Raw genomic sequence first — 72,089 nt, 5'->3', positions numbered from 1 at the left:
ATGATTTAATTTTTGTTTTTCATCTGCTGCAACTGTTGAGGAGAGAAAAAAGCACACTTCCTTAGAGACTGACCTCCACATAGCTGACCCTGATTTGTCCTCTCTGCTTGTTCTTTCTGCATCCAGTACCCTTTTCTATGAAAATATGTCTTTCCTGTGCTATTCCATTCTCTTTTATGTCTATAAACATATTAGTACTAAAGCCTGGGGTGGACACCACCTATCCCTGCTCACACTACAGTAGATCTGGACCTAATACATTGACAACAGAAACGAATGCTAGTAATTTGAATATTAGCTTTCTTATATTTTGAAAGTGGTTGATAGGTGGCTCTATGTACAATAAAGGAATCAGCCATTTAAACTGGGTTGACTAGTCAGTTAAAGAACTATTTGTCTATTTTTCTCTTTACCACATTGACCAAGTGCTTGACAGAACCTTAATTAAAGGTTAATTAAATAAAATGGACATTTCAGCACTTAACTTTATCCTACACATTCGTTACTTAAGAAGTTATTTTAAAATTGTAATCAGGAAATTACTGAAAATCAGTTTGTAAACTATTGCTTTGAAGAACTTAATATTTTTCTAGAGATTCACCCAAGATCTTGAAACTGCCTTGAAACGCAGGTCATTAGCACCTCCATTTTCTTTATGTTCTTCATTTATCTATCACCTCTTATCAACTCTTTAAAGTTCAGTCATATCTTATGCCAGTATTTGGTCCTGCTTGTGTCTTCCTCCTGCTCTTATCCAGCTCCAAAGTTTTATTGGGTGATTGCAGTACCTATCTATCAATATCTAGATCTGTTCAGCATCACTTTGGTGGTGAGGGAATGAGACTTTTGGTCAACCATTATAGAAAATAGGAGCTATCACATTCTCATGCCCCTAATTAAGAGGCCTTTTCTTTTGTGCAGTCACTGGGGTTCACTGTGGCCTTGAGGGCCTATTGCAATTGAGGAAATCTTAGAAAAGAGCCAAATATGTTTAATTCTGTTCCCTAAGCATACCAACGTACCACCAAATGCTCATAGCACTTTTTTCCCCCACTAAGTCTCTTAAGAATTTTCAGAATATCTACATGTTCTGAGGGAAAATTTCAACTGTATTTGGATCAAGACGTAAAATGCAGTTTATTGTACTTTAGTCTCACAGTCATTCCATGAAGTTTGTAATTTACCATGTGGCTCCACAACCAAATGCATGGCACTGATGCATTGGGATTTATTGGTGAGACGGTGTAATATAAGCTGAGAGGATAGTCAGGAAAAGGGGTATATGCAGGGCTTGGCAATAGCTATGTACTAAGGGTGAATAGGTACATGGTAGGGTCAATAGTGGGCTTGGCTACTATCAGAGGTTTAATTAGGCAAGTAAGCCATAGTGATCAAGAAGCCTGGATTCCCAGATGTGGTTTAGGCAAGCATTTGGCACCTTACATCTGAGCCAAAGAGGCAGGAGGCAAAAGGACTATGGCAATGAGAAATATGTGTATATGCTCAGTGTGTGTGAGTTTTACATAAATAATTCATAATGCAGATAGTTTATTTCTAGATGGCTGTTACTTAGCAGTAGAGAGAAGCAAGGTGAAAAGGCATGCTACAGGGAGGGTGTTTTATTCTTTCTGAGTCTGTGCTTTGACCTGGTCTAAGTTGTTTTAATCAGAAATAAATCACTACTGACATATCATTTTTAGTCACAACTCTAAAATCTTATTCTACGTTCTTGAAAAATCCTTGGTTTGGCAAATAAAAATGGGCAGCTACTATCTGTAGAAATCCATTCTCTTGAGGAAAGGTGACAGGATCGTTTAATATAAGCTCAATTTTCCCACACAGGAGAGTTGTGAAGATTAATGAAGCCATTTCAAAATATTTTTTGACAGCATATTGTAGAAAATGCTTTTTAGAAAAATACTATTATATCTGGATTTTGGTGATAAGGATGTGATCCCTAAATAAATTAGAGTCTTTCTGTCCGTCTATTCATCTCTTTATCTCTCTAGTCTCTCTCCCCCAGAGGTATGTCTTTCACATGTATTTGATTTTTAACTTGGAGTAAGAAATATATTTTATATCACATACTAGTGTGTGTGTGTATGCACACCAAACCTGGGAACATATATTGTATGCACAACTCTGCTCTGTTCTATTGATTAAGGGGGGAAAGGAGGTAAAACAGCTTTGTTGAGCCAGTAAATTGGTTTCATGGCTTTCTGGATGCAACTTGTAGCTTAAAAAACACTACTAGTACATATCCTAAATAAACAGATAAGCATTTAGAAATATCTATGCCAAAACTCTATATAGAAATTATTCAAAACAGGAACTCAAAGCACAAGACTCAGATCATTGTTTAACTAGGTCAGGGTTGTTTTCTTTAGGGACCTGGCAGGGGTGGTAAAAGTCTATAACAAACTACCTCTGAGTTCGCCCTAATTGAGCGCTGACTCCCCCGAGGTTTCTGATTGAACTTCTTCTCTTTGTTGCTGTGAATAATATACAAATTAATAGGCTAATCCCCATACCTGGTCCATATTGTATCTTTTGACAAATAATAGGATTACTATTTAAATGAGTGTTTAAAGAGACTAACATTATTTCATATGAGTTTTTGCAGTCACATGAATATTTGTGCTAGAAGATAACTACACACTTAGTTCTAGACCTTCCATTGTTCTGCAGAAATCTAGATAGTCTGCTTTTTGTCACCATCCAGCATTGGGAAACCCCGGAACCATTCAGACATTTGTTCATGTTGGCATTGGGACATCTCCTCAAGTCAAAATGGAGAATATTTCTGCCCATTTGCTTTCACTTTTTCAAAATAACTGGCCAGTTTTGTGGAAATAGCCTGATCTTATACCTTAATGATCACCTACACAGAAATTAGCTACTGTCCTTGTTTCCCCAAGTTAGGAGGTCTAAAAATCAGTACAGGCCAGACGGTGGTGGCTCACGCCTATAGTCCCAGCACTTTGGGAGGCCAAGGTGGGAGGATCACTTGAGATCAGGAGTTCAAGACTAGTCTAGCCAACATGGCAACCTCCTGTCTCTACTGAAAATACAAAAATTGGCTGAGCATGGTGGCGGGAGCCTGTAATCTCAGCTACTCAGGAAGCTGAGGCAGGAGAATCATTTGAACCTGGGAGGCAGAGGTTGCAGTGAGCCGAGATCACGCCATTGCACTCCAGCCTGGACAACAGGGCAAAACTCCATCTCAAAAACAAAAACAAAAACAAAACATACAAAGAAAACCAAAAATTAGCGGGGCATGGTGGCACATGCTTGTAGTCTTAGCTACTCTGGAGGCTGAGGCACGAGAATCACTTAAATCTGGGAAGTGGAGGTTATAGTGAGCCAAGATCATGCCACTGCACTTTGGCCTGGGTGACAGAGTGAGACCCTGTCTCAAAAAAAAAAAAAAAATATATATATATATATATATATATATATATATAAACTTAAAAAAATCAAATCATTATAATTCATTTCAGCACTGTTTACAATAGCAAAGACCTGGAACCAACCCAAATGCCCATCGATGATAGACTGGACAGGGAAAATGTGGCACATATACACCATGGAATATTATGCAGCCATCAAAAACGATGAGTTCATGTCCTTTGTAGGGACATGGATGAATCTGGAAACCATCATTCTCAAGAACAGAAAATCAAACACCGCATGTTCTCACTCATAGGTGGGTGTTGAACAATGAGAACACATGGACACAGGGAGGGGAGCACTACACACTGAGGTCTGTTGGGGGGAAATTGGGGAGGGATGGGGGGGTGGGAAGGTGGGGAGAGATAGCATGGGGAGAAATGCCAGATATATGTGAAGGGGAGGAAGGCAGCAAATCACACTGCCATGTGTGTACCTATGCAACAATCTTGCATGTTCTTCATATGTACCCCAAAATCTAAAATGCAAAAAAAAAAAAAAATCAGTATAGCTCATACTGCACTACATGATTTTTATAACTTGAATTCTGGTTTCATTTTTAAAGAGTATTCTGTATTCAGAATCTCATACTGTTTCATAAACCTTTCAGCACAAATCTGTACAGGGCAGTGACATGCTGTTTTGATTATGTCTCGGCTCATTTATTTAAAAGGCCTGAAAAGTTGTTTCAGCAGGTTTCCTGCAGGTGTATCTGATTACCTGGGCTCCACTGATCCAGTAAGATAAATGGAAAACTTAGATCTTCATGAAATAGGGGCTTAAGGGAGAAATTCTGCAATGAACTGTCTTAAGATGGAAAGAGTTCCCCATCTCTAGATATATTTAATCATAGGCTTGCTGACTACTTGTTTGAAACACTTTGGGAAGGACAGTGACGTAGAATTAGATAGCTTGTAAGTTCTCAGTCAATTGAGAAATTCTATGAGTTTAAATTATGTAAAAAGATTGACATATGTAGCTTTTCAGATCTATTGAATTTTTAGTGACAGGAACATGGGCTGGCACCCAATATTCTAAGTTATCATTTGCAAAATCTGGGTTCAGTATAGTAGCAACTTTAGGAAAGCTTGTATTGAATTTGTTCTTCAGCTTAAAAACTCCAGTCATTATTCTTTTTTTTTTTTTTTTTTTTTTTTTTGAGACGGAGTTTCGCTCTTGTCTCCCAGGCTGGAGTGCAATGGCGCGATCTCGGCTCACCGCAACCTCCGCCTCCTGGGTTCAGGCAATTCTCCTGCCTCAGCCTCCTGAGTAGCTGGGATTACAGGCATGCGCCACCATGCCCAGCTAATTTTTTGTGTTTTTAGTAGAGACGGGGTTTCACCATGTTGACCAGGATGGTCTTGATCTCTTGACCTCGTGATCCACCCGCCTCAGCCTCCCAAAGTGCTGGGATTACAGGCTTGAGCCACCGCGCCCGGTCCATTCATTATTCTTCAGCCTTATTCTTCTTCCTTTTCCTGGGGTGTCAAGCTGTATGGTTGTAGAAAAATTGTTAATGTTTGCATATTAGAGAATCCAGATAACATCAGGCATGAACGTTCTTTGAAGAATCTCTAATTGTTCTTAATCATTTTGGAATCATAGATACTTTTGGATCCTGCCCAGAACAGTAAACATTGAATTTTATAGGCTTAGAGGATTTACACCAGATTAAGAATCCTTGTAATGAGCTATAGAAATTATCCCTGAAAGTATCTAAGACCCAAAACCATAAAACTACTAGAATAAAATACTGGGGAAATGCTTCAGGACATTGGTCTGGGCAAATACTTTTTAAAATAAAGCTTCAAAAGCACAGTCCACTTAAGCAAAAATAGAAAAATGGGATTATTTCAAATGAAAAAGCTTCTGCACAGCAAAGGAAACAATCAACAAAGTGAAGAGACAACCCACAGAATGGGGGAGAAAATATGTGCAAACTACTTGAGGGAATGATGGATATCCCATTCTTCATGATGTGCTTATTTCACATTGTTTGCCTGTATGAAAACATCTCATGTACCCTTTGTGTGTGTATATATATACACAGTGTACCCACAAAGTTAATAAATAAAATATAAGACAAGATAAAAAATTACAAACTATTAATTTGACAAGAGATTAATAATCAGAATATATAAGAAGCTCAAATAACTCAGTAACAAAAAAATCTGATTTAAAAAATGGACAAAAGATCTGCATGGTATTTTTCAAAAGAAGACATACAAATAGCCAAAAGGTATATAAACAAACTCAAACATCATTAGTCATCAGAGAAATGCAAATCAGAAGTACAATGAAATATTATCTCATCTCAGTTAAAATGGCTTTAATAAAAAAGACAGGCAATAATGAATGCTGGTAAGGATGTAGAGAATGGTGAAATCTCATACATTGTAGTGGGAATGTAAATTGGTATAGCGACTGTGGAGAACAGTATGTAAGTTCCTTCAAAAAACTAAAAATAGAACTCCCATATGATCCAGCAATTCACTATTGCATATATATCCAAACAAAAGGAAATTAATGTATCAAAGAGATATTTGCACTCCCAAGTTTATTGCAGCACTATTCACAATAACCAAAATGTGGAATCAACCTAAGTGCCCATCAATAAATGAATGGATAAATAAAATGTGGTATATATACATAATGGAATATTATTCAGCTATAAAAAATGAAATCCTGTCATTTGCTGCATGGATAAAACTAGAGGTCATGTTAAGGCAACCGCAGACGACAAAGATTATATGTTGTTTCTTATATATGGGTGCTAAAAAGGTGAGTTTCATGAAGATAGAGGGTAGATTGGTGGTTACCAAAGTCTGTAGAAGGTAGAGGAAGGGGATAAAGAAGAAAAGTTAATTAATAGGTACAGATATACAGTTTGATAGAAGAAATAAGACCGTGTTAGAGAGGTCAATAGGGTAACTATAGTTTATGATAATTTATTATATACTTCAAAATAGCTAGAAAAGAATTTGAATGGTTCTTGCATAAAAAGACACAAACATTTAAGTAGATGAATATTCCAACTACACTAATTTGATCTTTACAAATTATATTAATGTATTAAATCATTATATGTCCCCAAACTATGTGCATCTATTATGCATCAATTAAAAAAATAATCCTTGCAAAGAAAAATGTATCCTCTCCAGTGTCTAATATTCTTACTTTTTAGGGATTGTCCAGGACATGCCAGGACATGCCAAGTTATTCTCAAGAGGCATTAAATTTCTTTGTAAATGAAACCCATTAATGGAAGTAATAAACAATAACCAACTTATATTTACATTAAAAACAATCTGAGAATGGAAAAGGAGTTCATAAAGCATAAAAGCATTAAAATTGAAAAACCCACAAAGGAAAAAAGCTGATGTATGATGTAAAAATGTAAAAATTAAAAATGGGGCCAGGCATGGTGGCTCACTGTAATCCCAGCATGTTAGGGGGTCAAGGTGGGCAGATCACTTGAGGTCAGGAGTTTGAGATCCACCTGGTCAACATGGTGGAACCCTGTCTCTACCAAAAGTTCAAAAATTAGCTGAGTGTGGTGGCGCTTGCCTCTAATCTCAGTTACTCTGGAAGCTGATACAGGAGAATTGCTTGAACCTCAGAGGCAGAGGTTGCAGTGATGCGAGATTATGCCATGCACCACTGTACACCAACTTGGGTGACAGAGCAAGACACCATCTCGAAAAAAAATAAAAAAGGAAGATGGTTCACTAAAAGATAATATAAAGAAGATTAAAAGGAAAATGAGAAATTGGAGAAAATAATTACAGCCAACATTTGGTATATGAATAGACTTTTAAAATAAATAAGAAAACATTAAAAATATTTTTAAAAGGCTAAAGCACATGAAAATACCATTTTTCCTACAGTAGATATTGACTGATTATCATGTGGCAGACACAAAGGGTCTTGGGATAGACAAACATCCTGTTTTCAAGGAGCTTAATTCCCAGAATGAAAATGGTCAATTATTAAATATGAAAAATGCCTACTTTTACTTAGAAATCAAAGAAATGCATAAAATTGTTGGGAAACAATTCTGACCTGTTATATATAGAAGAAAAATAATAATATTGAATGGTATTGAGAAGATGGGGAACAGATGCTGTTATCTGCCTCGGTAGGTGGTTTCATGGTGAGTGGCAATAGGTATTAAGAATTTTAAGAACTGGGTATTCTTTTATTTATTTTTTCTCTTCTATGAATATGTTCCAAAAAACTGTCAAAAACTCAGACAATACTTATGTATCAAAAATTTCCATTGCATATTAGTTATAACCTCAAAAAATTAAGAGTAACCTAAGTTCTGTTTAAAAATATATACCATTGCAAATGTGTTAAGATAACCTACAGGCTTAGAAAAAAATATAAACCATTGTGATTTTCATTTTACTTTTTCTTTTTGTATTTCTAAATTTTCTATTTTTTATTACTTTTGTAATGTTGTTATAATAAAATTTTAGCAATGATTATCTGGTTTCTGAATTAGGGATTTTTTTTCTTTTCTTTTTTTGAGTTGTCTTTTTACAAAATTGACACATAGTAATTGCACATGTAAGTGGGGTACACAGTGATTGTTTGATACATATAACAATGATCATCAGGGTAATTGGCATCTCCATCATCTTAGGCACCCATTATTTCTTTCTTTTTTTTTTATGTCATTTTCTTTTCTTTTTTTTTTATTGCATTTTAGGTTTTGGGGTACATGTGAAGAACATGCAAGATTGTTGCATAGATACACACATGGCAGTGTGGTTTGTTGCCTTCCGTCCCCTCACCTGTATCTGTCATTTCTCCCCATGCTATCTCTTCCCACCTCCCCATCCCCCCATCCCTCCCCCATTTTCCCCCAACGGACCCCAGTGTGTAGTGTTCCCCTCCCTGTGTCCATGTGTTCTCATTGTTCAACACCTGCCTATGAGTGAGAATATATGGTGTTTGATTTTCTGCTCTGTGTCAGTTTGCTGAGAATGATGGTTTCCAGGTTCATCCACGTCCCTACAAAGGACGTGAACTCATCGTTTTTGATGGCTGTGTAATATTCCATGGTGTATATGTACCACATTTTCCCTATCCAGTCTATCATCTTTGGGCATTTGGGTTGGTTCTAGGTCTTTGCTATTGTAAACAGTGCTGCAATGAACATTCGTGTGCACTTGTCCTTGTAGTAGAATGATTTATAATCCTTTGGATATATACCCAGTAATGGGATTGCTGGGTCAAATGGGATTTCTATTTTTAGGTCCTTGAGGAATCGCCACACTGTCTTCCACAATGGTTGAATTAATTTACATTCCCACCAACAGTGTAAAAGTGTTCCTATTTCTCCACATCCTCTCCAGCATCTGTTGTTTCCAGATTTTTTAATGATCACCATTCTAACTGGTGTGAGATGGTACCTCAATGTGGTTTTGATTTGCATTTCTCTGATGACCAGTGATGATGAGCATTTTTTCATATGTTTGTTGGCCTCCTGTATGTCTTCTTTTGTAATGTATCTGTTCATATCCTTCGCCCATTTTTGAATGGGCTTGTTTGTTTTTTTCTTGTAGATCTGCTTTAGTTCTTTGTAAATTCTGGATATCAACCCCTTGTCAGATGGGTAGACTGCAAAATTTTTTTCCCATTCTGTTGGTTGCCGATTCACTCTACTGACTGTTTCTTTTGCCGTGCAGAAGCTGTGGAGTTTGATTAGGTCCCATTTGTCTATTTTGGCTTTTGTTGCCATTGCTTTTGGCGTTTTGGTCATGAAGTCCTTGCCTACACCTATGTCCTGAATGGTTTTGCCTAGATTTTCTTCTAGGGTTTTTATGGAAGCACCCATTATTTCTTTGTGTTGGAAATATTCAGTATACTCCTTGTAGCTGTTTAAAACTATGCAATATATTATTGTTAACTACAGTCATCTTACAGTAATCTAGAACACTAGAACTTATTTCTCCTATCTAGATGTAATTTTGTGTCTTTTTACAAATCTCTCCCTGTCTCTCCCTCCCCATGCCCTGTGCAACCTCTAGTATCCTCTGTTCTACTTTTGGGTTCCATGAGATCATTTTTTTTTTAGTTTCCACATATGAGTGAGAGCATGCAGTGTTTAATTTTCTGTTGCCGGATATTTCACCTAACATAATGTCTTCCGGTTTCATCCTTGTTGCTGAAAATGACAGGATTTCACTCTTTTTTTATGGCCAAATAGTATTCCATTGTGTATTTATGCCACATTTTCTTTGTCCATTTGTCTGCTGTTGGATATGTAGGTTGGTTCCACATGTTGGCTATTGTGAATAGTGCTGCAATAAACATGAGAGTGCAGATGTCTTTGATATACTGATTTCTTTATCCTTGGCCCAGTAGTGGGATTGCCGGATCATATGTAGTTCTATTTTTAGTCTTTGAGGAACCTCCAAACTGTTCTCCACAGTGGCTGTATTACTTGTTTTCCAAATTCTCTAAAGTGACTGTATTCTTATATATTTTATAAATTCAGAGATAAAAAAATAAATGTTATTTTTAAAACCCACATCTGGACTACAAGAATATATTTAAATTGTTTTTCAAATAATTCCATCAAATTATAATAATTCTATGGAAGCAAGATAGAAAGTATTCATGTAGAGAAGACACCTGGTATTATAGAACTAGCTGTCTTTAGAACCTGTAGATATTTAGCTTGATAACATTTACAGGAATTTGTTTCATTGAAAAAGAAGACAGAACTGAGTATTTTCCACTTGATACCTAATCTAATTTTATAAATTTGAAAAGGTTATTCTTTGAACTTTCAAACATTCTTAAAATATGCTAGACATTTTTGAAGTTAGAAATTGGTATACAGAGGTGCGGGCTTTAAGTTAAGCACTTGTATCATTTATTAAATACCTTTTTCATAGATTCACAGTAAGGCATTTAAAGCCACATTACATCTTTTTATCTCATTTATTTATATTTTTTCATATGAAATCTTAATGAATACAAATTAGTTGCCTTTCAGAAAATCCTAACTAAACTCAAATAAAGGCAAAATGTCTGCAAGAATTTTAATACATAAGTGATATGTCAGTGCTTTATCACTACATTTAGAATAAAGAAATAATAAGAGGAGGTTTAAAGATATTTGTAAGGCACCTGAATGATAAACATGTTTTATCAGTTTATATGACAAATCTATTTGTTAATATCTAAATGGATATCTTTCCACACCCATGTGTAACTGTGAAAATGCATATAAATATGAATATAAATATATGCGCAACACATGCACACAGATACACTTCAATATCCTTGAGAGTATTCTTTGTCTCTCTTCTTTTCTCATTCATTCATTCATTTATTCATTTCATCAACTGTTTCCTGAATACTTATTATGTAATAGAAATAGGTACCACAGATACTGAGATGAGTCAGATGCATTCTAGATTTGAGAAGCTTACAGTGCAGTGGATTAAACAATTATGCAAGTAATATCACTGATTATACTACAGTAGAGGGAGTCACAAAGTATTATGAAAGTACTAATAAGGGGATGACTAACTTGACTTGCTTTGGGAGTAGGAATGGAAGAAAATAACATTTAAATGTGGTGTAATGAGTAGGGGTTTGTTAGGTGGAGGGAAAAAAAACCCTGGATTTGTGAATGGATACCCATGTGTAGGACTGATCAAACTGCAGGGTGAGTAGAGGAGAATGCTCACCACAGCTCAACTGTGAAAGGCTTTGTATATTGGGCTGCACTGAAGTCTCAATTCCAGTGGCCTGCATCATAACTGTCATCAAGTGCCAAAGTGTCCTTTCTCTCAAGGCCAAGGATCGTCTTGTTATTTCTTTGTTCCAATTATCACAGTGTGCTCCTTGTAAGTGTATAATCAGGCCCCCTCTGTGCAGAAGGCAATTCTTCTGGGTTGCTGAAGAAGTGCTTGGAGCAAGTCCATTTTTCTCTTCAGGTGTACCTTCTGCAGAATCAAATAGTAAACAGTACTCACAGTGCTTTCAGGAGACCTTCTCATCGGCAATGATCTGGGAATCCCAAACTCTGTTAAAAAGCAGCAAATACCTACTCAGGCTGGCAACTGGGTCAAAATGTTAATTACTCTCCAACAGCCACATTTTTTTTTTTTCTCTCTTCATTTGCTCTTTCACCTCTTCAGAGACTGTAATGGAGTTTGAATTTTCGTTACTGCTGAGACTACTGTGATGTTAAAAATAAGTTAGCCTTTTGCCTGTCTCCCGGGCACTTATGATGTCAGACCTCATCGGTTTCTCTCCTTTTTCAAGTTAATTACATTCAGTGTGAGTTTGAATTTTTAAGTCCATCTGTTTTCCCCATCTCTGTAGGCAGTTTATTTATATCTACCCTTTTAAATAGAAAAGAAATAGAACAACAGCTTCCTCATACTTTAAGCATTTTCTGTTCAATGTTATAGCTATTTCTTTTTAGAATAAAATTGCTGGAAGTGAATTTGTTTCACAGCTGCTCTCTAAGTACTCATGAAAAACTGCCCAGTGCAGCTTGGGTTTCTCTTTGTTATTCTCTCCTGTAGGTGCCTATTATAATTTATAGACTTATTCATGTATTAGCACTTTTAATACTAACGACTATAAACTGTAAGGGCAGGAAAATGTTTTTTTTTGCGAAGCTATATCTGAAACATATTTTATATTCACTCTAAATGTTTGTGGAGCAGCTAGCATATTCAAATTGAATAAATGAATGAATGAATCAAGATTCACAATAATTACATATGTTAGAGGCTCACAATTTTTTAAATGGCAAGGACTATTTTACTAATTTTTACTTTCAAGGATCCTATTTTGGTAACCTATACTACAGTACAATTCACTGCAAAACTTATGACTTAAAAAACAGGAACAATTTGGATTGGGTGGATGGTTCCTTTGTTGGTTATGCCTGAGCCACTCTGATGGCTACAAATGCTGGCTGGTCAGCTGGGCCAGAGGGTGTCACCCACAGGTCTGGCAGTTGGTACTGTCTGCCATCTCAGGTACCAGGGTTCTCCTTCATGTGGGCTCTCAACCTTCAGTAGGCTAGACTGGCTTTATTATGTAGTGTCTCAAGCAGGTTAAAGAGGCTTCAAGAACTGTCTCAAGGAGGTTCAAGGCTCCTTGAGGCCTACCTAGGCTTTGGAATTTACATAGTGTCATTTCTGCCACATTCTATTGGTAAAAGGAAGTTTCTTTCTTTCTTTTTTTTTTTTTTTAAAAAGAATAAAGAAGAGGAAGAAAGAGAAAGAGGAAGAAGGAGAGAGGATGGGGGCATTGCCTTACTGCCCGGGCTAGAATGCAGTCTAAACATGGGTATGCCTATAATTGTCCTTAATAATGGAGACATGAAAGAAAATGAGGGAAGAGAATAGCAAACAAGGAGCCAACCAAGATTTCTTTTAAACTTCTAAGTTGATATGATGTGGTACTGATAAGAGTGTGTATTTTGTATATTTAAAGTGCAGAGTTCTATAAATGTTAATTACATTTACTTGTTCCAGATCTGAGTTCGAGTCCTGAATATCGTTGTTAATTTTCTGTCTCATTGATCTGTCTAATATTAATGTTGAAGTCTCCCACTATTATTATGTGGGAGTCTAAGTCTCTTTATAAGTCTTGTATGTCTGTGTATTCCTGTATTGGGTGCGTATATATTTAGGATCTTTAGCTCTTCTTGTTGTTGCATTGATCCTTTTATCATTATATAATGTCCTTCTTTGCTTCTTTTGATCTTTGTTGCTTAATTGTAACTTCTGCTTTTTATTTATTTATTTTAGCTCTCTGTTTGGTTGGTAAATCTTTCTCCATCCCTTGTTTGGAGTCTTTGTGTATCCTCGAATGTGAGATGGATCTGGATGCAGCATACTGATGGGTTTTAGTTTTTTATTCAAATTGCCTGTCTTTGGATTGGGGGATTTAGTCAATTTAAATTTAGAATTAATAATAAGATATGTGAGTTTAATACTGCCATTAGCTGGCTATTTTGTCCATTAGTTGATGTAAATTCTTCATTATATTGGTGCTCTTTTTGATAATTTTTTTAGAAAGGCTGATACTGTTTGTTCCTTTCATATGTGTAGTGGTTCTTTCAGAAGCTCTTGTAAAGCAGGCCTGGTGGTGATGAAATCTCTGAGTGCTTGCTTATTCACAAAAAACTTTATTTTTCCTTCACATGTGAAGCTTAGTTTGGCTGGATGTGAAATTCTGGGTTGAAAGTTCTTTTCTTTAAGGATGTTGAATATTGGCCCCCACTCTCTTCTGGCTTGTAGGGTTTCTGCTGAGAGATCTGCTGTAAGTCTGATAGGCTTCCCTTTGTGGGTAACCTGACCTTTCTCTCTGGCTGCCCTTAGTATTTTCTCCTTCATTTCAACCCTGGTGAATCTGACGATTATGTGCCTTGGAGTTGCTCTTCTTGAGGAATATCTCTGTGGTGTTCTCTGTATTACCTGGAGTTGAATATTATCCTGCCTTACTAGGCTGGGAAAATTTTCCTGAATAATGTCCTGAAGCGTATTTTCCAGCTTGGATTCATTCTCTTCGTCACATTCAGGTACACCTATCAAGCGTAGATTAGGTCTTTTCACATAGTCCCATATTGCTTGGAGACTTTGCTCGTTCCTTTGTATCCTTTTTTCTCTAATCTTGTCTTCTTGTTTTATTTCATTGAGTTGGTCTTCGACCTCTGATATCCTTTCTTCTGCTTGATCAATTCGGCTGTTAAAACTTGTGCATACTTCACGAAGTTCTCGTATTGTGTTTTTCAGCTCCATCAATTCACTTATATTCCTCTCTAAATTGTATATTCTTGTTAACATTTCGTCAAATCTTTTTTCAAAGTTCTTAGTTGCTTTAGATTGGGTTAAAACAAGTTCTTTTAATTCACAGAAGTTTCTCATTATCCACATTTTGAAGCCTGCTTCTGTAATTGGAACACACTCGTTCTCCATCAAGCCTTGTTCCGTTGCTGATGAGGAACTGTGATCCCCCGCTGAGGGAGAAGCAGTTCTGATCTTGGGTATTCTCAGCCTTTTTTGGCCGCTTTCCTCCCTTCGTTATAAATTTATCCATCTGTGGTCTTTGAATTCACCGTCTTTGCAATTAGGTTTCTGAGTGGACGTCCAACTTACTGATTCTCAGCGCCGAAATCTGAGCAACCCACTGCACCGACCAAATCAGCGGCGTTAAGATTGATGGTGCTTTTCCGACTCTGCACCAAGAACCGTCGCTCCAAGGCGCCGGCAAAACCGCCTCGCCGGTCACAAGAGTCGCGCTGGCGACCCGTGGGGCTCCTCCGCTGGGAATCTCCTGGTGCGTGAGCAACAAGAATTCATGTGAAGGTGTGGCGTCCTCTCATTCTTTGCGCTTTCAGTGGGAGCTACAATCCCGAGCTGTTAGTGATCAGCCATCTTGGATCTCTCTCTCCGGTAAAAGGAAGTTTCAAGGCAGTCTAGATTCAAAGTAGGCTACTTCTTAGTGGGAGAAATTGCAAAGTACTGTGGCTGTCTTTTCAACCAAGTTTTTTTTTGTTTGTTTGTTTAGATGGAGTCTTGCTCTGTCACTGGGCTGGAGTGCAATGGCATGATCTTGGCTCACTGCAACCTCGGCCTCCTGGGTTCAAGGGATTCTCCGCCTCAGCCCCACAAGTAGCTGGAATTACAGGTATGCACCACCATACGCAGCTAACGTTTGTATTTTTAGTAGAGATGGAAGATGGGGTTTCACCATGTTGGCCAGGATGGTCTTGATCGTCTGCTTGGCCTCCCAAAGTGCTGGGATTACAGGCATGAGCCACCCTACCTGGCCCTCAACCAAGTATTTTTAAGTGATGATGTTGATAAGCATGATAATGAAGATGACGGGAAGAATAAGAGCACTAAATGTACTGAGTGTTTGTACTATCTGAGCAGTGTTGGAAGTGCCTTAAGCATACATGTTGCACAACAGTTTGAAATGGGTGATGTTATCATCTTCAGTTTACAGATAAGGAACTGATAGAGTAGATACTGAACTTGTTCAATGTCTTGCAGGCACTAAGTGGCAATTTAGGGACGCAAACTCAGGTTTACTGGCTTTATAGCCTGTGGTTTTCCTCTCTTCCCCCACTTCTCTATATTCTTTATGCAATAATTAATCCCCGGTGTCTGTGTTATACTTTTCCATCTCAACATCAACCTTGATTTTAAGGAACGATATAAAACTATAAAGGGTTAATAATGATACTATGAAACTAGAGAAATTATTGTGTGGCTGGGTTGCTAATGAACAATACAGTTGAATAAGCATGTAGATATGTATGCACTGTTAACTTCTACTAGCTGATGTTGATAATTGCCAAAAAAGTATGTTAAATTCTTTTTCTTTTTAAGATTGATCTAGAAACACGTGGGTAGAAACTCCATTTAATGAATATAGATTACAGCTGACCCTTCTCCTGGGTTTTTATGCTAATCAGTAGCTTTCCCATTGGGTAGAAATCTCAAAATCATTTCGTCATCTTCTTGCTTCCTCATTCAGCATAACCAACTTTATTTTTGAAGGTTCCTCTTATCTCTTTCCTCCCTTGCATTTCTATTGGACACAACTCCTTGCAGCTTAAGGTGTGTTCTGTGAAACAGCAGCATCAGCATTACTTAGGAGCTTGTTAGAAATGCATAATCTCAGATTGCACCCCAGATCTACCAAATCAGAATCTGCATTTTAACAATATCTCCAAGTGACATGCATCCATTGTGAAGCTTGAGAAGCATAGTGGGGTTGCTAGTTGAGTAACCATAGGCAGGTTACTTAACCTTTTCAAGCCCCGGATTCTTCATGTATAATATGGGGACAATAATGGTATGTAGCTTTGAGGGCTGGTGAGAGGATTATGAGATTATGCACAATGCCTGGTATACTGTATGCACTCAACAAATGGTAGCTATATGTATATACCTGTACTGTCACTGTGCCTGTTGAGACATTATTTCCTGGACCATTGTGATGAAGTTCCTATGCTTTTCGGCCTCAGGCTTTTCCTGTTCTTTTCATCACACACTCTAGTGCTAGCTATTTCTAAGAGCACAGATCTGATTGTGATCCTGCCCTCCTCATAAAGTTTCAAGGCATCTCACTACATTCATAAACCAACTTCTTGGTGTGTAATCCACAGCCCCCTACTTTCTGACTGTAGCCTGAGAAGAATATGGTGGAAACTGGAGAAGGGTTAAGAGTCAGGAGCTTCAAAATTTTGCCCCTATTTTGACAACAAAAAGCTTTGTGATTTTGAGTTAATCACTACCCTCTTTGGGCTCCAGTTTCCAAATCTATAAAGTTGAGTAGTTTAGTTAACATATATATATATATATATATATGTATTTTCTTCTGTGTATGTCCGTACAGGTTTGTTACATAGGTAAATGTGTGCCATGGTGGTTTGCTGCACAGATCAACCCATCACCTAGGTATTAAGCCCAGCATCCATTAGGTATTCTTCCTGATGCCCTCACTCCCCTCAACCCCCTCAACAGGCACAAGTGTTTGTTGTTCTTCCCAATGTGTCATGTGTTCTCATTGTTAAGCTCCCACTTATAAGCAAGAACATGCAGTGTTTGTTTTTCTGTTCCTGTGTTAGTTTGCTGAGGATAACAGTTTCTTTTTTTTGTTATAAATCCATACATTTATATATATATATATTATATATTTATATTGTATATTATATATATAAAATTATGTTATATATAATATATTATTTATTATATTATATATTATAATGTAATATATAATATAAATATATAATATAATATATATAATATATATAAATATATATAATATATTTTATTGCATTTTAGGTTTTGGGGTACATGTGAAGAACATGCAAGATTGTTGCATAGGTACATACATGGCAATGTGGTTTGCTGCCTTTGAAGATAACAGTTTCTTTCTTTGAAGATAACAGCTCCATTCATGTCCCTGCAAAGAACTTGGTCTCATTTTTCACGGCTGCATAGTATTCCATGGTATATATGTACCACATTTTTTTATCCAGTTTATAATTAATAGGCATTTGGATTGATTCCATGTCTCTGCTATTGTGAATAGTGCTGCAATGAACATACGTGTGCATGTATCTTTATAATAGAATGATTTATATTCCCTTGTGTATATACCCAGTAATGGGATTGCTGGGTCAAATGGTATTTCTGCTTCTAGATCTCTGAGGAATCACCATCCTGTCTCCCACAATGGTTGAACTAATTTACATTCCCACCAATGGTGTAAAAGCACTCCTTTTTTTCTGCAACCTCACCAGCATCTGTTGTTTCTTGACTTTTTAATAATTGCCATTCTGATTGGTGTGAGATGGTATCTCATTGTGGTTTTGATTTGCATTTCTTTAATGATCAGTTATGTTGAGCTTTTTTTCATTTATTTGTCGTGCATGAATGTCTTCTTTTGAGAAGTGTCTGTTCATGTTCTCTGCAAGGATTTCACATCTAGTAATTGACCAGGGTGAAACTTAAACCAAGTCTACTGACACCAGGAATTCCAACGCTTTCAACAGAACATTGAAAATTGAGGTGTGAAACCTTATTCCTTATTTCTTATTTCTGGAAATAATCTTGTCAATTGCTTGGGAATAGACCTACATATGACATTTTAGAAAGCTGTTATTAAAAAGTCTCTAGTAATATTTATATCTATTAGCAAAAGATAGATATTTGCCTTGTATGTTTTTCAGAGAAATAGCAAATGTATTCAGTTTTATAAATTAGGAAGAACAACACATTTTAATAAGCTATAGGAACCACCTGTTGTCTCAGTAAAAATCATGCAGTATTTTAGGCATATTTTCCTCCCACTTTTGATTAAAAGGCTACTTATACTTTTAATTAGGTTTTTGATAGAAGAGAATACCTTTGAAGTAGCATCCCAGAATTAAACTCCCAATGATGGTGTGATGAGGCAGAGGTAGCTTTTCTTCCTCAAGAAACTCAAAGTTTTATTTTCATAATGCAATGTTAAGTTTTTCTGTTGTTAAGGTAGCAAATTCTTTTGGTTTTGCTGTTATTGCAATACATTTAATTCAACATTATTCTCATTTTTTCTCAATTCTTACATGAAAAAAATAAATACTTTTTGTGAGATATTTAATCAATTTTGACCCTTTGATATGATTCACTTTTGTCTTTAAATTCAGACATTAGTAGCAATGAAATCACTTAATGAAGAATCCTTTTGTAGAATGATGAGATGAGTACAGTTAATCTTGGAAGAAAATGTACTGACAGTTGTCAATAATGTTTCTTTTCTTCCTTCAGTTCTATGATGTGTGTTCCATGTGTGTTTCTGAAATTAGGGTATATCTATTAATGTGAATGTTGTGTTTTTACTTCCCAAAGCAGTTATTAAATTAGTGGCATGTTTTATGAATTGCATTTTAGAATCAAGAAGCCACTGTAGATTGTTCTTTGGGACACCTAAGTGGGTACAGTTGATCTACAGGAAGCATAGGAGACCCTGGATTTTCAGTTCTTGAGATGAGGTGTAGTGTCTTAGGCATTTAAAAAAGTTATTCTCAGTGGAGCTCAGCATAGTGCCTTGGAGATAGAGTGTTCCATAAATATTGATTAAATGATGAATTTACAACCACCAGAAATCAAGATTCCAAATAAGTATAGTCTTTTGAGTGGACTACAGCTATATCTAAACTAATTGCTAAAATGGCAAATGGAAAAATTTGATGCTACCCCTGCTAGGGTGAAGTCATAAAGGAATTGTGAACTGTAGCACTGTTCCTAACTAGGTAAGAGAGGAGGCATTCTGTAGAATGAACTAACTTATTGGTGTAGAGAGCTGTCAACCAAAAATTGGAGGCAGTAAAAGAAAATATTGTTAATTTGTCTATTTTGCTTTGGGCTGATTCCATAGAACTCTGTGACATGAATGGGTAATTACTGTCTGCCATTCTGACAGGAAATCCAAGTAAATTGTGAGGCAGGTATTTCTTTAAAATTTGACAATTTTTAAAGCATAATTATACAATCTTGATTTACTCACTAAACTTTTAAGCATTTGTTATAGCTATTACCAACTGTAAGTTTCTCACTAGTTTTTTCACACTGTTCTACAAGGGAGGGACTATGGCTTGATAGAAAGAACTCAGGGCTGGCTTCTAGCTGCTTTTTATGTGTGGGTCTTTGGACACACAATCAACTGTGCTAAAAATACTTTGTTTTATTTGTGGCTCACTTTTCTCATCTTTAACATTTGATAATCTCTAAAGTATCTTTCAGAATCAAGGTTCCATGACCCTGTGACATTATAACCCACAAAAAGCAGTAATTTCCAATATACAATACTAGAGTCTAGGTTTCTGACAATTTGGTATGATAATAAGTGCCTTCAAACTACTGCCCATATTTAAGATACATTTTACTAATTCTGAAACATTTGGTCTTTATTCAGGAGAAACTATTTCTATTAAGAGAATATAAAATTATAAAAAATCTTAAAAGTAGAAGCTACAAGCCATAAGTAAATTAATATATAAGCAATTTTTACTCATTCATTTTATTAATTGATGATCAAAGTATAAATGAGGAACCTAGAATTGAATAAACATAGAATAACTATACAATTATTATTTGATCAAGTGACAAATATCCAAGTATCATTATTAATTTCACTTGAAAGTAAACATGTATATATACCTTAGCCAAACATATAAAACACATAATCTTTATCAAACCACCTCTGATAAATCTGCATATAAATAAATGCTTATTCATAGAAAAGCTATATAAAGGGACAAAAATAAATTTATTAGTCACTCTTTTTATTTTCTACTTTGATTAAATGCTAAAGCTACTTATGACTTTTAGTAAATATAGTTTAAAATAATTCACTGATCAATTATTTGAGGACTATTGGGAATTCACTGATCAATTATTTGAGGACTATTGGGAATGCTACTAGAGAAAAGTCTGTGGTTTAAAACTATTTTAAGTCTTTAAAATCGTAATATTTTCTGTATGAAAGAAGACAATGAAAGTAAACAATTGCTCTTTAATTATCACATAATAAGATGTTTCTGACCCATTGTGCTGGGTCTTCAGAAGTCTGTATTATTCACTGAATCCTAACTGTTGCACCTTAGAAAAGCGAGAATGAAGACCCTTGAAACTGTGACCATGACACAGTTTCTGATTGATGTTTTACAGGAGCATCTGGCTGTGTATGTGGTCTCTAGACCTCAGCTATGGAAATAAAATGTCTCAGATTCTACCTGTCTCAGTTTGTAGTTCTCATGTTGTTTACAGAACCATTCAACCAGATATGCACTTAAATATACTATCCAGTTCTGAAATGTTGCCTAAAAATCCTAGAGTAAAATAAATTGGGACAAAATTCACATCTGAATTGGTTCAAATACAAGTTTATCCAAACACAAGTGAGATATAAAAATAATGGAGATCAGGTGGTTAACTCTTTTTTCTAGAAAGGACTGATTAAAAATTGGTTTCAGATGTTTACGGAGCCAGCAATTTTATGTATTTAGATGAAGAAGGTGGGTTTACAGATTTTGCCTCCAAACAAAAGAACAATATTTATCTTAGTGTAGGACCCAGGCTTTAAATGCATTGTTTCCTTTTTTTCTATATGTAAGTCTAAAGAGGAAAAGATAGATGTAATGAATACCATGATAATTTAAGGGCTAATTACTTTTTGTACCTTGGAACAAACATGTATACTGTAAACTAAAGGGAATATTTTAAAAATTGTAACCTAAAGGGACTGTTTCTTAATGGTGCTACAAGTCCAGAAGTAAAGTATTATTATTAAAGTGTTATTATTATTATTAAAGTGCAGATGCTAGTTTCTGTAGTTTGCAGGTGTGAGAACAAACATAAATCCAAAAGAATGCTTAAAACATCAACTCATTTCTATCAGACATTAGTTCTCTTGTAGGGCTACAGGAGAAAGCAAAATAAACTCCAAGTTACTGGGTGCTCCAGTATGATGAGTACAGGTTGTCAAGGAGGTGCAGTAGAAAAGAAACAGGTGGAGCTAAATGTTAGCCCAGCTCCTAGATAACTGTTGCGGCATTAGGCCTATCACTTTTCTTCTCTGAGCCTTAGTAAACAAAGGTAATAATACTTATTTCACAGATTACATGTAATTTTACACAATGCACGTGTGCAATAAATGATAATTGCTACTCTAAAAGGTGGGGCTTAGTTATTGAAGGTATTAGATTGAACCATATAAAACTGGCATTTTTGTAGATAAAAAATAGCCGAATTTCAGACTTCACTGTAAGGTGGTACCCTCCTAGAAACCTTGAGGACACTGTTACAGTGAGGCCACAGTGTGGATGGCAAAGTCGTGTTCTTGGTGAGTTTTGAGTCAATGGTCATGGATGGCCATTTTCATTAGTGACTAGTTTATAACGTGCTGAAATAATATACATCATCATGAAGCTTAGATATCTTAGACTATCCCATTCCCTACCCATAACATTGATCAACATTTTGCATCTTGCAAAAGTTAGCATATTAAACTCATTGCATTTGCGTGCTCACACTTCTGTTCCATGCTACTAAGAGTCACAAGTACACGAGAAGAATGGGTATAAACATATCGGCACACCTATCCTTTCTAATAATACCAGTAACATAGACAATCATGTTTAGACTTGTGATCTTTCCTAAAAGCGTGATTTCAGAGTATTTTCCATATTGTTGATCTCCTTCTCAGTCATTTTCCTTTGGATTTGAGGCAGACGTTTCTGGAAATTTCCACTCAGCAGGATGTAGAGAAAAGGGTTAATGCTGCTGCTGGCATAGCTGAGACAGATGGAGAGGTAATAACCCACATAGAAGGCCAGTGTGGGCTGTTCCATCTGTAAGTTCACCAGTTGTATCACATGATAAGGGGCAGCACTTAGGATAAAGACTGCCACCAGCACCAGCACCATCTTTGTCAATTTCATCACTCTCTGTTTTGGTACGCTGGGATTGCAACTGCAAAGAAAACAATCAGGTACACAGAGTATAAACAACCATAGAAATTACAGGGCAATATGTTCCTAGAACCTTTTTGACAGTTCATAATGGCTTTGCAGTGAAATATGAAGCTCATTATTATGTTCCTACTTACTCAGAGCATTGTAATACATTCTTTTTTATTCTTGTTGAAAACTTTCCAAAGTTTCCAAAGCTGGAAAAATTTTTTTGTTGTTAAATTTTTATTTTTATTTTTTGTGGGTACTTAGTAGGTGTATATATTTATGGGATAAATGAGATGTTTTGATACAGGCATGCAATGTGTAATAATCATATCATGGAGAATTGGGTATCCATCCCTTCAAGCATTTATACTTTGTATTACAAACAATCCAATTACAGTCTTTTAGTTATTTTAAAATGTACAATTATTATTGTCTATAGTCACCTTGTTATGCTATCAAATACTGGGCCTTATTTGTTCTTTTGAGCTATTTCTTAATACCTATTAACTATTCTCACCTCACCTCCAGGTCCCCACTACCCTCCCCAGCCTCTGGTAACCATCTTTCTACTCTCTGTGTCCAGGAGTTCAATTGTTTTGGTTTTTAGATCTATAAATAAGTGAGAACATGCGACGTTTGTCTTTCTGTGCCTGGTTTATTTTGCTTAATATAATGACTTTCAGTTCCATCCATGTTTTTGCAAATGAAAGTATCTCATTCTTTTTTATGGCTGAATAGTACTCCATTGTGTATATATACTGCATTATCTTTATCTATTGATCTGCTTATGAATACTTAGGCTGCTTCTAAATCTTGGCAATTTAGATAGCCAAGCTTTTCAACTTATGTGATCTTATTTGTCCACTTTTGCTTTGGTTGCCTTTGCCTGTGGAGTAAGAAATTTTTGCTCACACCAATTCCCTGGAGATTTTCCCCAATATTTTCTTGTAGTTTCATAGTTTGAGGTCTTAGATTGAAGTCTTTAATACATTTTGATTTGACTTGTATATATAATGAGAAATAGGGTTCTAGTTTCATTCTTCTACGTGTGGATATCCAATTTTACTAACACCATTTATTGAAGAGACTGTCTTTTCCCCAGTGTATATTCTTGGCAGCTTTGTTGAAAATGAGTTCACTGTAGGTGTGTAAATTGGTTTCTGGGTTTTCTATTCTTTTCCATTGGTCTATGTCCCTGTTTTTTTTATTCTAGTACCATGCTGTTTTGGTTACTGTAGTTTTATAGTATTATATAAAGTCAGGTAATGTGATTCCTCTAGTTTTATTCTTTTTGTTTAGAATATATTTGACTATTCTGGGTCTCTTGTGGTTCCACATAAATGTCAAGATTGTTTTTTTCTATTTCTGTGAAGAACATCATTGGTATTTTGATAGAGGTTGCTTTGAATCTGTAGATTGCTTTGGGTAGTATGAACATTTTAACAATATTGATTCTTTCAATCAACAAACGTGGGGTATCTTTCCATTTTTTGGATGTCTTCTTTAATTCTTTTCATCAATGTTTTATAGTTTTCATTATACAGATCTTTCACTTCTTTGGTTAAATTTTTAGGTATTTAATTTTATTTGTGGCTATTATAAACGGGTTACTTTTTAATTTCTTTTTAAGATTCTTGACTGTTGGCATATAGAAGTGCTACTGATTTTTGCATGTTGATTTTGTATGCTGAAACTTTACTGAATTTGTTTATCAGTTCTAATAGTTGTTTTGTGTGTGTGCGTATGTGCGTGTAGTCTTTAGGATTTTCCAAATATAAAATCATGTCATCTGTGAACAAGGATAATTCGGCTTCTTCCTTTCCAATTTGGATGTCCTTTATTTCCTTCTCTTGTTTAATGGCTCTAGCTAGGACATCAGTATTATATTGAATAACAGTGGTGAAAGTGGGCATCTTTGTCATGTTCCAAATCTTAGAGGAAAGTCTTTCAGTTTTTCCCTCATTCAGTATACTAGCTGGTGTCTGTCATATATGACTTTTATTATGTTGATGTTGAGGTATGTTCCTCCTATACCAAGTTTTTTGAAGGTTTTTGTTATAGAGGGATATTGAATTTTATCAAACGTTTTTTTCAGCATTTGGTATTTCAACTTGATATATTGAATTTAAATGATCATATGATTTTTATCTTTCATTCTGTTGATACGATGTATTACATTGATTGAGTTACATATGTTGAATCATCCTGGAATCCCTGGGATAAATCCCACTTAGTCAGGATGAATGAGGTTTCTAATATATTGTTGAATTTGGTTTGCTGATATTTCATTGTGAATATTTACATGAATATTCATCAGAGAGACTGGCCTGTAGTTTTCTTGTTTTGATGTGTCTTTGTCTGATTTTGCTGTCATGCTAATACCAAACTTGTAGAATGAGTTTGGAATTATTCCCTGCTCCTTCATATTTTAGAATAATTTGAATAGAATTTATATTAGTTAAATGTTTGGAAGGTTTCAGTGAAGCCATTGGGCCCTGGGCTTTTGTTTCTTGGGTTTTTCTTTTTATTTTGGCTTTGATCTCATTACTTGTTATTGGTCTGTTCGGGTTTCAGATTTCTTCCTGGTTCAATCTTGGTAGGTTATATATATACAGGAATTTGTCCATTTCTTCTAGATTTTCCAATTTAATGGCATATAGTTGCTCATGATAGCCACTAATGATCCTTTGAAATTCTGTAGTATCAGTTGTAATGCCTACTTTTTTATTTCTGAATTTATTTATTTAGATCTTCATCTCTTTTTTCTCAGTTAATCTGCTAAAGGTTTGTCAATTTTGTTTAACTTTCCAAAAAACCAGATTTTTTGTTTCATTGATCACTTGTATTTTTTTTTATTCCAATTTCATTTATTTCTGTTTTGATCTTTATTGTTTCTTTTATTCTACTAATTTTGGGTTTGGTTTGCTCTTGCTTTTTTAATTCTTTAAGGTATACTATTAGACTGCTTATTTGACATTTTTTCATCTTTTTTTGATGTAGGCACTTAGAGCTATAAACTTCCCATTTAGTACTGCTTTTGCTGTATCCCATAGATTTTGGTATGTTGTGTTTCCAATATCATTTGTTTCAAGAAATTTTTAAACTTTCTTCTTAATTTCTTCATTGATCTACTTGTCATTCAGAAGCATACTTTCTAATTTCCATGTGTTTGTATAGTTTACAAAATTTCTCTTGTTATTGATTTACAGTTTTATTCCATTATGGTCAGAGAAGATGTTTGATATTATTTCAATTATTTGAATTTTTAAAGACTTGTTTTGTGACCTAACATATGTTCTATCCTTGAGAATGATCCATGTGCTAAGGAAAATAATGTATATTCTGCTGCCATTGGATGAGATTTTCTGTAAATATATATTAGATCTATCTGGTCTACATTGCACATTAAGTTTAGTGTTTCTTTGTTGATTTTCTGTCTGGAAGATTTGTCCAATGCTAAAAGTGGGTTATTAAAGTTTCCAGCTACTATCGTATTGGGGCCTATGTATCTGAGTGCTCCAGTGTTGGGTGCATATATATTTTAAATTGTTATATGCCCTTGCTAAACTGACACCTTTTTCATTATATATTAACCTTGTCTCTTGTTAAAGTTTTCGTCTTTAAATCTATTTTGTCTGATGAAACTACTCATGCTCTTCTTTGGTTTCCTTTGGTATTAAATATCTTTTCCATTCCTTTTTTTTTTCAGCCTATCTGTGTCTTCATAGTTGAAAATTTGTTTTCTGATCGTTTTGTGGTGTTCTCTTCCTTCATTATTTCCTTCCTGTCTTCCTTTAGTGAAGGTGATTTTCTTTGGTGATAGGATTTAATTTCTTGCTTTTTATTTTTTAGTTTATCCATCATATGTTTTCTGACTTGAGCTTGCCCTAAGGCTTACAAATATTATTTTTGATTGTTTCATTGTTTAGTCTTTCAACTTATGGCAAAAGTAGTTTACACACCACAGTTACCGTGTTACAATATTCTACATTTTTCTTGATATTTACTATTATCAGTGAGTTTTGTAACTTCAGGTGATTACTTATTGCTCATTAGTGTCCTTTTCTTTCTGATTGAAGTACTCTCTTTAGCATTTTTTGTAAGGCAGGTCTATTGTTGATGAAATTCCTCAGCTTTTGTTCATCTGGGAAAGTCTTTATTCCTCCTTCATGTTTGAAGGGTATTTTTGCAGGATATACTATTTTAGGATATAAGCTTTTTCCTTTAGTGTTTAAATATGTTATACCACTCTCTCCTGGCATGTAAGGTTCAAAGCTGGAACATTTTGAGAGACCAAATAAATAATAAAGCATTAAATTATGACTCAATGTATAAAATAAATACATCAGTCTATACTAATATGAATATTGAATAAAATGAGGAGAGAAGAGCCAGGCCTTTTTTACAGAAGAATTACAAATAATATAGGGATTCTAATATAGATGTGCCTCTTTCAGGAGATGGAGATTAATTCCCATCTTTTTGCTTCCCGCTTGAAGGTAAGCTATGTTTAGTGACTCGTTTCCAAAGAATAGAATAGAGAAAGGGATAAACAGTAGTTTCATGGTAGAGAAACCTAGCAAACACCACCTTAACCATGTAATCAAGGCTAGATAAACAGTGATATAATGTAGCTGTCATGTGACCCCTGATATACTGTGATGAGAAGAGTTGATTCTTTTCCAAAAACATATAAGTACAGTCTAATGATACAATATCAAACAACCCAGATTGGGAACATTCTACAGGATACCAGGATAGTACTCCTTAAGACTATGAAGGTCATGAAAAATAAGGAAAGAGTGAGAAATTCACAGATTAGAGGACACTGGGAAGACATGATAACTAAATGCAATGTGCTATTCTGAATTGAATCTGGAACAGATTGAGGACTTTAACGAAAAAACTAGTGAAGTCCAATAAAGAAATAGAATTTAGTTGGCCGGGCGCAGTGCCTCACGCCTATAATCCCAGCACTTTGGGAGGCTGAGGTGGGTGGATCACGAGGTCAAGAGATGGAGACCATCCTGGTTAACATGGTGAAACCCCATCTCTACTAAAAATACAAAAATTACAGGCACACCTGTAGTCCCAGCTACTCGGGAGGCTGAGGCAGAATTGCCTGAACCCAGGAGGCAGAGGTTGCGGTGAGCCGAGATGGAGCCATTGCACTCCAGCCTGGGTAACAAGAGTGAAACTCCATCTCAAAAAAAAAAAAAAAAAAAAAAAAAAAGAATAGAATTTAGTTAACAGTAATGTAATGCAATTTTCTTTGTTTTGACAAATGTTCTAGATGACGTAAGATGTTAACAATGGGAAAACTGAGTGAGGGTTATTTGGAAACCTTGTATACATCTATACTATGTATACTATATTGCTACTATTTACTTATCAGAAATGTGAATTATTCTAAAATAAAACATATTTTAAGATTCCCATATTTAATCATGTTATTTCATATTTAGGCATTTAATGGAAATGTTTCTGGGACATGGGGGAAACAGATGAACAAAACTTGGGAATAATTTTAAAAGCATGGGAACTAAAAATCATTTGAAGACAATGATTCCCCTGCAGTTTATCAGAGTAGGCACTGTCATTCCTCTAATTTCTTGCATGTGTATGAGATTTGTTTCATAAGATCCTCTTAGCATTTCTGAGAAAAGTGTCAGAAGCGAAATGATCTGATTTGGAGAACTGTTTTAAAAAGGCTCAGGCATTCTCTCCAGCTATTGTTGTCTGATATTCCATATGATTTCATTTTAACCTTCTCACCAACTCAGCTCCCTGGGATACGTTTATAAGCTAATTTTTTTCTGTAACTGTGGCTACTTCCTTTTTCTTCCCAAATGGACCATGATTTGTTAATGTAAGACACAAAAATTAAAAGGTTGCACATAACATCTAAGATATTTACATATGCATGCAAATCTGCAGAATGAACAACAAAAACAGTTAAATAACTGTTAATAACTAATATAAAATTATTCTTGAAGTAGAATCTTGAGTTCTGTATGCATTTGAATGAAACCATTACATCAGTGATTTCAACATTTGTCACTGAGAGATTCTTAAGCAGTTTATTTATTTAGTACATGTCTTATTTTCCAAAAATTCTTTGTATAAACATATATCAATGTCCACATGTCTAAATGTGGTATGTTTCAAATCATTGTTGCCAAAGTTTTTTTGTAGATATCTTAGGCTATCGAAATTGTTCTTTTAACAAATGAAGCAAAATAAGGCAAACACTTACCATCTGGCATCCTTATTCTGTTGATACATCTTCCAAGTATAGCATAAAATTAAAATATAGCACACCAAAATCAAGGGTAGAGGGAAAAAAAAAGTTGTTATAGTCAAATAAAGTGTATACCTGTAAAATGAGAGAGAGAGAGAGAGAGAGAGAGAGAGAGAGAGAAAGAGAGAGAGAGAGAAGCACCACCATTACATTAATTGAATTAGAAATTGGCTTTTGCAGTTTCCAAGGTATGATTCTTTCATTTTTCAGAGTCCAGGATATAAGTCCTCATGGAAAAGCTCAAGATCTTTGGTTGCTTTATTGTAGAGAGGCCCTGATCTTCATCGTTCACTAACAATGCTTGTCTCTTCTCTAGCCAAACCCAGCTGTACTGAGTGCAGAATAGGTGAGGCTACCTATTATTACTCTTCAGTGTTTAACAGTAACAGGCAACAGTATGTAACTTTTACTGTATAGTAGGCACTGCTCTAAGCATTTTGTATATCTTTACCCATTGAATCTGTGAAACCCCATGAGTATGATGTCATTAATACCCTTACATTACAGAAGAAAAAACTGAGGTGCAGAGGGGTTAAGTGGCTTCCCCAAGATTACCCAGCAGTAACTGGCAGGGGTAAAATTTGAACCCAGGCAAGCAATAGGAGGTTGGATTGTCAGGTCAGTCCACTCCATTTCTGCACAGATGTCAAGTATCCTCTTTCCTGATGGAATCTTAGTCTCAGTGAAAGGAGGTAGGCCCAATTTGTGTGGGTGTGGCAAGAATGGCAAAGGGAGCACTTGGGACCAGAGGGAACCTGAATGCAACACAGTTGTTCCAACTTCAGTTTAACTTAAAGACTTAACTCTAGGAGGAATAAGAGAGGCTGCAACCTCTGAATATCTTTGACAATGACCAACCAAAAATAGGAGAAGCAGAAGCAGATGTTAGTGCAAAATAGCACACCTTTTTTGTTGTTATTGTTTGTTCCTTTGACACAGGCCAAACTCATATAATCATATAGCCAGCCTCAGGTTGAGACCCATATTTATCTATTAACACTAGTGATTAAGAACCTCTTCACTTTTCAATTGGCTGATGGCTTTTGTCTGTGAGGATAGCCAATGCTGGTGGGAGAAATATGAATAAACAATCATATCTATGTTTCTTTTAAATAATTTTCACTGATGCATAATAGATATACATTGTTTCAGAGTATATGTGATAATTTAATACATTCATATAATTTGTAAAAATCAAATCATTTTTGGAATATCATCTTAAATATTTGTCTTTTTTTTCTGTTTCTTTTTTTTTTTAATTGCATTTTAGGTTTTGGGGTACATGTGATGAACATGCAAGATTGTTGCATAGGTACACACATGGCAGTGTGGTTTGCTGCCTTCCGTCCCCTCACCTGTATCTGTCATTTCTCACCATGCTATCTCTTCCCACCTCCCTACCCCCCGCCCCTCCCCCATTTCTCCCCAACAGACCCCAGTGTGTAGTGCTCCCCTCCCTGTGTCCATGTGTTCTCATTGTTCAACACCCACCTATGAGTGAGAATATATGGTGTTTGATTTTCTGCTCTTGTGTCAGTTTGCTGAGAATGATGGTTTCCAGGTTCATCCATGTCCCTACAAAGGACGTGAACTCAGCGTTTTTGATGGCTGCGTAATATTCCATGGTGTATATGTACCACATTTTCCCTATCCAGTCTATCATCTTTGGGCATTTGGGTTGGTTCTAGGTCTTTGCTATTGTAAACAGTGCTGCAATGAACATTCGTGTGCACTTGTCCTTGTAGTAGAATGATTTATAATCCTTTGGATATATACCCAGTAATGGGATTGCTGGGTCAAATGGGATTTCTATTTTTAGGTACTTGAGGAATCGCCACACTGTCTTCCACAATGGTTGAATTAATGTACATTCCCACCAACAGTGTAAAAGTGTTCCTATTTCTCCACATCCTCTCCAGCATCTGTTGTTTCCCGATTTTTTAATGATCACCATTCTAACTGGTGTGAGATGGTACCTCAATGTGGTTTTGATTTGCATTTCTCTGATGACCAGTGATGATGAGCATTTTTTCATGTTTATTGGCCTCCTGTATGTCTTCTTTTGTAAAGTATCTGTTCATATCCTTTGCCCATTTTTGAATGGGCTTGTTTGTTTTTTTCTTGTAGATCTGCTTTAGTTCTTTGTAAATTCTGGATATCAGCCCCTTGTCAGATGGGTAGACTGTAAAAATTTTTTCCCATTCTGTTGGTTGACGATTCACTCTACTGACTGTTTCTTTTGCCGTGCAGAAGCTGTGGAGTTTGATTAGGTCCCATTTGTCTATTTTGGCTTTTGTTGCCATTGCTTTTGGCGTTTTGGTCATGAAGTCCTTGCCTACACCTATGTCCTAAATGGTTTTGCCTAGATTTTCTTCTAGGGTTTTTATGGTATTAGGTCTGATGTTTAAGTCTTTAATCCATCTGGAGTTAGTTTTGGTGTAAGGTGTCAGGAAGGGGTCCTGTTTCTGCTTTCTGCACATGGCTAGCCAGTTTTCCCAACACCATTTATTAAAAAGGGAGTCATTTCCCCATTGCTTGTTTTTGTCAGGTTTGTTGAAGATCAGATGGTTGTGGGTATGTTGTATTTCCTCTCAGGCCTCTGTTCTGTTCCATTGGTTTATATCTCTGTTTTGGTACCAGTACCATGCTGTTTTGATTACTGTAGCCTTGTAGTATAGTTTGAAGTCTGGTAGCGTGATGCCTCCTGCTTTGTTCTTTTTGCTTAGGATTGACTTGGCTATGCAGGCTCTCTTTTGGTTCCATATGAAGTTTAAGGTGTTTTTTTCCAGTTCTGTGAAGAAGGTCATTGGTAGCTTGATGGGAATAGCATTGAATCTGTAAATTACTTTGGGCAGTATGGCCATTTTCACGGTGTTGATTCTTCCTAACCATGAACATGGAATGTTTCTCCATCTGTTTGTATCCTCTCTTATTTCGTTGAGCAATGGCTTGTAGTTCTCCTTGAAGAGGTCCTTTACATTCCTTGTTAGTTGTATTCCTAGGTACTTTATTCTCTTTGTAGCAATTGTGAATGGCAGTTCGTTCTTGATTTGGCTCTCTTGAAGTCTATTACTGGTGTATAGGAATGCTTGTGATTTTTTCACGTTGATTTTGTATCCTGAGACTTTGCTGAAGTTGTTTATCAGTTTCAGGAGATTTTGGGCTGAGATGATGGGGTCTTCCAGATATACAATCATGTCGTCTGCAAATAGAGACAATTTGATTTCCTCCTTTCCAATTTGGATACCCTTTATTTCTTTTTCTTGCCTGATTGCTCTGGCTAGAACTTCCAGTACTATATTGAATAGGAGTGGTGAGAGAGGGCATCCTTGTCTAGTGCCAGATTTCAAAGGGAATGCTTCCAGTTTTTGCCCATTCAGTATGATATTGGCTGTTGGTTTGTCATAAATAGCTTTTATTGTTTTGAGATACGTTCCGTCAATACCTAGTTTATTGAGGGTTTTTAGCATAAAGCATTGTTGAATTTTGTCAAAAGCCTTCTCTGCATCAATTGCGATAATCATGTGGTTTTTGTCTTTGGTTCTGTTTATGTGGTGAATTACGTTTATGGACTTGCGTATGTTGAACCAGCCTTGCATCCCCGGGATGAATCCTACTTGATCATGGTGGATGAGCTTTTTGATATGCTGTTGCAATCGGTTTGCCAGTATTTTATTGAAGATTTTTGCATCTATGTTCATCATGGATATTGGCCTGAAATTTTCTTTTCTTGTTGAGTCTCTGCCGGGTTTTGGTATCAGGATGATGTTTGTCTCGTAAAATGATTTGGGAAGGATTCCCTCTTTTTTGGATTGTCTGGAATAGTTTCAGAAGGAATGGTATCAGCTCCTCTTTGTATGTCTGGTAGAATTCAGCTGTGAACCCATCTGGACCTGGGCTTTTTTTTGGGTGGTAGGCTCTTTATTGCTGCCTCGACTTCAGACCATGTTATTGGTCTATTCAGGGTTTCGGCTTCTTCCAGGTTTAGGCTTGGGAGGATGCAGGTGTCCAGGAATTTATCCATTTCTTCCAGGTTTACTAGTTTATGTGCATAGAGTTGTTTGTAATAATCTCTGATGATGGTTTGGATTTCTGCGGAATCTGTGGTGATATCCCCTTTATCGTTTTTTATTGCATCAATCTGGTTATTCTCTCTTTTCTTTTTTATTAATCTGGCTAGTGGTCTGTCTATTTTGTTGATCTTTTCAAAAAACCAGCTCCTGGATTTATTGATTTTTTGAAGAGTTTTTTGTGTCTCTATTTCCTTCAGTTCTGCTCTGATCTTAGTTATTTCCTGTCTTCTGCTAGGTTTTGAGTTTTTTTGATCTTGCTCCTCTAGCTCTTTCAATTTGGATGATAGGGTGTCATTTTTCGATCTCTCCTTTCTTCTCATGTGGGCACTCATTGCTATATATTTTCCTCTAGAGACTGCTTTAAATGTGTCCCAGAGATTCTGGTATGTTGTGTCTTCATTCTCATTGGTTTCGAAGAACATCTTTATTTCTGCCTTCATTTCATTGTTTATCCAGTCAACATTCAAGAGCAAGTTGTTCAGTTTCCATGAAGCTGTGCGGTTCTGAGTTAGTTTCTGCATTCTGAGTTCTAACTTGATTGCACTGTGGTCTGAGAGACTGTTTGTTATGATTTCTGTTCTTTTGCATTTGCTGAGGAGTGATTTATTGCCAATTATGTGGTCAATTTTAGAGTAGGTGTGATGTGGTGCTGAGAAGAAGGTATATTCTGTGGATTTGGGGTGGAGAGTTCTGTAAATGTCTATTAGGTTTGCTTGTTCCAGGTCTGAGTTCAGGTCCTGGATATCCTTGTTGATTTTCTGTCTGGTTATCTGTCTAATATTGACAATGGGGTGTTAAAGTCTCCCACTATTATTGTGTGGGAGTCTAAGTCTCTTTGTAAGTCATTAAGAACTTGCCTTATGTATCTGGGTGCTCCTGTATTGGGTGCATATATATTTAGGATCATTAGCTCTTCTTGTTGCAGTGATCCTTTTACCATTATGTAATGTCCTTCTTTGTCTCTTTTGATCTTTGTTGCTTTAAAGTCTATTTTATCAGAGATGAGAATTGCAACTCCTGCTTTTTTTTGCTCTCCATTTGCTTGGTAGATCTTCCTCCATCCCTTCATTTTGAGCCTTTGTGTATCCTTGCATGTAAGATGGGTTTCCTGGATACAGCACACTGATGGGTTTTGGCGTTTTACCCAGTTTGCCAGTCTGTGTCTTTTGATTGGGGCATTTAGTCCGTTGACATTTAGGGATAGTATTGTTATGTGTGAATTTGATGCTGTCATTTTGATGCTATCTGGCTGTTTTGTTGGTTAGTTGATGCAGCTTCTTGATTGTGTTGATGCTCTTTTACCATTTGGTGTGTTTTTGGAGTGGCTGGTACTGGTTGTTCCTTTATATGTGTAGAGCCTCTTTCAGGAGTTCTTGTAGAGCAGGTTTGGTGGTGATGAAATCTCTGAGTGCTTGCTTGTTCACAAAGGATTTTATTTTTCCTTCACTTATGAAGCTTAGTTTGGCTGGATAGGAGATTCTGGGTTGAAAGTTCTTTTCTTTAAGGATGTTGAATATTGGCCGCCAATCTCTTCTGGCTTGTAGGGTTTCTGCTGAGAGGTCTGCTGTGAGTCTAATGGGCTTCCCTTTGTGGGTAACCCGACCTTTCTCTCTGGCTGCCCTTAGCATTTTCTCTTTCATTTCAACCCTGGTGAATCTGACGATTATGTGCCTTGGGGTTGCTCTTCTTGAGGAATATCTTTGTGGTGTTCTCTGTATTTCCTGGATTTGAATATTGGTCTGCCTTGCTAGGTTGGGGAAGTTTTCCTGGATAATATCCTGAAGAGTATTTTCCAGCTTGGATTCATTCTCTTCATCACATTCAGTACACCTATCAGACGTAGATTAGGTCTTTTCACATAGTCCCACATTTCTTGAAGATTTTGTTCATTCCTTTTTGCGCTTTTTTTCCTGTTCTTGCCTTCTGTTTTTATTTCAATGAGTTGATCTTCGACCTCTGATATCCTTTCTTCTGCTTGGTCAATTCGGCTGTTGAAGCTTGTGCATGCTTCACAAAGTTCTCGTGTTGCGTTTTTCAGTTCCATCAATTCACTTATATTCCTCTCTATGCTGTCCATTCTCGTCAGCATTTCGTCCAATCTTTTTTCAAGGTTCCTATTTTCTTTGCGTTGGGTTAGAACATGTTCTTTTAGCTCACTGTAGTTTCTTACTACCCACCTTCTGAAGTCTGATTCTGTCATTTCATCACCCTCCTTCTCCATCCGGTCTGGTTCCCTTGCTGGTGAGGAGTTGTGATCCCTTTTAGGAGGAGAGGTGTTCTGGTTTCGGGAGTTTTCATCCTTTTTTCGCTGGTTTCTTCCCATTTTTGTGGGTTTATCCACCTGTTGTCTGTCTCTGTCCCAGGGAGTTGGAGCTTTATGAGTTTCCATTGCACTACTGCCTTTTTTGATTTTTCTTTCAGGTCTGACCCCCCAGCTAGCAGCATGCCTAGCCACTGCCTGCCCGCAGGGGCTTTGCTGAGCTGCTGTGGGCTCCGCCCAGCTGCCCTGAGCTCTTCCCTGCAGTCCTGTTTATGTGGGCATAGTTAGAACTGTCTAAGCAAAGGTGGCCCCGCCTCTGTCATGGCGGACTCTCTCTGTTGTGGCAGGTTGCCTCGGCAATGGCCGGTTGCCTTGGCAACGGCAGCCTGCCTCCATAGCGGTGGAGAGTCTCAGTAATGGCAGAAGCTCCTCCCCCGCCGAGCTGGACCGTCCAGGTTCAGCTGTGCTTGGTTTGAAGGGCTCAACCCAGAGGGTTTCCAATTACTGTTTTTGTTTTCGTTGTTGTTGGGGGTGGAGGGGTGGGACCAACCGAGCCTGATCACCTGGCTCCCTGACTCAGAGTCTTTTCTTTTAAGTTGAACGAGCCCGCGTTCCAGTCACTTGTTGAAAAGGCGCCGGGATCTGTGCTGCAACTCACTGAGTCGGCTCGAACTGCGGTGCCGGCTCGGCTCCTGGCGGATTTTTTGCCTAGGAATCTCCTGGCCTGGCTCGCTATTTCAGATGAATGGGCAACTCTGCCATCTCAGGGCTCTGATCGCCAGCTAAGAGGGCTCCGAGACCAGTGGCTTTTGTACGGAGAACCGCAGCAACAGGGAGTGGTCACAGCAGCCGCGCGGGCGGAATCAGCCCCACGGGGGCCAAAACAGCTGCACCGGCTGGGACTGCGACGCTGGCGACCCCTCTGCCTCGGTATCTCCTGGTCTGTGGGCAACAAGAGTTCATCTGGAAATGCGGCGTCCACTCACCCTCTGCACTTTCACTGGGAGCTGAAGTCCTGAGCTGTTCTTAGGTGGCCATCTTCCCAGCATTATATTTGTCTTTTTTTTTTTAATGCTAGAGACATTCAAATTATTCTCTTCTAGTTATTTTGAAATGTCCAATAGGATATTTTAAACTATAATCATACTGATTCATAAACCACTAGGTCTTATTTCTTCTATCAAAGTGTATCTTTGTACCCCTTAATCAACTTCTCTTCTTTACCCACTTCTCTACCTTTCCCGGTCTCTGGTAACCACCAATATACTATCTTTATGAAATTAACTATTTTAGCTCCCACATATAAGTAAGAACATGTGATATTTGTCTTTCTGTACTTGGCTCATTTCACTTAACATAGACTTCAGTTCTATTCATGTTGCTATAAATAACAGGATTTTGTTTTTTATGAATGGATGATATTCTATTGTATATATATACTACGTTTTCTTTATTCACATATTGATAGGTACTTAAAGTAATCACGTATTTTGGTTATCCTAAATAGTACAGCAATAAACCTGTAGTACAGACATCTTTTTGATATATTAATATTAATATTGTTTCTTTTGGATATAAACCCAGTAGTGGAATTGCTGGATAACATGGTAGTTCTATTTTTAGTTTTTTGAGGAGACTTTATAGTGGCTGTAAATAATACACATTCTCACCAACAATGTATGAAGGTTCCCCTTTGTCCACATCCTTGCCAGCATCCGTTATTGCCTGTCTTTTTGGTAAAAGCCACTTTAATTGGGGTATGATAATATCTCCTTGTAGTTTTGATTTGCATTTCTCTGATGATTAGTGATATTGAGCACTTTTTATTTACCTGTTGGCCATTTGTATGTGTTGTTTTGAGAAATGTCTGTTCAGATTTTGTCCATTTTACATTGGATTTTTTGAAGTTTTTTGCTATTGAGTTGTTTGAGCTTTTTGTATATTCTGGTTATTAATCACTTGTCAGATGGATGGTTTGCAAATATTTTCTTCCATTCTGTGGGTTGTCTCTTCACTTTGTTGATTGTTTTCTTTGCTGTGCAAAAGTGTTTTAGTTTGAGATAATCCTATTTATCCGCTTTTGCTTCAGTTGCCTATGCTTTTGAGGTCTTACATAGAAAGTCTTTGCCCAGACCAATGTCCTGGAGCATTTCCCTATGTTTCCTTCTTGTAGTTTCATAGGTTAAAGTCTTAGATTTAAGTTTTAAATTAATTTCAATTTGATTTTTGTGTATGGTGAGAGGTAAGGGTCTAGTTTCATTCTTCTGCATATAGTTTTCCAGTTTTCCCAGCACCATTTATTGAAGAGACTATCCTTTCCCCATTGTATGTTCTTCGCAACTTTGTTGATGGCTATAAATGTGTGGATTTATATCTGGGTTCTCTATTCTGTTCCATTGATAACTGTGTCTTTTTATGCCAGTACCATGCTTCTTTGGTTACTGTAGCTTTCTAGTGAATTTTGAACTCAGGTTGCATACCTCCACTTTGTTTTTTTCTCAGGATTGCTTTGGCTATTCAGGATCTTTTGTGGTTCCATATCAATTTCAGAATTTTTTTTCTGTTACTGTAAAAACTGTTATTGGTATTTTGAGAGAGATTGCACTGAATCTGTAGATTGCTTTGGGTAGTATGTCATTTTAACAACATTAATTCTTCCAATTAATGAGCATGGAATATCTTTTTTTGCATTCTGTTTCTTTCATCAGGTATCTATGTATGTGTGTATTTTTTATCAGAGTTTTATAGTTTTTCTTGTATAGATATTATCACTTCTTTGGTTGAATTGAATGCTAGGTATTTTATATCCTTTGGAGCTATTTTGAAGACAATTGCATTTTTGATTTTTTCTGTCAGATTTTTAATCACTACATATGTAAATACCATTGGTTTTATATGTTCATTTTGTATCCTGCAACTTTACTGAATTCATTTATGAGTTTTAATATTTTTTTGGTGGAGTCTTCAGGTATTTCTAAACATAATATCATGCTATCTGTGAACAAGCCTATTTGACTTTTTCCTTTCCAATATGAATGCCCTTTATTTCTTTATCTTTCCTAAATGCTCCGGCATTATGTTGAATAAAAGTGGTGAAAGTGGGTATGATTGTCTTGTTTTGGATCTTATAGAAAAGGCCTTCAATTTTTCCCCATTTAGTACAAAATTAAATGTTGGTATGTCATGTATGGCCTTTGTTATTTTGAGGTATGTTTCTTTTATAACCAGTTTGATGAAGGTTTATCAGAAAGGGATGCTGAATTATATTGAATGCTTTTTTGGCATTTATTGAAATCATATGGTTTTTGTTCTTGGTGCTATTAATGTGATGTATCAAATTTATTGATATGTGTATGGTGAACTGTCCTCACATTTATTGATTTCTGTATGGTGAATTTTACTTGCTCGTGATATATGATCTTTTTAATGTGTTGTTGAATTCTGTTTGCTAGTATTTTGTTGAGGAGTTTTGCATCTATGTTCATCAGTAATATTGGTCTGTAGTTTTCTTTTTTTGTGTATCTCTGGTTGGTTTTTGTATCAGAGTAATGTTGGCTTTGTAGAATGAGTTTGCAACAATTCCTTTCTTTTCACTTTTTTTTTGAAGTTTGAAGAGAATTGATATTAATTATTTAAATGTTTGGTAGAATTCAGCAGTGAAGCCATCAGGTTCTCGACATTTCTTCGATAAAAGACTTTTTGTTACAGCTTCAGTCTCCTTATTCACTACTGCTTTGTTGAGGTTGTTTATTTCTTCGTGGTTCAATCTTGGCAGGCTATATGTTTCCAGGAATTTATTTATTTTCTCTAGATTTCCCCGTTTGTTGGCATTTAGTTATTCATTACACTTTCCCACGATTCTTTGTTTTTCTGAGGTCTCAGTCGTTATGTTTGCATTTTTTGTTTTTGTTTTTGATTTTGTTTATTTGGATCTTCTCTCTGTTTTTCTTAGTCTAGCTAAAGGTTTGTTGGTTTTATCTTTTTGAAAAACCAACTTTTCATTTTGTTGATCATCTGTATTTTTTTTTAGTCTCAATTTTATTTATTTCTTCTCTAATCTTCATTATTTCTTTCCTGCTACTAATTTTGGGTTTGGTTTGACCTTACCTTTCTAATTCTTTAAGGTACATTTGTGGGTTATTTTAAGTATTTCTGCTTTTTTGATATAAGCATTTATTGCTATAAAATTCCTTGTTAGTACTTACTGCCTCTGCTATATCCAATAGATTTTGTTATGCTGTATTTCAATTTTCATTTGTTTCAAAACAATTTTTAAATTTCTTTCTTAATATCTTCATTAATCCACTGATATTCAGGTGCATGCTGTTTAATTTATAAGTGTCTGTGTGGTTTCCAAAGTTCCTCTTGTTATTAATTTCTAGTTTTAGTCCACTGTGGTCGAAGATACTTGCTATAACTTCTACTTTTTTGAATTTAATCAGATGTATCTTGTGGCTCGATAGGGTTAAGGAATATTTTATATGCTGATGAAAAGAATTTGCATTCTGCAACAGTTGGGTGAAATGTTCTGTAAATGTCAAGTCTATTAGGTCTAGTGTGTAGTTTAACTCTGCTGTTTCTTTGTTGATTTTTTGACTGAATGATCTGTCGATTACAGAGAATGGTGTGTTAAAGTCTCTGTCTATTATTACTTGGCAGCCTCTCTTTTCCTTCAGATCTATTAGTGTTTGCTCTATTTATTTGGGAGCTCCAATCTTGAGTGCAGAGATATTTATAATTGTTATATCCTTTTGCTGAATTGAGTCCTTTATCATTATAGAGTGACCCTCTTTGTCTTCTTTTACAGCCATTGATTTGTAGTCTGTTTTATCTAAATAGAGCTGCTCTTGATCTTTTTTGATCTCCAGCTGTATGGAATGTCTTTTCCCATCTCTTCACTCTCAGTCTATGTGTGTCTTTATAGGTGAAGTGGGTTTCTTGTTGGCTGCATATAGTTGAATCTTGTTTCTTTAGTAAGCCACTCTCTGCCTTTTAACTGGAAAATCAAGACCATTTACATTCAGTGTTATTATTGATAAGTAAGGACTTAACTACTGCCATCTTGTTGCTTGTTTTCTGGTTTTGTAACTTTTCTCTTCCTTTCTTCTTTTCTTACCATCTTCCTTTGTTGAAAAGTGATTTTCTCTAGTGGAATGTCTTAATTCATTACTTTTTATTTTAAAAATCTATTATGGATTTTTGCAATGTGGTTACAAGGATGCTGCCAAAAACTCTTACACATATAACAAATTATTTTAAAGAGATGATAATTTATCTTACATCACAAAGAATAGAAGCAAAGAAAAAATGGAAAAAAATTTTACATTTTAACTCCATTCCCCCATATTTTACCTGTTAGTTGTCTCAATTTACATATTTTCATATTATCTGTCTCATAACAGGTCGCTATAGCTGTTATTGTTATTGATAGATTTGTCTTTTGGGTTTCATGTTAGAATTATAAATGGATTGTGTACCACAATTACAATATTAGAGTATTTTAATACTTGTTGCTTGTTGCTTTTTACTGTATCTAGTTTTATCCAGGGGTTTCATACCTTCAAATGTTTTCTTTTTGCACATTAGTGTTTTTTTTTTTTTTTCTTTCCAAGAGAAGAACTCCCTTTAACATTCCTTGTAAGACAGATCTGGTCGTGGGGAATTCCTTCAGCTCCTTGTCTGGGAAACACTTCATCTCTTCTTCATAGTTGAAGGATAATTTTGCTGACTGCAGTATCTTGCTTTTTTTTTTTTTTCAGTTTGAAAGTGTCATTTTACTTCCTCTTGGCCTGTATGGTTTCTGGTAGGAAGTCCATTTCCAGATGAATTAGAGCTCCTTTATATGTTATTTGCTTCTTTTCTCTTCCTGATTTTAGAGTTCTATCTTTTTCTTGACTTTTGAGAATTTATTATCTGCTTTGGGGAGAGTCTTATTTGGGTTGATTTTGTTTGGTGTTCTCTGATTTTCCTACATCTGGATATTTACATCTTTCTCAAGTTTTGGGAAATTTTCTGTTATTATTTCTTTGAATAAGCTTTCTACTCCTTGCTATTGCTTAACTCCCTCTTGAACATGGATAAGTCTTAGATTTTGAAGTAATTTTTTTCTGTATCTTAATTTCTTTTTATTCTTTTTTCTTTCTGATTATTTTCAAATAGCCTGCCTTCAAGCTCACTAATTCTTTCCTTTGCTAAACCCATTCTGCTGTTGAGAATTTTTAGTAACTTTTTCAGTTCAACAAATGTATTTCTCAGTTCCAAGCTTTCTTTTTAATGTTTTAAATTATTTCAATCTCTTTGTTAAATTTCTCTGATATATTTCTGAATTGCTCTTCTGTGTTATCTTGGAGATCACTGAGTTTCCTTAAAATTACTATTTTGAATTATTGGCCAGAGAGGTCACATAGTGCTGTCTCATTAAGGTCAGTTACTAGTTCCCTGCTTTGTCCATTTGGAGAGATCATGGCTCACTGTTTGCTGTTGCTTCTTGCGGATGCACATCTATGTCTTTGCACTGAGGATTTGCTATTTATTTCAACCTTCTCTGTCTGACTTGTTTTGGTTTTTATTGCATATATTTGCTTAGAGATTATTTGGCTCTAGTGATGCCTTAACCACCAAGTTTGGTCCTCAGAAAATCAAAAACAAATATACGGCACTGAGGTTATCATTAGCAATATCCCACAACTCCAGAACTCAAATATGAGGATGAGACACTAGTAACCCATCAATCACAGCCTGTCCTTAATGGGAGAGGTCCCAAAGGATATATCCTGGAGGTGTGGGAAGCCTGGCTAGGGGTTTGTGCCCAGAACTCCTGCTGAATATACCTCCTGCAGTGTGGTGCTGTTGAATAGCCATTTGGATTTAGTGTCTTCTTTGGCTGAGTTACAGAGCAAATGTCCCACCTATCCACTTTGTCTCTGTCTGTTCTCAGGGATATTTCTCTCTTCCAGCACTTGTGATACTTCCCATAGGTTAAGGCAGAGACAGGTATTTTGTTAGGGAATCCAAGGTGGTGGGAAAGCTGGTTGTCTACCTTGATCTCATTTTTTTTCAGAGTAGAAACTGTGAGTTGTGGGGAAGTTTTTCATGTGTTTGGTGTCAGGCAGAATGGGGGAGAGGGTGTCACAGATGTGGAAGTCTGATTCTGTTACAGTCTGTTTAGGGGTTTTTTCATTTTCTTTTTTTCACTTCTCTGAAGCCCAAGGAACCGTCTCATCCTCATATTTGAGTTCTGGAGTTCTGGGATATTGCTAATGATAACCTTGGTGCTGTGTATTTGTTTTTTATTTTCTGAGGGCTTGTGTGTGGGGGGGTGCAGTTAGCTTGCTTCTATGCTGCCATTTTGGAACTGGAAGTCCAATCCTATTTATGTTACACTGTTACGTTCTAAATGTTTGTGTTCCCTCAAAGTTCCCATGTTGAAAACCTAACCCCCAATATAATGGTATGAGGAAATGGGGTTTTGGGGAGGTAATTAAGTCATGAGAGTAGAGCCCTCAGGAATTGGAATAGTGTCCTTATAAGAAGAGATACAAGACAGCTTGCCTCCTCTCTCTCTTTTATTGCCACATAAGGCTAGAATGAGAATTTGGCAGACTGCAACCTGCAAGAGGGCTGTCATCAGAACTTGACCATGCTGGCACTTTCATCTTGGACTTCCAGCTTCCAGAACCGTAAAAAATAAATTTCTATTGTTTACAAGCCATCTAGTTTATAATGCTTTGTTATATTAAACTGAACAAGAGATGCACACATATGAAATTTTTTTTACTGGATTTGTGCATTTGCAGGTCCTTTACCTCCATTCTTCCTTGGCTATGTCCACATAATGCAGAATGACTCATCTATTTGACAAGTGATGGAGTAGGAGAAAGGAATCTGCCAGGCTGATATGAGACAGCACATGAAAAAATATCTAGCAGTTATTGGCCATTGGTAGTTGCTCAAAGAGTTTAATCATGAATTCCAATTCTATGTTTACATATCAAATTAAAGACTTTTAATTTTTTTTTAAATTAAATTGTATAAAATGGTGATGATAGTTCTATTTGTTTCCTAGGAAAGCTGTAAGAAATTAGCACAAACTGGATAGCTTAAGGCTAGCAATTTATTCTCTCACAGTTCTGAAAGCTAGACATATGAAACCAAGGTGCTGGCAAGTTTGGTCCTTTATAGGCTCTGAAGGAGAATCTGCTCTATGCTCCCTCCTACCCGCTCTGCTGGTTTCTGGTAATCCTTGGTGTTCCCTGGCTAACACACATATCACTCCAATCTCTGCCTCTGTCTTCACATATATTCTCTTTTCTGTGTGCCTCTGCGTTTCTTAAAATCTGCTTCTCCTTATCAGGACACAGTCATTGGGCCTACCCTAATCCAACATGACCTTAATTTAGCTTGATCACATCTGAAAAACACCTATTTCAAAATGAGGTCACATTCACAGGTGTGTGGGGGGGCGCTGGTGTAGGGCTTGAACATATCTTTACAGGGGACACAATTCAAGCAAACTACAATTGCATACTGATGAGGTTTGACTCTGGGTGACTCTGGAAATTCCTTACCTCCTTTGATTGCTGCATTCCCACTGCATCTGGCTGCTATGAATCTTTAAAATCCATATTTAAATATATGTTTGTCCACTTAGGTCACATGATTGAATTAAAAATCTTTTTCTAACGGTTACCCTCCCCTTTAAAATCAAACTATCACCTTGATTGCATGTGCGGAGAAACATAAGCAGAGAGACTGGTAAGAAGAAGATCCACAAGGATACTCTTCAAGGCTGCTCACATGTTGACAAGGAGAATGAAGTACTTCACAAGTTAATTCAACTCATTCTTCTTAAGTTTTAACAACTTACCAGAGCACATCGTCAGGGGATGTCAAATCAAAAGCACAACTCTCGACACCGTCTTTAAATTTGATGACCTTCGAGTAGACCCAGACAGGCAATGCCAGGATAAAGGAAGCTGCCCAAAGGCCCAAATTGATGCAGATGGTCTTGTACCTTGTTCTCCAACTTGTCAGTCGAAAGGGTTGGACGAGGGCAAAGTACCTGCAAAGCCATTTAGAAAGAGTTTTAGAACAATCAATAAAAGCACTGAGCTCCAAGGATGAAAGGTTCACAATGAGAGTAAATTATTAGCATTATTGTGAAGCACACCTCTATCAGAGCAAAAGAAAGTTTTATTTTTTAAGAGCTTCCTAGTATCTGTAGAGAAAACAATTCTTGACCCTCCAAGTCTGAATAAACCACTCACTGAAATAGCTGTTCTTTCTATGAACACACTGATAATCGTAAAATTCTGCAGTGCAAACTCTTTCCTTACAAAGGGGCTTTTCCTGTAAATGAGACTCTGGACAACTTTGTCTCTGAACAGGGATTTCCTCCAGGAGGAAATGACACTTTTCCCAGCAGGATTTATTGACACAGAGGCAGGAAGAAGGCGAATGTGTGGGGCTAAGAGAATCCCTTGGCAGAAGGGGGTTCAGGCACACAGAACAAACATTTTGCCCAGATGGTTTTACACTAAAGTCGCCAGGCCCATGGGGTTTCAGCTCACAGAAGTCACAGTGAGGATGAACAAGTGTGACTAGTATACACAATGCAAATTCCTTAAGGAACTTAGGCTAGAAGCCAGAGGGAAGAAATGGGCTCATTTCATGGGGAAGCATTTTTCTTTATGTTTTCTCTTTTCATTTTAGAGCCAGGGAAAAAAAGGGGTAATCATTAATCAAATTTGAAATTCTGACATATCAAATACATTTGGTCCTCCAGCAAATCCAAGATTTTTTTCAGAGCAAAATGAAAGCTGAAGAATGAAAAACAGAGCTCAGATTCAGAAGGAAGGCTATTTGAAAAAGCACAGCTTTGCTGGGGTTTGGGGGTGGTGGAGGATAGTATTAGCAGAAATTCAACAAAGGCAAAAATGGTTTCTATGGTCAATTAATTTTCTCCAAGTTTTTGTAAAGCTATTTAATGAAGACTCATAAAAATGAAAAATTTCTTGTCCTCTTGTTCTTTCAATTTTGCACCAGAAGCAGGTTATTTTGCATTCAGTTAAGGGACCTTTGACATGCAGAGAATGGTTTCTGGTCAGGGCTCCACAGCTACCCATCCTTTGCACATTGCACAAGCATTCCCCATGGCTAAGGAGAGAAGAGCCTCTTTTCTCCCTGCTGGGGAAGTGGATGATGTAGTGACTGCATAGCAGCCCAGTCATCATTTTTACTGGAATTATAGGATGATGAAGTCATGGCATCAAGCAATTAAGGAATCTTCTCTGATAGCATCCCTCCCCAGCTGAAAATCTTTCAGTGGTTTTCCATCGATTTTCAGAATTCCTCCCATGATCCACAGGTCTTTTTTTTTCACCTTGTCCTGCCTGCTGCTCAAGCTGGAGCTTGTGCTAATCTCTCCCTTGACTTCCTCAACGCTCTTCCCATTTCAAGGTCAGGCACATGCTGTTCTACCTGCCTGGCAGGATCTGCCTCTGCTTCTTCACGCTCTTCCTTCAAGTTCTTATTTAACTGTCTCCCTCTTAGAGAAGCCTTCTCTGACTACCCATTCTATAGTAGAGAACATAACTATAAAAGATTATAGGTAGACTCTGCTTTTCCCTCCTAGTGTGTTATCACTATGTGGAAATATACATTTGCTTGTGGGACTCCTCACTTAATGTCTGTCTATACCACTAGAATGAAAGCCCCATGAGGGCAGAAGCCTTGATTATTAGTTTAAGGCCACTGTATCCCCTGCATCCAATAATCTCTGGCATATGGTTCATGCTCAATAAATGCTTTTTGAATACATTAATGAATAAATTGCAAATTTTGGCTCCTACTTACTGACTCGATGTTTTAGAGAATTTATTTATAAAAGTAGCCACTAATGAAAGTCTAGATAGCTTTCATTTGAAGGCAAACATTTTGGATGTTTATATATTGTTTTTGTATGGCTATAGAGGTAGGAGTCCACTACTAAATATTCTACACACTTGCAGTTATTACTAATTAGGGAAAGAAAAATGAGTTATTGGAAACACTTGAAATGTATGATCCATTAAATTGGCAATTAAAATGATTTAAATATGTAAACACTAAGGCATATTGATGGCACTGACATTTAGTTATGCTCATACAAAGCAAGCCTCATTTCTCTTTTACAAAATTGCAGATTTTGTTAAACTTTTATGCATTTAGTAGAGTTAGAATTACAAGAAATATGAGGAAGGAAATCGTTCCACTTTATAACCTCTTCATTTGTTTCTTACCACCTGATCTTCCAGAGTGAAGGCCAGGGGAAGAAAAGGGCAGAATGTCTTAAATGGGAAATGAAATTTTAGCATACTATGTCCATTGGATTAAAACAAAACAAAACAAAACAAAAGGCTAGGTGTAAGATACACATGCACGCATGTGTGCACACATACACAAAGAAAAACCTGTCAGTATTAGGAAATACACACAGTTGGTTGCTCCAAGACAGAAAATGCCCATTTACTTCATTTATAGTAAGAAATTTATAGGAGTATACATCTTCCTTCCCCTCCCCCCCCCAAAAAAAGGCCAATATTCTCTTGCATCCAAGGCACAGGGTATAAAGAAGCTCATATTATCCCCAAGATGGGATTACTATTGGTATGGCCTGTACTTTAAATTGCTTTTCTACAGTGAACCTGGTCTGTTCAAGGCCTTTTTCCTGGTATTGGAACCCTGACAAGCTTCTGGGGCTTTTCTCACAACACAGTCACATTGGCTGGCATCAGCTGAGCTAACTAGACCTATGCCATATATTGATTTAAAAATGTGTTAATTATAAGTTGAGAAGCACATTCTATATTTTGAAAATTCTCTTGCAGAAAAACAAAAGGATTTTTAAAACTTACCATGATTATTCATTTTTTTTTTTTTAGAGTGAATGATTTATATGAACCTTGCCATTTTTTTCTTTTTTTGTTCATCTAAAGAATGGCTCATCACTTCCCCACCGAAAGTCCCATTTGGAAGAGTGAAAGAAGCAGGGTTAAAGAAGATTTTCGGATGAACCCAGGGAAATTTAACATATCCTTCAAGACATTCATTCATTCACTCATTCATCAATATTTTTTGAGCACCTGAGTGCCAGGCACTGTTACACACACACATTTAGGATACATTGGTGGACAAAGACCCTGCCTTTGTGGAATTTACATTTGAAGTGCAGGGTAACTAGACAATAAATCACACACTCACAGGCACACACACACACACAAAGTGATTTATGTAATATATTTGAATCCAAGGAGAAAGAGTAGATCAGAGCAAGGAGGATTAAATATGTTGGGTTAAGGTTGGGTTGGGAAGGAAGGCAGATGGAGATTTTACGTGGGTTGCTCTGGAAGACAGAGTATCACTGTTGGAAATACTATGGTTGTCTTTAGGCCCTGTTTCTGTTTGAGGTGAGCTTCTAGGACCTGGTGTGGACATTCTGCATCTGGATAATGCAGGTCTTATCCTACATTGCAAGTTTTCTGGACAGGCCAGACAGTGAGGCAGTTACAACTACCTGCCATTTCTACAGTCAGATGGCTTGGATCTGAACTGAGCTCTCCCACTCACTGACTCCATAAGTACTAACCACCATCATCATCTCCTAAAACAACATTAGCTTGCATGAGTGGTGAAAAGGGCTATGGCACATTCCAGGACATAGTGGAATATATTTCTAATGATATAAAATGACAGCATTTGTATTAACCAATCACAATAATGTTTGTAAAAGATGGTCTTCCTGGCACTGGGAAATTGCTTCATGGTCGTATATGAACCTCTACTCTACTGATTCCTTAGAGCTATGAAGCAATAACAAGTATATGAGACAGTAAATGTATCAGAAATAGCCCTGGACAGGGACTAAGGAAACCTACTTTAATTCTTGGCCCTGCCACTAATTCTCTGTGTCCTTCTAGCAAATCTCCTCACCTCTCTGGGCCTCAGTTTTCTTACTGTAAAAATGATGGGGGAAATTCATTCTGGTTTCTAATATTTCATGGTTTTGTGGTTTTCTCTTTACAGTGAATTGCAAATAAAGCAGAGTAAAAAAGAATGATTAGAAAAAAGAAGATTGTTGTGTTTTATTTTCCATTAAAAATAGACCTCTATGAAAATTAAATAAAATATTCTTAAGTAATCAGTCCTGCAATGAAACAAACGAAGAAGAACTGTGCTGTTATAAATCAAATCTGATGTTGCTTAAATTGGAATGAGCTTGGGGAAGCACAGGCACCTTTGAATTATATTAAGATATTTCAAAGTCCTTCACTTACCTGTCCACACTCATTACAGTCATGATGGCACTACAGGCAAATTGGTTGCAAGTATCTAGGGATGTGATGATGGTGCAGAGAGGACCCCCAAACACCCACTCTCCCCCTCGGACCCACTGGTGAATAAGAAAGGGCATTCCAACGATGTGGACCAAATCAGCCACAGCCAGGTTGCAAATATAGATGTCAGGGACTGTTTTTTTCCTGGATCTGAAAGAGATGGAGGAAACTGAGGATTGACAATGAATGTATGCAGACTCTTCAATATATGCTAACTGATACAAATTTTTCATTGCCATAATGCATTTTAAATATTAAAGGAAAACCTACACAAACGCATAGAGGAAATGCCTAGACTTGTGTATATTTAAGCATTTTGAACTATTTATTTGGTAACTTACCATGGTGGTTTAAAAATATGTCCACAAGTCAGGTTCAGTGGCTCGTGCCTGTAATCCCAGCACTTTGGGAGGCTGAGGTGAGTGGATCATCTGAGGTCAGGCATTGGAGACCAGCCTGGCCAACATAGTGAAACCCCATCTCTACTAAAAATACAAAAAATTAGCTGGGTATGGTGGCAGGCACCTGTAATCCCAGCTATTAGGGAGGCCAAAGCAAGAGAATTCGCTTGAACTCAAGAGGCAGAGGTTGCAGTGATCACACCATTGCACTCCAGCCTGGTCAACAAGAGCAAAACGCCATCTCGGAAAAAAAAAAAAAAGTCCACAAATTCTTTGATATTCCTTTCAGTAGTTGGAGCCTAATTCCCACTCTTTGACTGCTGATCTTATTAATTTGCTCCTAACAATGAGAATATGGCAGAAGTGACAGTGTGTGACTTTGAAATTAGGTCACAAAGTTACTGTGGGGGTTTCTCTTTGCTCTCTGTTGGATTGCTCTCCCTGGTGGAAGCCTGATGCTATCTTGTGAGGATACTCAAGTATGGAGAGGTCCATGTGGAGAGAAACTGAAGCTGCAGTCAACAACAAGTCAGCACCAGCTTGCCAGGTATGGGAGTGAGCTACCTTGGAGGTAGATCCTCCAGCTGCAGCCAAGCCTTCAGATGACTGTAACCCTGGAAGACAGCTTGACGGCAACTTTCTGACAGATCATGAGAGAACCAACTAGCTAAGCTGCTCCTGTATCCCTGACCATTGGAAACATGTGAGACAGTAAATGTTTATTGTTTCAGACCACTATGTTTGGGGTAATTTTTTTTTGAGACGTTTGGGGTAATTTTTTATGCAGCGACAAGTTATACCAACTTTAAATATACTCAGGCAAAAATTCAGTCTTTACTCACTCCTAGTATTTAAAACAGCTGAAGAGTGAAAATAAATGATTTCTGTTGCCTAATGCATTTTCTTCCTGTTGCAGCTGAGGCCATTGTTAAGATTTCAACAATGACTTAGAAATATTCCAGTAAAATCTAATGACTAGCAAATACTGTTAATAAAGACCCTCAGATCCAGACAGGGAGGAGAGTCATCTGAAAAGAGGGAGCTGATAGACAGCACTGAGAATGATCTCATGTCTCCTGTGGGGAGCAGAAGGTGGGAGAAGTGAATTCAGTGCTATCTAGATGTGGCATTCTCATCACCAGGTGAAATACATTTCTGAGAGCAGAAATTTAAAATTTAATTGGTTCGTATTTTAAGGAGCTGGCACATTCAATAATAAACAGGTATCATCTTTGGGAGATGCTGTTCATTAATTCAACAAACACTTTATTGAGCATCAATTATATGGCAGGCATAATATTGTGCTCTAAAGCTGTAAAGCTAAATTATGTATAAACCTTGTCATCAAGGAGCTTATTGTGTAGACATGCATAAATAAACAATCACATTACAATTTGATAGGTGAAAACTAGAGACAAGTACAAGAAGCACAAAGAAGGGGACCCTCTCCTCTTTCCTGGGAAGTGTCAAGACAGGTTTCTTGGCAGATGTGGGCACATATGAATTTAAAGAGCATATAAGAAACAGTCTTAAGATTATGCCATAGTTGCTAGTTTACTCCTATTTCAGGGCTCGTGCTCTGCTGTTTGGAAGTTATTGTGTATCTTCATTATTCATTGGCTACAACTTCTATAGCCTGTGAATTTCATTTCTCAGCTGTTAGATTCTTATGTGAAACATCAGACGGGGTGAGCCCATCTCTTCTCCAGGCCTTGGCAGCATTCACTGTGTGGAGAAGTTACTGCCATGAAGTCCTTATTCAGCAACCATACCATTCAACAACACATTCTTGTTGCCACTAAAGAAACAGGTTGGTCTCTTGCCCTCAGAAGCTTGGTGGCTCACACCAGAATGACCAAGAGGGAGAAGAGACATGAAGAAAAGATAATGTCAAACAAAAGAGCAGCCAGCTGACTATCCTTGTACTCTCATCCCTTGTCCTCTCCAGGTCATTGAGTATGGGAAATGGAGAAGGGACAGAGAAGAGGGACAGATATCAGCAGTCAGAAAGAGCTCCAAACTAAAAAAAAAAAAAAAAATCATAAATCTTAGTCTATAAATAGATGTTATTTCCATGTGAATTGGGATGTAAACCATAAGCAATTGCTTAGGTCTCAATTGCAGCAATTAGATCCTCCGCTCTTGCTTTTCTCTGGAGGGGTACACATCGTTTACTGATAATGAATTATGGTAATTCTATTGTGGGGACAGTGCAGGCCATTAACTGGCAATTAAAAAGAATGAAATAAAGTGTTTCTAGATGATATTCTGTATAGTACAAAGAGAATTTGAAGTAATTGATAAATGTATCATTTATCTGGACATAAATTGCTAGGGCAATATAAATAACGCATTATATTTATTGTTGTCTTCTTTACTGAAAGCCACAACATCAAAATTAAAAACAACTAAATAGAAATTGTAGAATCTCTAACTACATACATTATATTCCTTTTTAGATCTCATTTATCTTCAGATTTCCTGTTGTCAGACTTCATAAGATTTATGTTTCTTATGATGTATACATTTAAAATAAAATACAAAGACTTATTATAATTTTGGCTAACGTGTGTTCCATATGGTTAATGTGGTCATATCTAATGCTCATTAATTTGAGGAATGATAAAATAAATTATAGTACTCCACACTACCACACTCAATAGGATGTAGCTGTCATAAGTCATAGTTTGAAAGAATATTTAATCACATGGGAAAATACTTACACTATTAAGTTAAAAAAATTAAATAAATTTAGAGTCATGCTATATACATAATCAGTATTCTTTCTTTTTAAGAAATTCTTTTTTTTGCCCCTCCCCCTCAAGAAATTCTTAAATATACATAATCAGTATTCTTTCTTTTTAAAGAAATTTTATATAATTCTTTAAGTATACAAAATTATGTATATAGCATGACTCTAAATTTATTTGTTAAAAATTTTGCAGGAACAATATGTCAGGTGATGACAGTGATCACCTATTTGGTGACTGATGTTTTACTTTATTGTTTGTATTTTCTGACATTTTTTCAAAATTTCTATTAAAACCATGCGAATCTTTTACAATCAGAAATAACAATATATGATATGGATTAAGTAAAACTAACAAAACATAACACTACATATGCGGGCTGCTGTGCTTGTCATTTGCCAGCCTGTCTTTAGGCCCCTTTGCCAACTAGCTTCTGATTAGGTTTGGCCAATCAGAAGCACCAGTGGGAACTGGAGAGTTAGGAGGAAAGGAGAAGCCAGAATATTTCTTTACCCTCTCTGCTGTTGGCATCTTGGGCAGTGGCTGCATCTCTCTCATGGTTCCAGCTTCTCCTGTAGCCCTCACTCCATGGTCCAAGATACCACTGTGGCTCCAGCTCCCATCAGGCAGCCTAGACTCCTGAGGTCTGTAAAATTTCCTTCTCTCTTTCTCCCTCCAGCTTGGGGCAGGGAGAGGAAAGTGGCATTGGGGTGAGGGATGTAGAACTGACTTCCTGCTCTTGTTAATCTCTGGGTTGCCTTACCATCCCGTTTGGCATTTAGTTGAATTAAATTGCTATCACGAGCCAATGCCAATGCATCAACAGTCATTTCCTGAAGCACTGTATTGAGAATTCTGAGTCCTTACACAGATGCTTTACAGGACAGACCTGTGTGATTAGGGATGACTGCTAAGGGTGAGAGTTTACAGCAGAGTTACCTATTTGCCAGCCCTGCTCTAGATACATAGAGTAATATAGTGGAAAGAGAACCTAACTGGGAATTTTATGTTCATTTCTATGGCATCACTCATTGTGCCCTTAGGCAAGCCATTTAACTCCTTTGGATTCCCAAGCCAGCTGAAGATATTGGCCAACTGGACCACAGTACATATGAACAGATGTGGTTGCGTGGTACTCTGGCATCTAAAACATATCTGTGCAGCCAAGGATGGGGGTCAATTCCAACAAGAGTCTGTGTATGGCTGACACTTGGAATGGTAGAGGGCTGGGTAGAGGGAGCTGTTAGTTATTGTTTAATCTGGGTGGGGTAAAAAGGAAGAGACCTCTGTTCTAAAACGTTTCCCATCCTGTCAGCAACTGGAATTTCATCATTAGATAGTACTCCTCTAGGTTAACACATTGTCCATCTTGTAACCTCTGTTTCATGAATTCATAACTTAATGTGAATTAGTTGACTTGACAGGGAGATGAGGGCAGGAAGTGACAAAATGGGAACTCTTTACTTTTGGAGGATAGGGCACCTTTTACAGAGACTCTGCCCACTTCAAGGGAGTCTATCAGTAATAGAAGAAAGATGAGTTCAGAAGGTGGATATGGGGGTCTGACAAAAAAGTGTCAGTCCCTTTATTGAAGTACAGGTGATTCCCAGGGCCTGCTGTGCTTGTGGAGAATAGTTGAGTAATGGGATTGAGTTCAATAACCTGTCTCCTGGGAATGCAAGAACAAAATATTATAATTGACTCAATTTTCTGCATACATCTTCTGAACTGGCTTCCTTTGACCTGCTATAAATTTAATGTACAACAGACTACTGATGATCTGGCCTCATTATTTTACAGTCACCCTCTTAATGCACAAATTGCTTCTTGCTTTTTAAAAAAGGCACATAGAACATCTTATTCTTGAAGCTCCATCTTCCTTAAACATATTTATTTTATATATGCTTCTAGTCTTCATTTGGCAAAGTCAGAAATTAGTTCATTGCTTGCCTTCCAGAATCTTCAATGATTTTACTAACTTTTAGTTCTATTGATGAACACTGGTTTTGCTACAATTATTGCCATAAAAAGGAAAGTCATTAAATGTTGTTTAAATGTTATTTATTTCTCCTTATTTTTATTATAGTCTTAATATTTTATTTAATTCACCTGTCTGTTCAGAAAGTAACAAATAAAAGATCATGGCAAAGCATGATGAAAACATTAATAAAAGTTGCCTTAAAATATTTAGAGAGCAATTTGCAAAAAAGTTGATAAATTCCTAGCCAAATAAATAAATAAAGGTAAGTTGCTTTCAAATGACTTTTGAAAGATTAATAAATTTTTAGAGCAATTTGCAAAGAAAAGTATTAAAGTCTTAGCAAAAAAATTAAAACTTGTTTTAATTAAAAGTTGTTCCCAGTACTTTTTGAAATTAAAATGTTTATTTTAAAAGCTCCATTAGCATCCTTTATCTAATGTATATTCTCACATTATGTATAAAATTATAATATAAAGAAATGATAAATTGTTCACAATAATGCAAACAAATTGGTCAGTATAATGGTTCAGGTGTTTTTTCCCCCACTTTTTGACTATTATTGACTTTATGTTGAAAATCTGTTTTCATAAATTATAGCTCAGAATTAACTTTTAGAAGAGTTCACATTGCACATGTCTTCCTTTTTTCTGACTTTTTCTCCGTATAAGTAGATGGGATTAAGCTGTTATCTACTGGTGTAAATTCAGGAGTCCAAGAAATTTCTCTAGCTCCAAATATCTCTTCAACAGCTGGTCACAAGACCTGGAATCCCACACTGAAGAGTTTTTGCATATAAACACTGCCTGTGAAGATGCAAACATTTCAGAAGGGCTAGCAACTAATAAGGACTTGGTTTTTCAATGGCGGTACCAAGGCTTTTGGGTTTAGGACACCTTATATGTATCTGTAGAAGAGCAGGGCAGAAATACTGAGGGGCATGAGGGAGAGATGGAAGGAGAACTAGGCAGGTCCATCAGGCCAGTGGGGGTGAGCTAGAAACATTCTCAAGTCTCTGGCTACTCAGTCTCTACTCAGCACTATTGCCTCTTTGAGGCTCCCTTAGAATATTTGATTACTTCCATTTTCTTTCTTGGAACATATCTGAGCCATCTTTTTTTTCCCTCAAAGGATTGTTTTTAATGTCTTTCTTGTATTATTTTTCAAATTATTCCATGAGTTTAGATCTCATCTTCTCCACTAGAATATCAGCTTGTTAGATAGACGCTGACAGTTTTTGGTATTTTCATAAACCCTAGAGCAATGAGGGGCAGGCAACAGGTATTTAGTAATATATATTGAGTTGAATTTCTTCCAGTATTCAAAAAGTGTTTAAAATGCTTGATATTCATAAATGTCTTTATAGGACACAATAAGGAATGCCTGAAATTTATTAAGAGTAGAATCCCAATGTATTAAATAAATCTTCAGCTATGGCTGGTGTAAAAAATACCATTGTTCTCTACTTCTAATTGCAGAGATGGCGAAAATGAAAGTTTGAGAGAGGGCTGGCTGATGAGATGCCACCTGGGGAAGTGACAAGTTCTAAGCCTTCTCAGGGATGATGAGCACCATCTGTGTGACCAACCTGAGGGCTCTTCTTGCTCTCAATTAAGCCTGTGAGTATTCTTTTATCTTTATGGCAAATCCAACAACTGTCTTTCTAATTTTGATGACCTCTTTGTTTTCATTAGTTTTGGAGAAAATAGCCTAGAATTCGGAATAAGATTTGAGTTCAATTGCCAGGATTGCTACTCACTAGCTCTTTGATGCTGGACCAGTTATTTACTCATCTGAGCCTCTTTCCCAAAATAGCTATAGTAGTAGTACTGATGTTTGGAGACTAAATGAATTTACAGCTGTTTTTTAAGTGTAATATGCAGCCCAAAAGTTTGTTGCATGTATTAATATGATGCCGAAAACACCTGTTAGGTAACACAGCTTGGGCATCCCTAACTTGAAAATCTAAATCTGAAATCCTCCAAAATCTGAAAGTTTCTGAGGAATAACATGACCCTACAAGTGGGACATTCCACACCTGACCTCATCTGATGGGGTGGCAGTCAAAATGCTGCTGCACAACAGACAGCATCTCCAAGGGAAAAATGGTCCTCCGAGCCCCCTCAGCTGCTGTTATTTCGCAGCCAATGCAGGTATTCCGGTGATGTTACTGGGCTGCCTAGTTACTCCGAACACATTATTTTTTCACTGTATTAGTGTTATTAATGGTCATAGTTTTTACTGCTAAGTACTTTTGTGTGAATAAGTGTAAGAAAGTGATTGTTTATCAGTTGGATGTAAATATGGAGTCAGAAAGGAAAGTGATGCCAAATCACCACAGATATCCACATAGGTAGCTGAGAGAGTGATGCCTTTGCTTTCTAATGGTTCGATGCACAGAAACTTTGTCTCATGCATAAAATTATTTAAAATATTACATAAAATTACTTACAGGCTATGTTTATAAGGTATAAATCAGACATAATGAATTTTATGTTTAGACTTGGTCCCATCTCAAGGATATTTCATTATGCATATACAAACAGTGCAAAATAAAAAAAAAATTGAAATTTGAACCACTTCTTGTCCCAAGAATTTTGGATAAGGGATATTGAACTTGCAGTCTAAAATATCTTTTGTAACATATAAATATGGACAAACATTTTAAAAATGGTGATTTTAAGTATAATCAGAAACCAGGATGAAAAAGTTAACATCCTGTATTTATTAAAACCAGCAAATCTTACACTTGAAAATAATCAGGATAGCAAATACATATCAACTAGTTATAGGGCTTGTGTGCATTAATTCTGAGTCCATTTGGTCAAGTCCCTAGAAAACAAATAATCAGTTCTGATTCTCCAGGTGAAATCTTATGCTCTACTTGAGATGAGGAAATTACCTGAATTAGGTGGGAGATGTGGTACCCAGGCAGTAGGTACTGGGGGGGCAGATGTCTCTTAGTTTGAGTGATATAGGCTGGTCTACATGAAGATGAACAGCCCATGACTCCTGCATCCTCTGGTGATCAGATAGTCTCTCTTTTGCCCAAGTGAGTAAAAGAATCTCGTTTACCTGCCTAAACAGGTCATTTTTTAAGGATAATTCTTATTGCTGGTAAATAAATTGTCGCATTGCAATTTCAAATCCTACCCAGGCCCTAGTCTTAGAGATTCTGAGTTAATGGATCTGGGGTGAAACTGCATATCAGGAGTTTTTAAAGCTCCCCAGGTGCTTCTAATATGCATCTAAGACTGAGAATCATTGCTCTAAAATCTCACTGACCCAGCAGTAAGCATTGGCCTAGGTCTGAGCATGTTGAGATATGCAACTGAGATGTTACCTAACACATGGTGAAAGTACTTGTAGAATCTTCTTTATCCTATCTTAAGCAAATATTTCCAAAATTGCATTTCATTAAGCAAAATACTACAGGGCAAAGGATTTATTTTGGGAGATTTGAATGTAGTTTTCTGAAGTATGGAAGGAAATAAAAAGTAGCCCTTACCTTATTATAGTGAATACAATGAGGATGTTGCCAACCAGCCCTGTTGAACAGATAATCCCAATCATGGAAGGGAGGATGACTGTATCTACAACACTGGCAGTTTGATAAGCAAACTCTTTATTCCAGGATTTGTTTAAAAGTTCAGTAGAGGTGTTCCAATAAGATGAATGAAATGGATTCATTGTTCACGGACTTCCAGGAATTAAAGCTGTGAAGTAATAGGAAGTGATTTATTTAGTGAACATTCTCTCAGTAGAATTTCCTTTACCTAATTCAAATAATATTTACTGGGACCTCTTTTTTTTTTAACCAAGATTCCATGGAACTCAGGATTCCAGAGTGAGTATGATTGGTCCTTGTTCATAACAATCTCACAGATTACCATAAAAGATAAATAAACCGCAAGTTACAGAACAGCATGAGAAGCCCCATGATAGTCTTTGTATCTTACCACATCTTACTGTCCTACATGTTTTGCGCATAGCTGACATTTACTTAGTTTATACAGGTCCTGGTTGTTTATAGATCACATCTATTCTTATTAGTCTGTAGATCTGTTCATATTGGCTAGTACTCCTGTAACACTTAGGTCGTTAAACATATCCTCTCTGTCTGCTATAAAGTGCATGGGGTCTACTGAACTTGGATTGTTTAGAAATGAAATGGGTAAGCCTTCCTGATGTGATTATTGGACTATCTTGAAGTATGAGGAAGAGTGAGCTCAGCAAAATACAGGTGTGGGAAAAGCGCTGTAGCTAGCAGAGGCACCATATGCAAAGTAGTATTCAAGGAGGAATACTGCCAAAAAATAAAAAAGTAAATAAAGCCAAATACAACTGGAAAATTATCTGCTCAATCAACTGTTTTGATAAAAGACATTTTAAAAATGTCATCTAAGTCTGGTTTTTAGCAATGATAAATTAGATTACTCAGATTAATCTTCCCACTGAAAATAAAATATGTTGGACAAAATATGTGTGTGTGTTTGTATTTACATTTATGTGTGTCTGTATATGTACAGCAACTAAATAATATTCAAGATGTGAAAAATCAGTGGGCCTTCCTTGGCTGGGTTTTGAATGAGATCTTGGGAGGTTGTGGAATACTGTAGCACCAATGCTATCTTGATCCAGAAGGCACTTATTGATGACAACATTTGAAGTCTGGCTCCATGTCAGGAAGAAGTCCAGAGAAAAATCAGGGTCCAGGGCCTACTGAGGCTGGGGAATCTCACAGGATATCCCTTCTTCTGAGCTGAAGCCTCAAAAGCTTCATGATTAAGTATATTGTATCTAGTCAGATTAAGGAAGTTCCCTTCTGTCCCTAGTTCATCAAGCATTTTTTTGTCATCAGTGGATTTTTAATTTAATATTAAAAATGTTTTTCCATCAATTGAGAGAGTGATGTGATTTTTTAAAAATGCTCTTTATTTTCATTTGGTTCTTTTTCATGTCTGTCATGTTACTTTGATAACTGCACCTCCCCTGAAGAAAACTTTAGTCATGGAATGCTGAACCATTTCACTTTCAAAACATGAAAGAATGTCCACTATCAGCACTTGTCTTCAATATTGGGCTTCTCTAGTACAGTGGGGGAAGAAAAAAAAGATAGGATGTATGAGACCTGGAGAGAAAGAAAGTCTCAGCGTTATTATTATGATGTAGCTACAAAAGAATTTAGTCAGTTTTCTGGATAAAAAACAAGCAAAAAAATTAATTATATTTCCATATATTTGCTACAAACCATTAGAAAAAGAAAATTTAAAGGGTTAAAATTTTTAACTGTTAAAAATATATATACCTAATGCTAAACCCAACAAAAATATTTAAGAACTCTACTAGAAAAAGTATAACATTTTACTGATGTTAAAGAAAACTTGTAAATGGAGAAAAATACCAAGTTAATGAATTTGAAGACTCATTATTCTATAGATGTCAATTTTCCCCAGATTGACTTATAGGTTCAATGCAATTCCAATGAAATTCTAAGTTTTGTTGTCTGTGAAAGATGATAACAGGCTACTTCTGAAATTTAATTAAACACAAAAGGCTAATAAACACAAAGAGCAAATAAACTCGTGAAAAAAAGAGAACCAGATAGACTGACTTAATTTATTTGATACTAAGACAAATTAGAAAGATATAGTAATCTACACTGTGTGATATTTGAATAGGGATAGACAAATAAATCAAGGGAACATTAAAGAGATCCCTCAAACAGACGCACTCATGTATATTATACTTGATATATGAAAATATGTCCCTTGAGAGAAGTGAGGAAAGAATAGACCCTTCCATAAATGGTTCTGGGACAACTACCTATCTAAATGGAAAAAATAAAACAATCTCACCTATATAAATATATATTATACATACATATATACATGAATTCATATATGGTTACATACATTAATATGCATATAGATTTAAAATCTATACATACATAAAAATCAACTGCATGTGGCTTAAAAACAAATGCAAATGGATTTTAGAAGTGCATATAGAAGAATATCTTTATGTCCTTGGAATAAAACATTTTATAAACAAGACACAGAAAACACAGATATTTAATAAAAACCTGAAAAATTTGATTACAATGAAAAAAATCTGTTAATTAAAAGACACCATTAAGATGATAAAATAGGAAATCTCAGACCCTCTTTCTTCCATGGCAGCACTGATTCAATAGCCATGCATGGGCCAATTTCCTTTGTGAGAAATCCAGAAACCAGTTAAGAAACTTTTGCATCCAAGGCAAATGGGGAAACAGCTACATCAAAGCCAGTGAAAGAATCTGTGGCACTCTCCTGCCATAGTCTCTCTGTGGCACAGTACCATGTGATCAGGGGGACACTTCTAGCTCCTGGCTTCTCCCTGGGGAAAGAGAAAATTGGAGCATGTGTCCATTGTTCTGACTTTCAAGGGGCTTCTTTGGGGACAGGCTTTTGTCTCATGTATTTCAGTGTATTGGAAGGAAATGGCATATTCTGGATACCTGGGGGCTCCTTAGAACAAAAGAGCTGGGCAGTGTGCTGCTACTCCAGAGGAACTGTGGTATAGCCAACAGAGGTCAATGGTGCTTGGCAGTCTCTTCCTTAGGAGGAGAGAAAAGTGGAACACATATGTGATGTTCTGGCTTTTGGCGGGTTTCCAGAGGGATTGGTTTCTATATATCCCAAATTAGGACACTGATGAGATCTCATGTGCTCTGGATGCCTGGAAGGCCACTGGGAACAAAAAAGAGGTGGCATGCTGCTATTTTGGAGAACCTGTGGTACAAGAGATAGATACCAAGGGAGAAAGAGATTATGAGTTCCAGGAAAAAAGAAATTGGTAAATCTCTCTAATTAGGAACCTAGACACACACATTCAGAGGAGACACATCTACAGAAAATGTTTGACATGTCCCCTGAATCTGTAGCTATGCTGCTTGGTGAAGATGTTTCCTTGTCTGGAGCCAGTCTACAAAGACTGGGAGAAGTAGGTATATTGTTAAAGTATGTAGATACCAATGCAAAGTTACAAGGAACACAAAGAAGCAGAGAAAAATTGGTCCAATCAAATGAGCTAAGCAGATTTTCAGAAACTGATTCTAAAGAAACAATTAGATACTAATTACCTGACAAATAATTAAAACTAACCACCATAAAGGTGATTAATAAGCTCATTAGAACAATACAGGAACAAAATGAAACCTTCAGCAAAGGGATAGAAAATATTAAAAAGAACCAAATAGATTTTGGAGCTGAGAAATGCAACAATTAAAATGAAAAATTCACTATAAAGTTTCAACAGCAGACTTAGGCAAAAGAAAGAATCAGAAAATATGAAGAGAAAGTAAATTGTGACTGGTAAGTGATTCAGAGGGACCCTGATGAGCCAACAATGTTCTACTTTTCTTGTCCCTGAAATCCAGTGTTTTAACTATGGCTCTGCAGGTCATAATAACTGTAATAGTGTTGTTAAAAACCAGTCTAATATCTGATCTTATAGTTTTGAGGCGATAATCTAAATATCTGTTATCTTCTTTATTAATGTTTATCTTAGACTTAATTTTCTGCTACTGCTCTCTTTTACTTTCCAATTTGATTATTTCAAAGTTTAAACATCAGCTAATATGATGTTAACTTTGATTGTGGTTCTGTTATATGAAAATTTAATGCCAAAAGGTTTACAAAAATGTAGCAAAAGAGCAATTTTCAGGCAACACAACTGTATATGACTGACTGGCTGAACTCATTGAAGAAATTGGTTTGGAGAAACATATTCAGTCACCTCATGTTGTTTTAAAAACAACTAATGTGGCTTTTTTTTAGAAGTCAAAATGATTATTTTAGTTTTCATTTTATTGTTTAGATAATGAAATACTAGTGTTTAAGAGAGATTTAGAATACACAAAAATCTATTGTTCTGTGATTATAAAATTTAAGATAACCAGAGAAAGTTAACATTTAAAAAATTATACTTTAAGTTCTGGGGTACACATGTAGAATGTGCAGATTTGTTACATACACATGCCATGTTGATTTTCTGCATCCATTACCCCATCATCAACATTAGGTATTTCTCCTAATGTGATCCCTCCTCTAGCTCCCTACCCGCCTGCTATTACTCCCCAATCCCCTAGCCCCCAACAGTCCCCAGTGTGTGATGTTCTCCTCCCTGTGTCCGTGTGTTCTCATTGTTCAACACCCACTTATGAGTGAGAACATGCAGTGTTTAGTTTTCTGTTCTTGTGTCAGTTTGCTGAGAATGATGGTTTCCAAGTTCATCCATGTCCCTAGAAAGGACACAAACTCATCATTTTTGATGGCTGCATAATATTCCACGGTGTATATGTGCCAAATTTTCCCTGTCCAATCTATCATCGATGGGCATTTGGGTTGGTTCCAGGTCTTTGCTATTGTAAACAGTGCTGCAGTGAATATTTGTGTGCATGTGTCCTTATAATAGAACAATTTATAATCCTTTGGATATATACCCAGTAATGGGATTGCTGGGTCAGATGGAATTTCTATTTCTAGGTCCTTAAGGAATCACCACACTGTCTTCCACAACGGTTGAACTAATTTACACTCCCACCAACAGTGTAAAAGTGTTCTGATTTCTCCACATCTTCTCCAGCATCTATTGTCTCCAGATATTTTAATGATCGCCATTCTAACTGGAGTGAGATGGTATCTCAATGTGGTTTTGATTTGCATTTCTCTAATGACCAGTGATGATGGGCTTTTTTTCATGTTTTTTTGGCTGTATAAATGTCTTCCCTTTTGAGAAGTGTCTGTTCATATTTCTTGGCTCACGTTTTGATGGGGTTGTCTGGTTCTTTCTTGTAAATTTGTTTAAATTCTTCTTAGATTCTGGATGTTAGCCCTTTGTCAGATGAGTAGATTGCAAAAATTTTTCCCCTTTCTGTTGCTTGCCTGCTTACTCTAATGATAGTTTCTTTTGCTTTACAGAGCTCCTTAGTTTAATTATATCCCATTTGTCTGTTTTGGCCTTTGTTGCCATTGCTGTTGGTGTTTTAATCATGAAATCCTTGCCCATGCCTATGTCCTGAATGGTATTGCCTAGGTTATCTTCTAGGGTTTTTATGATGTTAGGTGTTATGTTTAAATCTTTAATCCATCTTGAGTTAATTTTTGTATAAGGTGTAAGGAAAGGACCCAGTTTTAGCTTTCTGCATATGGCTAGCCAGTTTCCCAACACCATTTACTAAATAGGGAATCCTTTCCCCATTGCTTGTTTTTGTCAGGTTTGTCAAAGATCCGATGGTTGTAGATGTGTGGCATTACTTCTGAGGCCTCTGTTCTGTTCCATCAGTCTACATCTCTGTTTTGGTAACAGTACCATGCTGTTTTAATTACTGTAGCCTTGTAGTACAGTTTGAAGTCAGGTAGCATGTGCCTCTAGCTTTGTTTTTTGTTTTGTTTTGCTTAGGATTGTCTTGGCTATGGGAATCTTTTTTTGGTTACACATGAAACTTAAGGTGTTTTTTTCCCAATTCTGTGAAGAAAGTCAATGGTAGCCAGATGGGGATAGCATTAAATCTTTAGATTACTTTGGGCAGTATGGCCATTTTCATGATATTGAGTCTCCTTAACCATGAGCATTGAAAATTTTTCCATCTGTTTGTGTTCTTTCTTATTTCCTTGAGGAATGGTTTGTAGTCCTCCTTGAAGAGGTCTTTCACATCCCTTATTTGTTGTATTCCTAGGAATTTAATTCCCTTTGCAGCAATTGTGAATGAAGTTCACTCATGATTTGGCTCTCTGTTTGTCTGTGATTGGTGTATAGGAATTCTTCTGATTTCTGCACATTGATTTTGTATCCTGAGACTTTGCTGAAGTTGCTTATCAGCTTAAGGAGATTTTGGGCTGATATGATAGGGTCTTCTAAATATACAATTATGTCATCCACAAATAGAGACTGTTTGATTTTCTCTCTTCCTATTTGAATACCTTTATTTCTTTTTCTTACCTGATTGCCCTGGCCAGAACTTCCAATACTATGTTGAATAGAAGTGGTGAAAGAGGGCATCCTTGTCTTGTGCCAGTTTTCAACGGGAATGCTTCCAGTTTTTGCCCATTCAGTATGATACTGGCTGTGGGTTTGTCATAAATAGCTCTTATTATTTTGAGATACATTACATCAATACTTAATTTATTGAGAGTTTTTGGCATTAAGGACTGTTGAATTTCGTCAAAGGCCTTCTCTGCATCTATTGAGATAATCATGTGGTTTTTGTCTTTGGTTCTATTTACGTGATGGATTACATTCATAGATTTGCATACATTGCACAAGCTTTACATACCAGGGATGAAGCTGACTTGATCGTGTTGGATAAGCTTTTTGATGTGCTGTTGGATTTGGTTTGCCAGTATTTTATTGAGGATTTTTGCATCGATGTTCATTATGGATATTGGCCTGAAATTTTCTTTTTTAGTTGTATCTCTGCCAGGTTTTGGTATCAGCATGGTGTTGGTCTCATAAAATGAGTTAGGGAGGATTCCCTCTTTTTCTATTGTTTGGAGTAGTTTCAGAAGGAATGGTAACAGCTCCTCTTTGTGTGTTTGGCAGAACTTGGCTGTGAACCCATCTGGGCCTGGACTTTTTTTTGGTTGGTAGGCTATTAATTGCTGCCTCAATTTCAGACCTTGTTATTGATCTAGTCAGGGATTCGACTTCTTCCTGGTTTAGAAAGTTAACTTTTATGACACTTGTTTTCTAACCACTTCTGTAAGTTTAAAAAGAAAATATGGATCATATATGCAAATGAATACGTTTGGGAGGCATACGCATATTTTAAAATGATGATTTAAGTTTAAGCCATAGGCAAACTTTTCCCAATGAATTATGTATAGCAATTTTTATGATCTCACAAATCATTTATGAATTTCAATATCTCTTCTCCAAATATAATCTACAGGAATATGGCTCCCTACATGTGTTTTTAAGACTAATGGCTTCATGTCATAAGATTTGAGAGTATAATCTATTTGGATACATATTAATTTATTTTAATGCTTAACCAAGAAGAATCGCAGGCAGAAGACTGACTTGTTATTGACAACTGGTAGGCTAATGAAATCTCAGCCTAAAGCTTTGTATCCTCACCCTTCCACCTCCCTATACATCTTGCTTTATTTATGTCCTAGCTCTCAAGTCCTTTGAAGACGATGGAAGCTTCAAAGAGTAGAAAAGAAAGAAATGTGATAAATAATACTGTGTATGGAATGGACTTTGAAAGTAAACTATACCTTTATATCCTTAAATACGTGAAAAAGTAAGAGCTCTTTTACCTCAGCTGTCACTGTTTTTCTTCGGTATCAATTAAAACCTCATGTTTAGCATCTCCTGTAAATGTTCAAATTTGAAGTAAAGGCAAATTGGTGTATCAGTGAAAATTAGACATAAGTAGAATTTTGTGAATCCTTGTCATATTTGTAAGAAATTCTTTGCTTTACCAATTAACTTAATACAATTTCAAATTGGGAAACTTATCAAATCAAATAATAAATCTATGGCAATAAAAATAACCTACTTGTCTGTTGGGTGCGGTGGCTCACGCCTATTATCCCAGCACTTTGGGAGGCCGAGACAGGTGTATCATGAGGTCAAGAAATCGAGACCATCCTGGTCAACATAGTGAAACCCCATCTCTACTAAAAATATAAAAATTAGCTGGGCATGGTGGTGCATGCCTGTAGTCCCAGCTATTTGGGAGGCTGAGGCAGGAGAATTGCTTGAACCCAGGAGACGGAGGTTGCGGTGAGCCGAGGTTGCGCCATTGCACTCCAGCCTGGATAACAAATGTGAAACTCTGTCTCAAAAAAAAAAAAAACAAAAAAAAAAACCTACTTGTCTTTCATCTTGTTTTATGACTGTATATAAGGTATATGGCTCCAGGTATATGGCTTCTAAACTTTAAAAGTGAATACCCAACAATATTTGGTACTTCACAAGGCTCAGCAAGTACTATATTATTATCTTTGGGTTTTCAATAGACTGTTTCATTAGCTAAATATACAGAAACAAAATATTAATTCACTGATGGCTGTTAAATATTAGTTGTTGAAAAAGTTTAAGCATTAGTATTTAAATTATGTTCATAATTTTAATTATTAATATTTAATCAGAAGGTTGTTTTAAAGAATCTTTTGTATAAAGAATCTCTCAATTCTTCAGTGTGATTTCATTATATGTAGGAGCCATTTTCATCCAGAAAAACTCCCCCTAATTTTATAATGAAAGCCAATGCTAAATAAGATTAGCTGCATAAAAACTCCTTTGCAAAAACCCCCTTGCATTGTCTCTCCATCTGTGCTCATGTGGTACCTTTACATTGAACCCATCCACCCTGTATATTAAAGAAAAAAGTACTTTTTTTCTTGATCCTTTTCTAAGTATAAACCTTTTTCTCATTCCTTCAATTGCAAGTTTTGACAATTATTTGAAATATGACCCCAGGAAACATGTCTTAAACAGTTGAGAATGTCTTTTTGTAGCAAGATTGTTTTTCTTAAAAAAACAAAACAAAACAAAACATGGAAATTTATGCTTGTGAAGTTGGTGTTGAAAGAAGACTGGCAGTGTCAGTTTAATGTATTCTGGTTCACATCATTCATCTATACACACTGACATCTTCATACATACACAATTTATTCATGATGACTAGGACAAGCAACAGGAGAAATTCATTTAAAGAACATTAGGCTTTTTAAAGCAAAAAGACAGTGTTATGAAGTCCGAAAAGTGTAATAAAACATATATAGCAAAGAGGAACATGATGCAGAGATGAAATCAAAAGGACTAACAGATGATGAGCTTACTTGCATTGCAGTGATAGTTTCATAGTTTTATTTTTTGACATAAACCCTAAAATAATTATCTTCAACTTATTTCAGTAAACAGTCATGGTGATGAGATTAAGTGAACTGGTAAGTCAGCTTTTGGCTGCTTGTTTTGTTACTATTTTCAAGTTAAATATCAGGGGGAAAAACCCTACTGCTAATAATTAGAAAAACCACTGAGAATATTTCAATAGCCACAATGTGCAAAATAGAGCAATCACATTTACCTGTCAACAACCACCCCCTCCATACATACCTATGGATCCAAGTTTTATGCACTTGCTCTCCAAGTTATGTGCCAATTAATTGGAGGATCCCATTTTTCCCCTGATTCACCCAACTCCTTACATTCTATTCGACCTCTATTTGGGAAATCTGTATTTCAATAATCTCCAGGCATACTCTATTTTATGTCATTCATTCATTCAGCACACATCATACTGTCTATGGCAAGTAATTTGGTTTAGTAATCTCTCTTAGTCTCAGGTTCCCCATTGGTGAAGCAGTAATAATAATAGTACCTATCTCATAGGAAGTTATGATGATTAATGTGATAATCCAAAAGAAGCATTGAGAATAATGTGTTCTAGTTAGTATTCAATTAATATCAGTAATTATAATAATCATCATGCTCGTCATTATGAACTAGAGTTTGTTTACTGGGGGTATGGAACCCTGGGATGGAAAGGAGGTGGTGAGAACTGTAGGAATAAGTTGTGAACCAAGACAGGGCTGAGGTTAAGGCTCTTGGTTTTTAGTCCTTAATCTATAGGGAATGGGTTTAGAAACGTAGCACCAGCTTTTAGTTCAAAACACTTCAGACAGTGAAGAGAACCAGAGGAAAGTGGATCACTCCCATGATCCCATCTCTATATATTGAAATTGTTTAGACAGTAGCTAGAATGACTAGATCTAGATGTGGGAAAATGAGGTTTGGTCACCTCTCATAGTCAGAAAGCAAGCTTTCTAGGGGTCATTCCACCTCTCACTTCTCAGTTGCCCACATATCTCTAAATGACAAGAAGAAGCTAGACAGAAAAGACAAATGGGGTTTATCTTAATGAGGAGTACACCATGAGTTGGTGATCACGATGTAAAAATACAGTCATATTGGCAGGGAGTGTATTTTAAACATACTCACCACTTCATTTCTGCCTGTTATCCACCTCCTTAGGCTAGGTAGTGGCTAAACACTTTAATCAGTATAGTTTAAACAACTGAATTTTATACTCATTCTTGACTGTCAGAAAGGCACTTCACTTTTCAGTCACAAACATTCATAGCATCCTTCATCTGAATTTTTAAATAAGTGACCAGAGAGAAATTTCTGTCTGCTAGAATGATGCAGGAATTGAATCTCACAGTTTGAGGCTGGGTGTGCAGACAGTCAGGAGCAGATGCAGGATTTGTGGAATTTTCAGCTTAAACAACTAGGGGAAGGTCTTTAGGAAAAACACAAAGTTACAAATACAAATTTTAGGGCAAAAGACATTTGACAGCACATTGCAAATTTTAAAAAGTTAAAAATATCCCAAACAGAAAATCTGGGAAAATAATATAGTATTTTGATTAACTGGCTAACAAACCTATATTTTTCTTCTACATGTTTGGGTTGCATAATCTTTAATTGTCTCTTTAAATGAAAATGATTATATAACATCTATTTCACAGTTCAGAATCTATAGCTTTAGGAAACTGTGATTTTGCACAAGTCTCAACTTTTTTATGTCTATTTTCAGCCTATTTGAAAACCAGCCATAATCTGGTGGGCACCAATTATGTGCAGCTTTGGGGCATCTCCAGATGGCATTAGTGTCCTAGGACATGAAGCCATGGATGGTGATTGATGGTATAAAGGAGCAGGACTTCTGTAGGCTCTAGTTGTGTAGCCACAGTTGCACCACAGCTCATCTCTCAAACCACCATCTATCTATGCCTTTTGGTCGAGCTACTCCAGGTGTGGCTGCTGCAAGCTAGCTACATCTGTCTACTTTCATGGAGCACCACCTGTGGCTTTTTTATAGCACTCCCCAGCTACCTCATATTTGCCAATGTACCTACCTGAACTCCAGGCATCTTTGAAACCCTGTTTCCTACTTCAGTTCACCTTCTGGCACCTGCTTTTGCAGCATCCCCATCCAGCCCTGCATGTGGACTGCTTAAGCCTTCCTAAGGTAAGGCTTGCTGGCTAGGAACCAGGGACTAAACCAAAACTGCTCAAATTCCAGTTTTGCCTTTAAGAAATTGATGCCCTTTGCTGGCATTCTTGCCTCACACACTTGCTGGTCCCTTGCCACAGAGAACTCTTTGTCAGCAACTCACACATTCCACAACATCAAAAGCAACCTTAATCGTATGGAGGCCAGAATGCCAATATTTACCTGACCTGCTGATTTTCTTTTGACTTCATTTTTATAACAAAGTTATATTTTAGGGAATTCGGTTTGATGTAAGTAAATACTTAGCTTTTGATAAGCAACTGGGGTCTAAGATGCAGTCTGAAATGTTATCCTACTCATTCATGAATCACTCTCAAAATGTGTGGATAAAAGTTAATTTTCTTCTGTTTAAGCAATATCTAACATTTTAATTAGCATGTTCAAAATCTCCTTTGACCTTGAACTGTATTAGCTGGAAGGGAATGTTCTTTGAAAACAAGTAAGGGAGTTCAGACTCAAGTTTTATGTTTTCTAAGACCTATTAGATTTTTATGAAAAATAGCATAGTTTTAAGTTAAAAACTTGAAATGTCATGCTATTTCCTCAGCTTCAGAATTAAGAAGACTCACCTACTTAAAAACAAGGCTACTGCTAGCTAATTCAACCACAATAAAGTTCGCTAGATGATAAGTACAATTTATGATGTTAATATTCAATCTTGGCCCATATCAATGCTTTTCTGGAAACTAGTACAAACAATATAAATATTCAAATATGTGGTAAACGCAAGATTTATGCCCATGAATTGAGCAGGCAAGGGGAAAAAACACTTTAGGAATCAATATAAGCAGGGATCCCGACATGATGTGGCAAAGGTGTAGAGGAATGCGAATGAAGAAAGTGCAACTGATGGGCCTCTCTGGCAGGGCCACAGTCAGAGGCACGGTAGATTCCCACTTGGTTAGCAGCATTTCAGCAGCTCCAGGAAGATGTCCCTCCTCTTACTTATCAGACATTAATTTAACTGAGAATGTAGACTTTCATCTCCATAGTACAAATCGTGCTTATAATGTGAAAACCCCTGAGAAAGATGAAGTATTGTATTCAGTGAATGACATAGAATTAAGGACTGCCATCTGACTCTTTTCTGAAAGCAGGTTGTGTTAAGAGGACATTTCCTAGACTCTTATAGAGTCTGGAAGAGGCTATGGGAGGTCAAGACAGTTCTTTAGAAGTACAGCTCATCCATTGGCCCTCCCTGAAAGAGGAGGCTAGCATGTTGTGGGTGGCTAAAGGAGGCTAAGACACCAAAAAATGTATCCTGCTTCACAGTTTGTGCAGCAGTCAGTGTGAGATGGGTAGTAGGCTTTTAATTAGACAGTCCTGTTCTGATGTTGGTTGGAGTACAGGCAAGAAAAGAACTGGGGAGAAAAGATGCCACGGGCAGTACTAGGCCAAGGGAATGAACAGGCCTTCTGATATGGCTGTGTAGGTTGTACACTGCTCAAAGGTGCCACATCCAAGTGGTGGGAGGTGGGGCAGAGGTAGGTGTGTTGCATAGGGGAATGTCATTTACTTCACAGACATCATAGGTTGGTGTATTTATTAAAAGTTTTCCAGTTGATAAACACAGAGAGTCTCTAATTGGCAGAGAGGTCCATAGAAGCAGCACTGTACACCCAAGGAAATAATCTGTCCCAGCCTAAAAGAATCCCTGTACTTCACCCTCAATGAGGGTAGGAGTCATGCTTTATTCATCTTTTTTTTTTTTCCTGTCACCTAAGATAGCAGCACAGTATGCAAGTTCCATTGAACTTTCCTACAATCCTACAACCACAGTAGCCACTTGCCACATGTGGCTATTAAGTACTTACATGCTGACTTGTCTGAATTGTGATTTGCACTAAGTGTAAAATACATACCTGATTTTGAAGACTAAGTATAAAAAAATGTAAAATAAATCCTTAATAATTAGTTTATATTGGCTATATATGGAAATAACATTGTTAATAGAATAGGTTAAATGAAATGTATTATTAAAATTAATTTCACCTGTTTCTTTTTACTTTTAAATGTGGCTACTAAAAAAATTTAAGATTACATATGTAATTTGCACTTGTGCCTCATATTTGTCTTGGGCAAAGTTCCCTGGGAAGGCTGACTATAGAGAAAATCCTTGACAGCAATTTATATAGTGATCATTTATGTTGTGGCTAATTTAATACCCTTTAATTAATATAATTCTGATTTACCTTATATCCCTTTTAAAAATTCCATGAGGAGGGATCTTTAAGAGGTTTAAAGAAGAAAATTTTTGAAAAATGTGTGCTCCTTTGTAGAGACAGTTAAATTGGGAAGAAAATAAATTTTTAAATGGCTTGGCACTTTGCTCAACAGATCTACAAGGTTTTACTTGGTGAAGAGAGTTTGTTGTTGAAATTTGCTAGCATTAAAGTAGTCTCATATGAACTTCGTGACACATGTTTGGTAAAGATCTTTGTTTAATTTGATCATTTTAACTTATATGATGATTTTTCTGCTTTTAGTTTATCTATAAATTAATGCGAAAGTAAACATTCTAAAAGCACACTAGCACACTTTACTCGACCTGCTTTGGGCCCTTATAAAACGCTAGTTCTCAGGGGCACATGTAAATTTTCCCAGCACCATAGTCTCACCTATGGGGATGAGTGAGATTTTTTTTTTTTTTTTTTTTTTTTTTGAGACGGAGTTTCTCTCTTGTTACCCAGGCTGGAGTGCAATGGCACGATCTCGGCTCACCGCAACCTCCGCCTCCTGGGTTCAGGCAATTCTCCTGCCTCAGCCTCCTGAGTAGCTGGGATTATAGGCACGCACCACCATGCCCAGCTGATTTTTTGTATTTTTAGTAGAGACGGGGTTTCACCGTGTTGACCAGGATGGTCTCGATCTCTTGACCTCGTGATCCATCCGCCTCGGCCTCCCAAAGTGCTGGGATTACAGGCTTGAGCCACCGCGCCCGGCCTGAGATGTTTTAAAAGAAGGCAATGTGCTCCACTGAATCTGGACTAAGCTCACTTTAAGGAAAAATAATCTTACCTGGGAGCATCTGGTTGCCAGGTCAGAGTAGGCTGACACAGAGGTTGTTTCTGCTAATGTCCTGGTTGGATCCAGTTCTGAGAGCCTGAGGGAAGCTATTGGAGGTTGAGATAATTCTATAGAACTATAGTTCATCCATTGGCCCTCTGAGAAGCAGAGAAGAGCTGTCGAAATAGTCGATGGGATGGACTTAAAAAACTTCATGTGAAAGCGCTCACGCGTATGTGTGTGTGTCTGTGTGTGTGTGTGTGTGTGTGTGTGTGGGTGTGCACGTGCTCGAGAGAGTGAAAGAGAGGAGAGTGACGGAGAAAGAGAAAAAAAATTTCTAGATATAACCTTTCCAAGGGCTAGATACTACCATCAACATAAAATACCCTCTATATTGGGATTTTCACTG

General features: G+C 36.7%; 1 protein-coding gene across 1 annotated transcript; it reads right to left on the bottom strand.

Annotated features, from left to right (window-relative positions):
- Positions 1-22,033: 22,033 nt before the first annotated feature.
- Positions 22,034-57,293, bottom strand: MCHR2 (melanin concentrating hormone receptor 2). Its single transcript, XM_003922910.3, has 5 exons — positions 57,104-57,293; positions 48,407-48,616; positions 43,960-44,154; positions 28,716-28,835; positions 22,034-22,472 (listed from the first exon to the last, which is right to left on the bottom strand). The coding sequence occupies exons 1-5, from the start codon at positions 57,283-57,285 to the stop codon at positions 22,157-22,159; spliced, it is 1,023 nt and encodes a 340-aa protein (XP_003922959.1). The 5' UTR covers positions 57,286-57,293; the 3' UTR covers positions 22,034-22,156.
- Between the last annotated feature and the right edge of the window lie 14,796 nt (positions 57,294-72,089).

Source organism: Saimiri boliviensis, chromosome 4 (assembly GCF_048565385.1).
Source record: "Saimiri boliviensis isolate mSaiBol1 chromosome 4, mSaiBol1.pri, whole genome shotgun sequence".
NCBI classification, from domain to species: Eukaryota; Metazoa; Chordata; class Mammalia; order Primates; family Cebidae; genus Saimiri; species Saimiri boliviensis.
The sequence above is the reverse complement of the archived record's forward strand: the minus strand, read 5'-3'. Positions and strand labels throughout refer to the sequence as shown.

Coding starts and splice junctions, on each gene's coding strand:
- MCHR2 (XM_003922910.3), bottom strand. CDS start 57,285: ATGAATCCATTTCATTCATCTTATTGGAACACCTCTACTGAACTTTTA. Junction 28,836..43,959: donor TCCCCTGACGATGTGCTCTG/GTAAGTTGTTAA, acceptor CTCATTTTACAG/GTATACACTTTATTTGACTA. Junction 22,473..28,715: donor CAGAATAAGGATGCCAGATG/GTAAGTGTTTGC, acceptor TTTTCTTTGCAG/TTGCAATCCCAGCGTACCAA.